Genomic DNA, 72,089 nt, shown 5'->3' on the forward strand with positions numbered 1-72,089 from the left:
GCACAAATGCTTGCATCTGTCCACACGTGGAGGGTTGGATCTCCTTGCATAGATTTAATGTTTTCTATATATAGGGACCCCCTCTCTCATGTTTTGAGGTTAGAAATTTTGGAACAAAAATTTTGTCTCTCTCTCTCTCTCTCTCTCTACATTTATCTCTCTCTCTCTTGAAATTTTGTGCTTAGTTGCTAGATACACTATACTTTTGCATATCAACCCTTAACCAAATCCTCTAATCTCTAAGCTGAGGTGTTCTTGGGCTTGGTTTGAGCTCTAGAAGGTGGTTTTTGCTTGGTTTGTTACCTAGAATTACTCTTCCCTTCAAGAGGTATAACACTTGTCTTGTACACTTCATTTTGCATACTCTTTTTGCGATCTTTTCCCACTATTTTTGGGCTTCTTTTGAACTGTAAGAAAACCTGTTTTGGTGGACTACAAGTGATGGTTTGAGACCATTTTAAGTTAGAAGGTGGTTCACCATTCTTTCTTTCTTGTTTGAAAGGCCTTTGCACCTTTGTTTCCAACTTTCAAAACAACTTTTTTGGGCTTTTAACCACTAAATTTCAAAGTATTTTCAGTGGCAGAAAACATGTTTTGAAGTCCAAAATTGGAGGGGTTATCCTCCTCTCCATGTTTCTTGTTTGCTAGCCTAGTTAGTTCTGTATGTTAGCATGATTTTCTAGCTTTTTCCAGCTATATTCTAGCATGTTTTTGCCTTTCTTTTAGACTTCTTGAGCTTTGTTTTGGGCTATTTGGGTCAGTTGGGCCTTGTTTTGCATGGTTGTAGTGTAAAGGTCCTCACAAACTTGGTGTTTTAGGCCATTAGACACCTCTTGTTTGAGTTGATTGCATGTTTTTGGTGCTTTTCACACTTAATTTCAACGCTAATCACCTCTGTAAGCTCCCTCCCTTCTTGGCTTTTGATTTTTCTTTGAAAGTGGTTTCAAGTCACTTGTTTGCCTAAGTGTAAAATTGAGGTTTCATACTTAATGATTTAATCCCTTAGGGGGTTCATTACCAACGGTATGAGACTTCTTTCATATCCAAAGCAACTTGGTTTTTGAGCTTTCTTTCCATTAGAGGACTTTAACTCACCTTTTGGACTTAATTGGATTAAGGAATGGTTGGTAAAGTGAAATGAGTAATTAAAACTTGGAAGTAAAAGTGAGCCAAGATAATAATTTGGTTGTGTTTTTGATGTGTTCAATCGAACGTTAATTGATTATATGGAACTTGGACCATTTCATACTTGCTAGTGATGAAATGATCCAAGTCTCCAAGGTTAACTCCTTCCCTTGATCTTTCATGAAAGGGAGGAGGTTTGTGTCTCATTTAGCATTTATTAAAGTTGCACTTCTTGAATCACAAGTCATCATACAATGAAATTGCTCGAGTTAGTGGTTTGTGGCTTGAGTTCACAACTCATTGGATTTTTTCATGAAAATGAGGGGTGAATTGTGTAGACAATCTTTGGAAATACCCTTTCTTTGCTCTGTTTGTCCTCTATTGCAGCATGCTGAGCCAATGCAGCAGTGGCCGGCAGGTGGCCGGTAGTCTTTACTAGTGGTTGGCTGGCCACTGATGCAAACCTCAGCAGAATGTTGGTAAGGTAGAGCAAAATGGTTCTGGAAGTGTTCAACTCAGCAAACAGAGGCTTTCAGAAGTGAAACAGAGGTCTTTTTGAGTGATATCCGAGCATGCACACGCATATCTTCCATTTCTCGAGGCGGAGTAGTGGCAGAGTAGTTAAAATACTTTAATTACTTAGGTTATTTGCATTTGTGTTATAATTTTATTAGCTTACTATTTAGTTAATTCAAAGTGTTGTAATAATTAGTTAATTAGTTTAGCTATTTATTCGGTTTGTAATATTTAGCTTAATTAGCTTAGCTTAGTTTAATTAACTTAGCTTAGATTAGCTTAGATTATTTATTCATTCAGACTCTCCTTCGTGAGAGTGTAATGTAATAATGTGTATGTTTTCCAACCCCACATCTTTCTCCCTTTTACTTAATCGTTTATGATGGTTAGATTAGGGACATGTTTCAATTAGCATACCTTATGCTTGCATACATTCATCTCGTTTTGCATGCACCAAGGCTCGGTGCATCTTTCAAACTGCATTGTCGTTTCAATTACTTCATTGAATACGTGCTTAAAACACTTCTCTAATTGAATCATATGCCATGCTTAGTAGCTGAGCTTATTTTAGTTGCATATTGCATACATTGCATTAGACATTTTGTATAGTTAGGAACATACATTTTTCTAACTCATATCTTTTTGGCTTGGAGTACTAGGTGAGTTTTTAGTGCTTTAGCATACTTGCATGTGTGTGAATGTTGCCATGATTAGCATGTTCGCCATGAGGCTAAATGCTTACTGGTTAAAATGTTTGAATGCCTGTGGATAAAGGCTTGTTGCTTGAATTGGAATGATTCAACGAATGTGCGTTTTAAGCCCACTATGTCTAATGGCAAATTCATAGTTTTAAGCCCGCTTTGTTGAGTGGCAAATTCGCAAACTTTAAGGCCACTTGAGGTGGCAAATTCAAACCCTTTTCAAAAATAAACATGAATTGAATGGTGCGAATTTGAGCAAACTAGTCTATACTTGCTTGTGGGCATCATATAGTAAAGCTAGCCTAATAATAGGAATAAGAACACATAATGTTGATAAAAATCGTATCATGATTAGTAGAGGCCGATCTTTGATCGGGCGAGTGGGGGTACTCAATTCATGACCTTCCTCTCTAATACCTAAGTTCCCGAACCGAGACAACTTTGGTGATGACGAACACGCGGCCTTTGGCACGAGTCATGGGTTTCCTAAATTTTCCCAAAATAAAATATTTAACTGGCGACTCTGTATCTGGCAAAGCAGTCCAATTTTGACATTTTTTATCATAAAATCAATTTTTCAAAAGATTTTCCAGGTTTAGACTCTTTGGTATTTATCAATTTCACATTGCACTAGTGAGATTAGATTCAGAACCGTAGGTGTCCGAACTATAGGGCTTCTTTCGAGTTTCCGAAAGGGGGCACGAAAAGTCAAGCTACAAGTGGGTTTTAAACTTGCTGATTCTAAACAGAATGCTCGAGCGCAAGAAGTGTCACTCGTGCGACCAAAAATAAAAGATATTAGCACTCGAGCATAGAAATCGACACTCGAGCAAAGAAGACCAACTTCTAGAAGTTTTGAAAAGCTACAGTGAAAATACTGAGAGCATGAATTCACCGCTCGAGCGGTCCCGCCTGCAAAACACCCAATTATTGGGAACCACGATTCTACGCTCGAGCGACAAAGTCTACGCTCGAGCGGCCCACCAAAATAAGCTATTATAGAGGCCCTCGCCTAGAGGAAACAATACCATGGCCCATTGGATTAGTTGAAACATAGAGATCTCTGATGTTAGAACTTAATGGTCCACAATTAATTGTGGATTAGGGATTGACCCATTGTGGTCTCATTGGATTGACCCTAGTGGTCTTATTGGCTTCGGCACATTGTTACATTGATACTCTATTGGATGTACCACGTAAATTGATTGAATGATATTGTTGTCATAAAGTATTGATATGATTGTACATATGATTGTCAATCTAAATGTTTTGATTATTGAAATGAATTGTCTTGGGAACTGAAAAGATATGTTTTGAATCATGTTGGATTTCATTCATTTAAACCCTTTATATTGATATTACTCACTAGGCTCTAGCTCACCATTCTTCCTTATATATGTGTAGGTGAGCAATGGAAAGATCAACATTAGAGATTGTCTTGGAGTCCGCCCTTTTGTCAAGCCACCCAAGATGTGCCTTCGTGATGAAGGTTTTGCTTGCTTATATTTTATCAAGTCTTATATGTGTGATCTTGGGTTGTATAAGATATGACGTTGAATATATATGTGTGTATGTGTGTGTATTAAAGTGTGTTATAAATGTTTTAAATATTTTAGGTATAATATTATTTTATTTTGTTTCTGTTTTAGGCCCTGATATTATTTACATATTTTGAGATTTTTTCTTTGAGGTCGTAGGTAATCTATGATTACTGGCTGGTCACCACTCTAACATCTGGGGACGGGTTGGGGTCATGACAGATCTTGCACTCACTAGGAGCCACCAATTTAAGAATATTTTGGAATTTATAAATTCAAAAAATATATTCACCCATAGCAATTATACATGTTATAATTAACACAAGGATAACATACTAATTGTTTCTAATTAACAACTAAAAAATTAGTCAACTTAACAGCTTAACTGGTTTTTTGGCAGAACTTTACATTTGTTAATTAAAAGATATTATTATGCAATCTTATGATTTCCTATAATCACACTTGATCTCCTTTAATATTCCTTTAAGAATGTCGCAAGGCTTAAGGTTGTCAGGTGAAACAACATTTCCTATTGTCACATTTGAAGCCATTTCTAAAAACTATAACAAAATTTTCAACTATTATGTTTCTCCTAAACCAAATTAACATAGGAAATCCCAAAACTGAAATTTAATTCAAAACTAATCTCACCACAAACTTTAGAATCGAACAAGGTCCGAAAAGTTTTTAGGAATACTTGAGGGGTCACAACGGTCCCACTTAAAATCCAATTAACCTTAGACAAAAATTTCAAGAGGTTGTTGACTCATTGTCAATGGAAAACAAGTTCAGAATTAAGTTTCCAAGGGATAAACCAGGTAAACAAAAAACAATTCTAAGAAAATAAAAATTGCTACCAGAATTACACCATGCATAAAAGTTAACCGATACTTCCAAAACTAGCCCATTATTTTTTAATATAAATCAGAAATACTTTAGCTAATGCTAAATCTTGGTTTCTTTTCCTAAAACCAAAACACTTTAGAAATAATCAGAGACTTTCCCAAAACTTGCTTTTGTTCCACTTTGAGAATAAAAAGATTAAACCAAAAGACTTCGTCTAACCCTAAAGGTTTGAAACCAAAACTATTTTAGTAGCCATTTTTTTAACATAAATCAGAAATACTCTTTAACCACGGCTAAACTTTGGTTTCTATTACAGAAAATCAAAACACATTGGGAATAATAAAATTAATCCCAAGGATTTTCTCTAAACCCAAAGTTTTATAATTTGTTTCCTTCTCCATTTCCTTTCACTATGGTGAAACTATTACAAATTAGAAATTAAAACTATTACAAATTGAAATGCAACTGTTTCAATTATAAATTGTCTGAATCTATAAAAACGAAGTTCATGGTTACATCCAAAATAGTCTGTTTAACCAAGAACACATGCTTACACTTTTCCAGGGGTCCAATCATGATTTCATAATCTTATAGGGGCTAAATTGCAAATTTTGTAAACTCTAGGGGTCAAACTGCAAATACTAGGAAGTTTAGGGGCCAAATTGCAAATACTAAGAAGTTCAAGAGGCAAACTGCAAATATCATAAACTTGAGGAGTTAAAATGCAAATACAAATAACTTTAGGGGCCAAAATGCAATTTTAAAAGGTTTTGGTGTCAAAATGAAATTATCCTAAAATTTAGGGACCAAAATGCAATTTCTGAAAAATTCTGATAACATGGCAGCCTTGTTGATGTGTCGCTAACTAGTCAACTACATGTTAATGACATGGACGCTGACTAGGCTGTTGCATGGCGCTGACATCACCTCTAAGTCATGATGATGTCATCATCTGATAGGAAAAATCACAAAACTTTTCTACAACAGTGTAGGTTCATCCATACTCTATTTGAGACGTTCTCTATATCGTTGGAAACTTCTTGACAAGAGAAATCTCTTGATACTCTCAAAACATGAATTACAACACTTTGATTTTTTCAAAATTTAATTAATTAAATTAAATCGAAATTGTTTAACAAACTTTCGAAATAATACGGAATAATTCAAAATAATTCTCCGTATTAAAGTGAATATTTAAATTCACAAATATGTCCAACAATTTGAAAATCCAAAATTCTCATCCATGCTTATGTTATCCCGTGCAAAACAAAAATTAGTAGTCCATTTACTAGTTTCAATTTATTTTGTTCATTTGTAATATAGATTCTCCTAGATAAAAATACCGAAAATTAGCTAGAAAAGAAAATAAATAAGAAACAAATCAAATAAATTAGTAAGAAATTTAAGAAATAAAACTCTTATTTATTTTACCAACTCTTAGTAACTCATGCACTAATAGCCAAATAACTTAAGCAATAATAACTAAATAACATAAAATAAATTGCACGAATAAATTACTACAGAAAAACAACTCAAATTCAATAACTCTAGGCAATTAAATTAATTTTAATTCCAAGAGTCACCAGAATAATACTATAATAAAACTAATTTTTTTTTATCAAAATTACTTATAAAAAATTTGTTTTAAGATTGTTGGTATTTTTTTTCATAATAATACTAGAAAAATATATAAAATAAAATTTGATGGGCATGACTAGCATGACCCACATGGCCCAGGAAAGCCTAACCCACAACTGTCTTGGGTGGCCCAAGTGGTCATTTAGTTATGGCCTAGTAGGTGAAACCCAACAGTAGGCCCACCGAAGAACCTACACCAGTCCAAGCCCTGTGGGATTTAGATACCTCTTAGGTAGGGAGTTAGCCATGTAGCAAACAAAGATCCTACAGACTTATTGAGCCCAGGTATCAAGTAGTAAATGAGGTTGTCATGGCATTAAATGTAACAAGACCTCTCATTTCCTAGTATGGTGAAACTGCCATGACCGACGGTGAGTAGACTATAGACTTTTGGCCAATAAGATAGCTTGAATGGATAAGGAAATGATTGGTAAAAGATAAAAGTATGTTTGTGAAGAATGTTTTTAAAAACAAGTAATATTTTATCTCTTTCTCCTCTATCTCAATCCTTAACTTTCTCTACTCTCTCTTCTTTCGACCACTTCCTGTCTAACTTAACAATCGAAGAGTCTACGGAAAGGAACCACTTCTATTTTGGTACCTTTCCACCTGACCTTTTGTAGGCATGCACCAAGAAGACGAAGGCCAGCAGACTCATGGGGCATGTGGATCAGTCCGACCCATCTCTCATTGACCATATTGCCCTATCAGTTGACACCATCTGTGGGAACTGCCCTAGTTGATAGTTGTGTTCATTCTCACTAGAGGAAGTTCCGCCATCACCCATCTTCTACGTCGGAGTGGATGGTTACGATGAGATCTATGCTTCAGAACACAATGCTGGTAACCCTCAAGCTGAGTCCTCCAACCCAAACAACCCTACCTCCATATTTCGCAAAACTCACTAACAGCATCAACCGACTAGCCGAACAAAACCAAGCCCTGATTAACACTTTGCTCCAGCGTGACTTACCCGTCCCTCCTCCTCCACCACCTTCAGAATTTCCTCCAAAGCAGGTACAAGCCCACAATCGTTATCCCTTCTAACCACATGTGTCCCAAGGGTCGTTCCCACCCTTCGCCTCACATGCTTAACCGTCGAATTTTGAAGGTTTGCACGCTGAGCTCACAGTTTCACCAAGAGGAACCTCCACTCTTCCATAATCACCCTGCATAGCACCGCGCTGCTATCCACGAGGGAGAAACTAGTAGTGTTCAACCTCCTCTTTATGCCAGAGGAGACAGTGTTCCCGTTTGGGACGAAGAACTGCAAACCATGGAGCTCTAGCTCCAGGGGGTCATGCAAAACATGCAGAGTAAACCTTCTTCCACCACCAACTCCTCATTTACTGCTTCTATCAGGGCAAACCTCTACCTTCTAAGCTCAAAATGCCGCGGATCGACACCTTTGATGGTACAACCAATCTAGTCGACCACGTGGAAGTGTAGATGACACTCATGATCCTCTACGCCTTTCTAGGCAAGATCATGTGTTGTGTTTTCCTCATTATGCTGAAGGGGTTGGAACGACTCTGGTTTAGTCAGCTTCAGCCAGCCTTTGTCACTTCTTTTCACCAGCTCAGCGAATCTTTCTTAAGCCATTTCATTGATGCTCAACGACAGTGGTATCCGGTAACATTGTTGCTAAATATTCGACAGACAGAAGGGGAGTCGCTGCACAGCTTTGTCACCCGCTTCAATACAGGGGCCTTGCAGGTTGAAGAGAATGATAACAAGGTCATTTTAATAGCTTTCATAGTCGGTTTGCGCTTGTTTGATTTCCTCTTTTCCCTTTCTAACAACCTTCTGACCACCATAGTTGTCCTCCGCACCAAAGCCCAAAAATACATGAACACCGAAGACTCTTTGGCAACTCGCCAAGATTCTACATCAAAGCCCCCACAGTCCAAAGAAAAGAGAAAAGAACCCGAACCCAGACATTCACAATACACTCATCGACCTTCTCAATATACTAACCGACCTCCAAGTTTCGATCGACTAGCCCCTACCCGTCTGCCTAGTCAATTTGAGCGATACACCCCTTCGAACTTGCCCATGGAGCAAGTCGTAAACCAAATTCAACGTGACTATAACCTAAAATGGCCCCAAACATCAAGTTCCCCTTCCATCCAATGGGACCAATCCAAAAACTGTCGTTTCCATCATGACCACAGCAATAACACCGAAGAGTGTATCAATCTTAAGGACCAGGTTAAGTAACTGATCCGACAGGGGCGCCTAAATTGATTTACCATAACCTGTCCCCACCAAAGAGCTAGGGATGACCCCCTAAGGCAAAACGACTAACGCACGCTCCCTAGGCAGTCTAAACAACCTAGGTGGAATGATGACAGAGCCCACCAGTACCGTTGAGCCCAAGGAGGGCCTGCACCCCCATTGGGAGAAATTAGGGTCATTGCAAGTGGACTTGTGTACGACGGACCATCTCGGTTGGCATAGCGAGCCGAGCTTAGAAACATCAGGCAAGGGTTTGGATAAAGACGTAGCAATGGCCAACCTCAAGAACAGGCAAAACCGCTTGGGCCAGAAGCCTCGGACGAAACAATTACTTCTCCGGCAGAATAAGCTTCAAGGACTACAACCAAGACGCCGTCTACAACGTCATAGACGACATCAAATACTCGACAGTCCCTACCGAATTAATGAAGAATTTAGTAGGATGCTAGAGAGATTTCCATGTATTTGTTAAGTTCCAACCAGATCTCACTATTACAGGAGGAATTCTTTGTATTTTATTAACAAATGAGGACAGTAGTTGGTTAGATGCAATGTCCCCAAAAGTGAGAGAATGGTTTGATGTTAATGTAACCACTGCCATGATTAATGAAAAAATTTATTAATTTTATTTATGAAACCACTCAAAATTTTATTTACTTACTACATTTCCCTTATCATCAACTATTACATCTTGAGTCACATCACTATTTTTTTGTTAATAAAATACAAGGAATTCCTCCTCTAATAATGAGATCTGGTTGGAACTTAACAAATACATGGAAATCTCTCTGGCAGCCTACTAAATTCTTCATTAATTCGGTAGGGACTGTCGAGTATTTGATGTCATCTATGACGTTGTAGACGGCGTCTTGGTCGTAGTCCTTGAAGCTTATTTTGCCGGAGAAGTAATTGTGTCGTCCGAGGTTTCTAGCCTAGGCTGTTTTGCCTGTTCTTGAGGGTCCTTCGAGGTAGAGGGAGATTGGGCGGATGGGCCTCTGCTCTGGTTCCTGTTATCAGAGGAGGAGGAGAGTTCTTCGCCAGTATATAAATTATTGATATTGTTTTTGTGTATCCCTAATCTAAGGAAGTCGTCTTCCCTCCAAACAGAGAGATAGCAATTTTGACATAACTCGTACTAAACGAATTTTTGACTTACAAACAAAATATTGTTTTCTGCCCACTTTTTTACTTCTTCATTTGAGAAAGGAAATGAATTAAAGGGGCTAGTATATGGGGGCCTCTCTATTTTGTAATGATCCCTCGAAAATATTTTTAATTAGGGGTATTTTGTGACGTAATCGGTGGGACATCTTTCTTTACAGAGAGCAAAGAATTGTTCCTCCGTTTCTGCTTCACCAAGTATTTCCCTCCAGAGTTCGTCTCTGTTTTTCAAAGGACTTTTCCCCTTAGCTGAAAATTCTCCCCATTCGACGAACTCGCCCTCTTTCTGTATATACTGTCTACTTGCTGTTGGAGAGTGGAGTTTTTCTATATTTGGATGGTAGATCCTCCCGTTGCCTCCAGTGAGATCGAAAAATCTCGGGTTTGAGGTTTGGATCTTCTTCGTGCATTGAACCATGGCATGAAGGTGAGGGTTTCCATCTTCATGGAGCTCCCTTGCGACAAGTATGTAGTATGGCTGATAGGCTAGTTGGAGGAGAGATTGTAGGAGTTCTAGGAGTTGTTCTTTTGGGCATGGGCATTGTGGGTAAGTGAGGAAAACATTCTTGGCATAAAAACAAAAAGAGGCTTGGCGAGGCATTTTGTAGTGGTAAACAGTGAACTCACACCAGCCGTACAAGGCCTCCCTATTAGTTAAAAAACCCAGTGTGAATGGTGTGAGTGGTGTGACCTGGGGGGCGCTGTATTTATATTACCAGCGCCTCCCCCCTCCCGCTGATCTGAGCCGTCCATTGCTATACTTATGGACACGTGTATGGATGTAGTAAAAAGGAAGTCACACCCGGGCCCAAGTGTGAGTGGTGTGAGTACTTTTGATTCCTTTGCCAGATAGTGTTATACACGTGTCGCTCTTCTGGTGGTTTGCGTGGCTGTAAAGAAAATATTTTTGCAGAATGATAGACATAAAGCAAAGGCGGAAAAATAAATGCGTTTGAATTTTTTTGAATGGGGAATCTTCATCCTTACACGCGGGCCAGTTTTGCTATATATTTGGTACCAAAAAATATTTTATGGCATAGAGGAATATGCTTTTGCAGTGGGATAGCTATTGTGGTGAAGTTGCTTTCTGGTACCTTATTTCGTCCCTCATTTTATTTTTGTCTTTTTTGTTGATTTATTTGGTATACAATGTTGTACTCCTTAGAAGAGTATCCCGAGAATTACGGGCAGTTCACTCAAATGTGTGTAGATCGCTTTTTGACGTGGCAAATAGGGTTGTGGGAAGAGAGTCGGCGGTCAGCTCCGGCGAAGTTTGTTCCGGTGTACGAAGAGCAGAGGGCAAATATAGCAAAGCTAAGGTGTCTAAACAGAAGGGTTAGCAGAGGTAAGAGAATCAGCAGAATTTATAGGATAAAAGATTTGTAGTGTTTTATAAAAAATGGAAGGAATAGGAAGTAGCCATTCCCATAAATAGACTAACTCGCATTGACAATCTACTAGGAAAATAAACCACGCCTGCAAACTGTCATTACCGTCTAACCTCCGATCATAAATATTTACTTTGACTAACCCACTAGCATTTGGTGCGCAAAGGGGGAAATATTTTATCAATATTTTATCAACCTTAATACTTGTTTGTTTGTATCTTAACCTCAATTGAGAAAATAAATTAGGCAACGCAAGTTCAATACAACTGAAATAACTTGTTGAAACACCTTCAACAACCCCAGTTTTTATATCGTCTACCTCCATTAACCTGAACATTGGAAATAAAATACATAAAATTACAATTCTAAACAGTTTTAAAGTACCATTGACTCCTTAAAGTAATTTTGCATTCCTTTCCATTAACAGTAGCAGCCACTAAATATATGGCACCCTTTTGAATACTTCTAACATTTCCCAACAGTGTATCTTTGTAGTCCGTCCAAACATCAATTGGGAAGAACCGGTCTACCACTTCTCTCCCGTGACGAACGTACTCTTTGTCCTTGCCACCAACGAGCTTGAATCTCATTTTCTTTAGCATCCGAAACCGGTCGGACTGGTCAGGATCAACAATCTAGGTCTCAGGATTACCGTCCCCAACTCCAATAAATATCTTGTTAGGTGTGGGAACGGAATCTGACGGACTATTATCACTTATGATGAAAAACAATATGTGGTGGACCACAGCTTCGTCTTTAGCATCTTGTCCCAATTAAACATTCCCAATTAATTTTACACCCTTAACCACGATCTTGTCTGATTGACGGTCACATCTCTTATTACCCAACTCAATACCATTAAGCATCTGGCCACACCTTTATTATCAAATTTAACGTCCCTTAATTGTTCATCGTACAACTGCAACTTCCTTACTCCCCTCTTAGTCTTCTTAATATAACGCGAAATATTCTGAATGTACCGTCGGCGAATGTACGCCGCCTTAAAAGGTGCACGACCATGGTAACTCCACTTATATCCACTGACCGCCGGTGTCCTTGACCTCCGGTATGCAAAGGGGTCCAATACTGGCTGCTTCCTATTCCTTTCATTTTTTATAAAACACTCCAAATATTTTATCCTACAAATTCTGTTGATTCTCTTACCTTTGCTAACCCTTCTGTTCAGACACCTTAGCTTTGATATATTTGCCCTCTGCTCCTCATACACCGGAACAAATCTCGCCGGAGCTGACCGCCGGCTCTCTTCCCACAGCCTTATTTGCCACGTCAAAAAGCGATCTACACACATTTGAGTGAACTGCCCGTAATTCTCGGGATACTCTTCTAAGGAGTACAACATTGTATACCAAATAAATCAACAAAAAAGACAAAAAGAAAAGGAGGGACGAAATAAGGTACCAGAAAGCAACTTCAACACAATAGCTATCCCACTGCAAAAACATATTCCTCTATGCCATAAAATATTTTATGGTACCAAATATATAGCAAAACTGGCCCGCGTGTAAGGACGAAGATTCCCCATTCAATAAAATTCAAACGCATTTATTTTCCCACCTTTGCTTTATGTCTATCATTCTGCAAAAGTATTTTCTTTACAGCCACGCAAATCACCAGAAGAGTGACACATGTATAGCACTATCTGGCAAAGGAATCAAAAGTACTCACACCACTCACACCTGGGCCCGGGTGTGACTTCCTTTTTACTACATCCATACACGTGTCCATAAGTACAGCAATAGACAGCTCAGATCAGCGGGAAGGGGAGCGTTGGTAATATTAATATAGCGCCCCCCAGTCACACCACTTACACCATTCACACCAGATTTTTTAACTAATAGGGAGGCCTTGTATAGGTGGTGTGAGTTCGTTGTTTACCGCTAAGCCTCTTTCCGTTTTTATGCCAAGAATGTTTTCCTCACTTACCCACAATGCCCATACCCCACAAGAAACCCAAACAGTGGTCGGAGCTGATCATCTTCACAAATGCGAACTGCACAGGAATTTGATAATGGCAAGCGTGTACTTGTTGATAATGGCAGTTTATCAGGTATTATCTTCCTTAATGCCTTCACACAGCTCAAGGTCGGAGAACAAAAGTTGTCACCCCTACAAACCCCGTCGGTCGACTTCACTGGGGATTAGGTGACCTCCATAGGCTCCATTGACCTTCCAATCACTATCAGAAAGTATCCACGACAGTCCACCAAACTCCTCACCATCCTCGTTGTCGACTGTCCTTCCACCTACAATATTATACTTGGATGCATAGCTCTCAATGCCCTCCAAGTCGTGACGTCCACGTATCATTTGGCCATGAAGTTTCCAACTGACCAAGGGGTCGACACTATAAGAGGCGAGCAAACGGTAGCCAGAGAATGTTACTATAGTTAGTTTTTTGTGCTCCTCGAAGGGCTTTAGTCTCCTTGGATATGATAACCCTACAGTTTGGACGCCTGTGATTCTGAATTTAGTTTCACAAGTGCAATGTGAAATAGATTAAACAAATGAGAGTCCAAATCCAGCAAATCTTAGGAAATCCATTTATCATTAGAGATGCCAAAAATGGACTGCATTGCCAGACTTCAGAGTCGCCACCTAAATATTTTTAAAAAATTTAGGAAACCCGTGACTCGTGCCAAAGGTCACTTGTCCATCATAACCAAAGTGTCTTGGCTCAGGAACTTAGTTATGAAAGGGGAAGATCATGAATTGAGCACCCTACTCATCCGATCAAAGATCAACCTCTACTAATAATGATGTGATTTTTATGTACATTATATGCTCTTGTTCTGATTATTATGCTTACTATGTGAGGCACACAATTATAGACTATTTCACCCACTTTTGAAAGCTTTGACTTCATGTTTATTTGAAAAGAGTTTTGAATACGTGCTACTTGAAAAAGCAAGCTCATATGTACATAACAAAGTTGTTCTAACTTAAGCGAAATAGCCTTCATCCACCGACATTCAAACAGTTATTTCACATAAGCACCTAGTCTCATGGTAGTATACTTGATATGACAACACGAACACACATGCAATATGCTAAAGCAAAAAAATGCTTACCTAGTACTCAACCGAGGCAAGCCAAAGGAAAGAAAATAATTAGAAAAAATGCATGCTCTAATATGCAAGTGACTAATGCAACAAATACAAAATGCAACTATCGGATTCGGCTTCTTCATATGACATATGGATCAATTCAAGGCATATGGTAGTGCATGTATTCAAGCAAGAACTAATCGATGTTTAGCTAGTATGATTAGCAAAATCCTAATGTATGCAAAAATGGGTGCAAGTCATGGTAATGATATGAAACCAAAAATATGATACTACATGAACCATAGTAAGCAAGTAAGTAAAATGGAGAAAAAATTAGGGTTGGAAGACATACAAAATATTACAAGTGTTACAAATCTTCCCTCACACAAGAGGGTTCGAATGAATGTCTTAATTAAACTAATTATTACAACGCAAAATGAATACTAAATTAACTAGCTATTACAAATTCAAATGAAGTCAACTAATTAATTACAAAATACTAATATTAAAGCAATAATTTAAAGGATGAGAACAAGAGGCGAGGAACCGCATGCATACAACCGAGAACATCCTCCCAAAAACCTCTTTGTTTGGTACTAGAATCTACTCTGTTTGCAGTCAGAAAATTATTATGTTTTCACCTCAAGTTCTGCTCTGTTTTACTGTGAAAATGTCACTGCCTGTACAAAATTGATGGTCGCCGGGCCTTGGAAAGTGGTAGCCGTACAGCGTGGTGGTCGGCCATACAGAGTGGTGATCGGCCAACCACTGTTTTTTGGGAAATGCTCTGTTGCCATATAGTTAAAACAAAGCAAAAACATAGTGTTTCTAGGATATGTTTATCCTCTCTGCCCTTCCCTATCATGAAGATGATCAAGGGAGGAGTAGATTCAATTCATAAATCATCAATTATCGCAAATTTGTTGCGTGATGATCTATGAACTAATAGGACAAAAGCTCAATAAAATGAAACAAAAGATGAACAACGCCTCCTCCATATCATGGAGTTACCTCAAGGAAATGGGTGAACATTGCTTCATGAATCAATGAACATCACTAAAAAGTATACAATGGTCCATGATACAATGGGTTCAATATAACGTTCGATTGAACCCAGCTCAATTTTATTACATTTTTACCTCTTTTACTCCAATTTTATTAGTCTCTTTTTACATTACCTTTTCATTTCTTATCTTTCCTTCCTTTTTGTCCAAAACTGATAATTACATCCACTAAGTCTAAAAGTGGTAAAGCATATCAAGCATTGACTTAATCCAAGAACTAAGCTTTTCAAACCCTTTTCTACAGGGAAAATGACAAATGAGGAATCAAACTCATTTACGAGCGATAATGAATTCGAAGTCAAACCCCGAAAAGGGCGATAATGACCCTAAATTCAAACCTGATAACAAGCTATAATGACACATTCCTTTATGATTTCCAAGGGTCTAAACTTGAAAGCTAGTACCTTAGAAGTAATGGACTGGCGATAAAGAGAAATATCAAGCAAGAGATTGTGTTTAGCATGAGAGAGATATAATGCATTGGTAATGAACCTCCGAAGAGATTAAACCATTAAGCATGGAAAGTCTCTTTCTTATGTCTTGAGCATCAATCTTTTGTTTGATTCAACTCTTTATCAAAACAATCAAAGAATGGAGGGAGGTTGCAGAGATGATTACAATGGTATGAACATGTAGGGAAGCTATAAAAAAAAAAAAAAAAAAAAAAAAAGTGCAAGAAAAGACTATCAACTCAAATGGATTGAAAGCTATATCCATGAGGACTTGCAACAACACATCTATAGTACTTAAAGAAAAATTTAACACACAAAATAGCATTGAAACAGCACAAAAACAATGCTGAAAATTGAGTTTTTGAGGTGGAAAAAGTGAGAAAAATGGGTTAAAGCCAAAACATCAACAATCCTAAGGAAGGGTGGCTAACCCCTCATCTTTTTTGTGACTTAAAATCACATTTTTGAGCTTAAAAAAAAAATGAAAAAGCAAAGAACTGAGATAGAAAAGATGGTATAAAAGCCCAAAGTATACATCTTTCAAAGAGAGGATGCTCTTTAGTTCACAAACCACAAGTTGAACACTCTCAAGATCTGAAATTTGGGTTCAAGAATCTCAGTAAAAGGCCTCAAGTTTAGGCTTAAGAAGTGTATGTATAGTGTATGTATATTGCAAGAGTGAGAGGTGGTGTGTTTGGCAAGTCTTTGGCACTTGGAGAATTTTTCTAACCCCAAAGCATGAGGGGAGATCATGTATTTATAGAAAAATATGTCTGCACGTCGAAAATATCTTTAATGCGCCAACTAGTGCAAAACATGCACATAGGGACAGCTGGTAGTTGAAAATATTTGTTTGTTGCTAAATATGGTCGGCCGACCATGGAGAGGAATAGTCGGCCAACCAAAAATGACATGCCGACCACTTGTTGGCCAGCAAGTCTCTAAGTGGTCAGGCTAGAAAAAATCAAATGATTGTACAGTGTAACATTTCATTATTGAGGGTTCAACGTGAGACGCCAAGTCTTAAAGGTGGTCAAAAATGGGGTGTCTACAATTACGTAGCCTCATTAAAGGAGGTCAAGATGAGGGAGGCTATGATCATTGAGGGCCTTGATGCTAAATATGAAAAGGAGCTGATTCGGAGGGAACCAGTAGAGGACTTAGTTAAAGTACCCGTTTTCCTCTCGGACCCAACAAAGACAACTAAAATTGGCAACTAGCTAAGCCCTCAAGCCAAAGCTGACCTTATAGCTCTCCTCATTGAACATGAGGATGTTTTCGCTTGGGCCCATGCAGACATGCCATGCATCGACCCCTCTACTATGACTCATCGCCTTAGCATTGAGCCCTAAATCTGACTAATCCGCCAAAAGCTTCGCATTTTTCATCCAAAGCGCAACAACCTCATCACTGATAAAGTGGATAAATTGTTAAAGGCCAAGTTTATTAAAAATGTGGACTATGTAAAGTGGTTATCTAATGTGGTTTTGGTTTGCAAGAATAATGGCAAATGATGACTCTGCATGGATTACTCCAATCTTAACTGCGCTTGCCCCAAGGATAGCTACCTGTTACCCAGGATAGATCTTTTAGTCGATGCGATGGCGGGACATCAAATGATTAGTTTCATGGACGCCTTTTTAGGCTATAATAAGACCCTAATGCATGTAGCTGACCAAGAACATACATCTTTCATTACAGACAAAGGAACTTACCATTACCGCGCGATGCCATTCGGCTTAAAGAACGCAGGGGCCACCTACCAGCGTTTGGTCAATGCCATGTTCAAAGACCAGATCAATCAGAATGTTGAGGTCTGCAGCGATGATATGCTTGTTAAAAGCAAGCCAGCTTCAGATCACCTATCAGATCTATGCGACACCTTCCAAACCTTGCGTAGGTACCAAATGAAGCTGAACCCGAAGAAATGTGCCTTTGGTGTTGAATCTAGCAAATTCTTGGATTTCATGGTTAGCCACGAGGGAATTGAGGCCAATCCATAGAAAATCAAAGCCTTAATCAAAATGCGGTCTCCCACAACAGTAAAGGAAGTTCAACAGCTCAATGGCAGAGTAGTCGCTCTGAAGTATCCCTGATTGGAGAAATTAGCACTCGCTCTACTCATCGCCTTAAGGTGCCTTCAACTGTACTTTCAAGACCACTCTTTCTCACAGAACAACCTTTGAAGAAAGTTATGCAACAACCGGAATCCTCTGGTAGACTTATGCAGTGGTATGTCGAACTCAACTAGTATGAAATCTCCTACTGACCTCACACAGCTCTCAAAGGCTAAGTCGTTGCGGACTTCATCCCAGAGTTCACCAATGTCGATCCTCTTCAGCCTCCTTCTCCGGTCAACACAACTCCTAAGGAAGTCGACTATCATTCTTGGACTTTAAACGCTAATGGCTCATCCAAAAAAGAGGAAAGTGGGGCTGGGCTAATCCTCACCACCCCAGAAGGGGAAGATCTCAAGTGTGCCCTCCGCTTCCAATTCAAGGCCAGTAATAATGAGGCGAAGTACAAAGCTTTAATAGCAGGTCTCAGGTTAGCCAAAGACGTTGTGGTGGATCGCATTCAAGTATATAGTGATTCGCAACTAGTCGTCGGACAGATAAATAGGGACTTCAACGCAAAAGGGAAAAAATGAAATCATACACGGATATCGCTCTACCCATCACGCGTCTCTTTAACAATTTCCACATCAAACACATCCCACGGTCAGAGATTTCCTAGGTAGACAAAATGGCCCAATTAGCCTTGACAGACCAGTCAGACCTCAGTCGCAGAGTCAGAATAGACTACTTAGCCCACCCAGTAATCTCACCAGATCTGCAAGAGATCCACCTACTTCAGAACGAACATATCCCATGGGCACAAGACATTATCCAATTCCTCAAGCAAGGAATATTACCAGGAGATAAAAAGGAGGCAGACAAGGTCAGAGCTCGATCGACCAATTACATTATCATTGAAGGCATCTAGTACAAGCGAGGGTTCTCACGGTCGTACCTTAGGTGTTTAAATACTACCTAGGCCACCTATGTTATAAGAGAAATACATGAAGGGGTTTGTGGCAACCATTCTGGGGGATGGTCATTTGCTTATAAGATCCTTCACACGGGCTACTTTTGGCCCATGCTTAACCAAGATGCCATCAAATTTGTACTTAAATGTGACAAATGCCAACGCTTTGCTAACATGCCTCACACTCCTCTAATAGAGCTAATCATGCTTAGCAGTCCTTATCCTTTCATGAAATGGAGAATCAACCTGGTAGGCCCCTTGCCAATTGGTAGAGGCCATGTCATAGCCCCAAACTCGCCCCTAAAAGTTCGGGCATGACCTATACAGAAACGGACGCTTAACCTTATATGCATAATATATGGGGCTTGAACGGAAGCATTTAATATTACAAGGTAACATAGAATAACATCCATTGAGATAAAACTAACATGCCAGGATCACATACGTGAGAGCCATTTATCTATATACATACCCATACACATAATGGAGCGTATAACCGAACATTGGTAAAGAAAGGGGTCATATACATACATTTTAACCTTAGGGACATAATTAAAGTGCAAGCCAAAATCTTAACAACACTCCACATAAATGCATGGGCTTGGTCTGGGAGCTTGGGCATACTAAGGTTGACAACTGAAGGGTGAGTTTTAAGGGTTAGGGCGGACTCCCAAAGTGATTACCTACAAAACGGACATAACACAAAGTGAGCGAAGCTTAGTGAATAATAGTACATAACAATTCAATACTCAACTTGAATTATAACACATTTCAATGCATACATAAATAAGAGGGCATAAGGTTAATTGATTTTGTACTAATTTCAAAACGGCCTTAGGCCTAGTCTTGAAACATAATGTCTTGAAACATAATGGCTTGAAGCCTTTGAACAGAGTGGCATAAAGCCCTTGAATATAGTAGCATTAAACTTTTAAACTTGTTGGCATATAGCCCTTGAACTTATGGCATGAAGCCCTTAAACATGTTGGCATATAGCCTTTGAAAATATTCGTATGAATTCAAGAGGTGTCTCACACGGATTCTAGAGGTGACTCCCATCGTAGCCCTTAGTTCCGTGTAGCACTTTGTTTCATATCATAACAACTTATACGGAATGGCCATAGGCCTCATAACTTTCACAACATAATGGCTTTTAGCCTCATAGCTTTCACATATGTATGGACTCAAGAGGTGGCTCGCCTTGCAGCACTTTGTTCCATAATAGAAATACATAACGGCCTCTGGCCTAATAGATCATACAGAATGGCCATAGGCCCAGATTGGCTTTAAGCCTAGTTCATATATATATGGACTCAAGAGGTGTCTCATTTTGTTTGAATCATATACAGAAATCAGAATTCATACTTAATTATACCTGTCAGTTCAATAGCGCTAACAAGTCAATATATAGCATTCTTGTTAGTTCCATAAAGGAATCCCTCGGTACTAAGAACTTGTAACATCCTTGAACTTGTAACATACGTGAACCACGGTATTATTACCCCCGGGTAGGGCCTTGTGCTAAGGATGCCTTGAATGCCTTTATATAAATGAACAATCATTCAGTGATTCAAAACGTAACATGTTAGAAAATAGGGCGTTTCTTGTCATATCATGTTATTATCGTACGCTTAACAAAGATAGAATAATTCACATTCTCATGAGGGTTATATAAAATGTTAAACTTTTGCCCTTATGTCGTGGTTTCATAGCTTTCCAATTATTCTGATTCTTCGAATGTGTCTTTCCTTGACAACCTATAACTATCTCATATTTACTCAAAATCCGTTCTTCAAGAATGAACATAATTTCTCTTTATTCCTTAAGAAACGGCGTAGTTCACTTGATCTATTACTCAGTAGCACATAGAAGCATACACCTTTGTTTGATCGTTCGTATGTGTGTTAGTTGACTTGTAATTAACAGAGTATTCATGGTAACCGTTACATCATTCACATGAGTTAACATAGTTAACTTAAGTCTAATAGGACATTCCTGATAATTATTAATAGAAGTAAGCATATTGTACAGATTGAATGATATCAGAGATACATGAATACCATGGTTCCATAGTGCTTATACGTTCCCTTGGTTCGTCATGAATCACTATAGCTATCTTGCAAATAACGTTCATATTCTTTATCAACAGTAAATAAAATGTACTGCGCAATAATGCCCTTAGATTTTCCAATCAACATACTGTTAGCATCATTACATGCAAGGAACATAATGTTAACAATAAGAATCATTAGCGAGAATTGAACGTACGACTACCGTACTACTACTCACAGTGCTACAACGGAGTGCTTGTCCCTCCTGGAGTGTGCCCTGTACACATACATAACTTAGTCATTAGTTCTTTTTCTTTCTTAATTCAGTTCCTGCTTCATTTTACTTCGAATGAATTTACAGGCATCTTAGGGACATCAAACACCTATTTCAAAAATACCAGAGGGTTAAGCACGCGAAACGAAGCAAAACATTTTCCATCCCCATAAAGAAACCCCATTAAATCATCCTCTTGAGTTGAATGACTAAACAAGCCCACTAGGAATTTAGTAAAATGATTTAAGATTAAACCCATTTTGGAAACTCTACATTTTAAATCACAAAAACCAAAATCAACATGATTCAACTCAACACCATTAAATATAATCCAAGAGGAATTCTTAAACCCCATTTCAACATTCTATAATCGAGTTTATGTCATCCACATCATTAATAAATCATTTCCCCCAATTTTCTTTCTCATTATAACATGATTTACAATGCTCATAACAAAGTTCATTCGCAAATTTTAAACATAATTTTCAAATATAACCAAATTCCAATTAAACTTGTACACATATAATTCAACCTACCGATTTCATGATTCTACTTTCAATTTGGGCCGAATCATTGATTATCATCATGAATCAACCTAGGATTTCTAGAAAACCTAGAAATTTCAAGAAAAATTTTAAACTTCTTAACCCGTTACTTCTTATTCCAACTTTCCCATTGATTATACACCTAGGGCTCATAATCCATCATTTTAACCCATCAATTGAACTTCCAAGCTCTCAAACTCTAAGCCTCCAATTCTCATAATGTACACTATATGCTCAAAAATGTGGGTTTTACATGTATATAATCAAAACACCACAGATTTATCTATTTATGGAAGTATTAAAGAAAAACTAGAACCCCTACCTCAAGAATCAAGCAAAAGAACGAAGCTTTAATGAGAATCCTTCGCAAATCCGAGTTCCAATCGGTTGAAAATGTTGATCTACTCTTGTTCTCCATCCTTAATGCAAGAACCATGGTGGATTGTTGATAAAAGTGGAGGAAATCAAGGTTTTGGGGGCTAGGATTTCGGACCTAGAATGAGAGGAAAGAGGAGGGGAAAAGAAAATGTGAGAAATGATCTAAAAATCCCGTTTTTAAGCTGCCGAACTCGCGACATCCGCTCGAGCGTCTATATTCCCGCTCGAGCGTACCTGCTACCAGCACAGATTTCAAAACTTCGAACATGTATAACTTTCCCATTCAGACTCTGTTTTAGGTCGTTCTTGTGTCCAAATTGAAGCCCCGAAAATAAGCTTTCCAATGGTTATAACCTCATATCCAAATTCAAAGTGTGGAAAAAGAAAAAGACAAATAAGTGACGGCTGATCGAGGATGATTATCTGAATTAAAGTTTTGTGGTCCAATCTTACTTTACCATCATATTACCACCTCAATCAATACCCCAAAATAAATAAGGAGGTTCCAAATACACTAATAAAAATGCCACAAACAACCCACGTGCTTCAGCAATCTGCTCGAGCGTCTAACCTTGCGCTCGAGCTCTCAGACAAACAAAGCCAACTTCAACACAAATTGAAAATAACACTTCTTTCTTATCACCCTTACAAATTGTAATTTTCGTACATTATTACAAAGACAAATTAAAACAAAACAAACAAGATAGAAAAATACTATGCTCTCAACAACTCAACTTGCGCCTCCTCCATCTCCGTCTTCCTCACTAGACATCGGATCCTCTTCTTCAATGCCCTTATCCAATGGAGTGTAGACGATGTCTCCAGCTCCTGACATTACAAGGTTGAGTCAATGTCTGGGAATGTCACCTCTGCCTTCTGCTTGAACCTCATCCAACTGCTGTCCCAGTATACACTCAGCAAGTGCTTGTAGTAGTTGGATTACTGAAAGTTCTGAATTATTTCTGACTTAGCCTACCCCTCCACCAGTTCGGCAATAGCTATGTTTGATGGCCCATCCTCGCCACCCACCTCCCTGGCCAAGCCCCAAGCCACAGTAGGGTCCACCGCAATTTGGAATTCCATTGATTGCTTGAATTGTTCTACCGCTGCAGTGTACAAATCAGGGTAGGTCGCCCTTTCCGACGCGATAACTTTGGCCAACTCTGCTGCCTTTGTCCTCTCTTTCTCCACCATCTTCTCCTTTATGGACAATGCCCTTGTCAACTCTATGACTTGTGCCTCTAACTCCTTATTCTCCTTTAGAGTTAAGTCATGTAGTTCTACATTATTTCTTAAGGCCGCTTCCAATCGCTCCTTGGCAGTTTGACAGGCCTGCTCAACCTCCAAACTCTTCTTTCGCTCGCTTGCCATCTCAAACTCTAGCTCTACCACCTTGCGATGGACGACCCCCAAGCCTTTGGTGGCGTAGCTTAGTTGTGCTCTAACCTCTGCCAATTCCCTTTTTGTTCCCACCTTCTCCCCCTTTGTACTCTTAGCTGCATGGCTCTGAATGAGTGCTAACACTTCAAAGTTTTTTTTGTAACTTTGGGTGTGTAGAAACCCTTTGCCACAAGCACTTTAGGCCTATTTGCGTGGTAACTTGACTTCGTCCTTGGCCATTTTTGCTTCAGTATTAGCTTGCTTGGCCTGTGCCTTCACCTCCTTCAACTCTACCTTTGCCACAACCTCCTTGTTCAATAGCTTCGCGGCTAACGTCAAGGCCTCCACCTACGCTGAGCCTAAGGCCTTCATGAGTTTGCCCTTGCTGAACCTAGATGCATCTCTAATCGCAGCATCATCGACCACCCCAAGCATCTGCTCGTAGGTGGCCTTCACGTCGCCTAGTAGATTCATAGGTTCACCAGGGCCACTCAAGGGCACCCCCACTACAACACTTAAATGTCGAGCGGTGGTACTCCTGCTCTCCATGACTGAGCTCCCCTCCGTTTCACTTAGCTCCACTTCGGTTGGGCGATTAGCTGTCTCTCCTTCATTCACCATGGTCTGCTTCACTTCTCTAACATTGCTCTTCTCTGGCTGAAGGCGGTCTCCTTCTTGGATTAATTCTTGCTATCTTGGCTCACTCAACCCACTTTACTCCACCAAAGGAGGATCCGCTTCAGTCATTGCCACATCAACCACTAGCCTCAAGGGCCTCTCCTTCACTCTCGCCTCTTCTGCCGTTCCTCTTCCCCACCCTTGGACGCGCCCCTTTTCTTCTTCTCTCGCCCCAGTCAGCTAGAGCCTTCAAAGGCACAAATGTCCTCAGATCCCTCCATGCTAAGGCTTTGGGCCGCAAACGAGCATACCTCTTTGCGATTAGCTTAGGAGCTGGGCCTAACTCTTTCTCCTTATATTTTTCTACTGTAGCCAAGATCTGCATTTCCTCTGCTTCTTAGGCCTTCTTCATTGCCTCCACTTCTTCGGGGGCCAGATCCCTCTTAGCAAGCTCAAGTCCCAGCTTCAAAGCAAACAAGGCAGAGGGCTTAATGAGGTTACCCCATCTAAGCCACTCATTTTGTCTCCACTCCTTCACTTGCTTTACCCTTCTCTCAGCTGTAGTATCCAACTTCAGTTCCAGGGATTTGGTGGGGACTTTCCACATCGTCCACACCTCTTCCCACCGTCCACTAATACGTAAAACAATTTTGTGTGCCAACCCTTAACAGATGAGGGAAGCCCTGCCACCAACCCTCTACCCACTACTGCCTGTAGAGTCACCCATGTCTCTTGTTGGCCTAAGGCTTTGTAGCAGGACAAAAATTTGTCCACTGTCATCGTCTCCTCATTGGTAGCCTGTGGCCAGGAGATTACGCAAGCGAACAAAATATTCCATACATTGAGCATCAACTGGCCTTGTGCCACCTCTAATCAATTCAGTATATCGGTGACGAGCTATGAGAGTGGCAGTCTCAAATCTCTATGGAGCGCCTCTTCATGAAGAGTAAACTCCATCAGCCTTGCATTTGACGCCCTCTCCATTATTGTTGGCACCCTCAGGTCCACGCTTACCAGGATCTGTTATTTGGTGCGCAACTCTACCAGATCCTCCAACGTCAACATCAATTTATCAGCCTTGGTATACTACTAGTCAGAGGCAATTTGGCTAAGCGTTTGGGCAACTGATATCATTGTTGCGGGAATGGGTTGTGGTGTTCTCTCAACCTTTTTCTCAACTAACCTCTCCACCTTATACTTCTCTGCGAGGGCCACTCCGTCATCATCTCCTAGGGGCTCTCTCTTGTGCCATATCCTTTATACTCCTATAAATCGCTTTGATTGCGGGAGCGAAGATATTCGAGATGCGAAACAAAAGGCAGTCTGAAGCTATGAACGAGGAGAAGCGTGGAATATGTTAGTTTTTGGCAACAAGGTATGAAAATTGCACAAGTCCGAATGCCCAAGGTTTGCCTATGTTCTAGGGATCACAGTTAAAATTTGCCAATTTGAAAACAATTTCGCCAATTTGAAAACAATTTCGCCAAGTGTGAAGGGAATGAAAAAGGCAGGTAACAGAAATGGAACAAAACATCCAAATGTTTTCACCTCCAACAAACGGTTCAAACTCCTCATCAACAGCCTAGGCTACACCACGTGGACGGCCACGATTACTCCTCCCACCACTAACTTTCTCTCTTTCTTCCTATCTGTCCTCCTTCACATCGTCACACATACCTATGCACCTTGAGCCCCGTGAACCATCAAAGCCGTCAAGTTTACCCACCCTATCCCTCGATCGCCCATTTACTCGATTGGTCACCTTGTCAGTCGGGCACCCTATACCCTATCCAACCTCGTTCGGTCAGATCCCTCGGTCGTCCATCTTAACAATTGGCCACCTTGATGGTGGTTAGCTTAAAGATCGGCCACCTTGGTCGTCGGCCACCTCAATGGTTGACCACCTTCACTGTCGGTCGACCACCTCGACGGTTGGCCACATCAACGGTCGGCTACATTGACGGTCAGCCACCTTGACAATCGACCACCTTCACTGATGATCGGTCACCTCGACGGTCACCCACCTTTACGATCAGCCATTTCGATGGTCAGTCACCCAGACAACCATCCACCCCCGCCCACCCTCTTACTCACTTGGTCCTAACTTTGATGACTTGGGATACGACCTTCACCTTTCTTATTCCCTTCACTGGACTAAAGCTATGCTCGGGAATAGGGGACTACTGATGGGCATGACCGGTATGACCTACCCTCCAAATATCAACTATTACATCCTAGGTTTCAAACCTAATTTGTTTTACTTGATTTTATTATCAAAATAATTATTTACAAATAATTATGCCCAAACAGATTATTTTTTGTAGCACTTTAAATAAATTAATGATTCTCTTAGTATACATGAGCAAGCAACGCAAGGCCAAAAATGCAAGAAACTAGACTCGTAATCGGTTCTAATGACCCTGATTTGAAAATTTTCAAATTTATACCCAAGAGAACGACACTTCCGAAGTTACTATTTTACACTAGTTTCTAGACAGATTTGAACGCACCAGTTAATATAGATTTTAACTCCCAAAAATTATGAGAGAATTCTGATATCCAATTCAATATGTAATTAATTTACTGTAAAATTTTCAGTTCAAAATTCATCTGTTTGATATGTTTCCTCGATTTTTAAAGTTTGTGGTTCTGTATTGAATTTTTTTGAATTAAGAATTACACCTATTATTTCTAATCACCAACCACTGATATGGCACCCAAACAACACACCCGTTTCTCTTATTCCTTCCCAACAACAAGTAGATTACACACATGAACCATCACAATATATAAATATAATAAAATAGGACAATACCTTAGAGTTATTGAGCGACAAAGGTGCTAGAAGTTCCTTTCTCTCCTCTTTTCTATCTCTCGCTCTCTCTTTCTTCCTGACTCTTACGTTGCTAGGCTGCTACTACTATTTTGTATTAGGCAACCTAGGGTTACATTATGTATAAAACAAAAGGTCTTACAATATTATCTTTTATTTTAATTTAGTTTCGATTTGAACCCATGTCTTGGGTAATTTTAGACCTTGAAGAACATGAGCTTAGGTAATATTTAAGAGTAACGGTGAGTTGGGTTGAGCAATGTTAGTTCGCTTTATACTTAGTTCTTATTCTTTAGTATTTTTAAATTAGTAGTGACATGCAGTTTTTATACTTGGTTCAGGGAACTAGTTGGACTTTCATACTCTATTCAAGGATTATATTATTTTGTTTTCAGGTGAGTAATTGCATGTTACATATTTTTATGAATGATCTACTACCCTGAACTGTTGGAAAATTTAATTGTTGTCTCAGGACTAAACTGTTTTGATAAATTATTATATTATCAATGGAATTACATTATTTTTGAAACATGTGTAAACTTGGCATGCTGTAAACTATTTGTTATGGTTTTATGTTTATAATGGTGAACTACCATGTTTTACGAAACTAAATTGTATTGATTATCGGGACCATCTGTATATTTTAGTCTAGGGAAATTATTCCACTGTGTGTGGTGACTCTGGCCACTAGGGAACCATTCGGGTCGGGCCGTGATGACTCTAGTGCTCAATAATTTTAAGGAAAAGACCTGGGCTAGGCTAAGTGACCTTCAATCAGATCGTCTTAGAGAAAAGGCCCGGGTTGCCACCCTGAGGATGACTCTTGGTTCGATATTGGATCCAACAGGCTTATAGCCTTGAGAACTGTGTGGCATGTTACTTGTTATTCTTGGTACCTAGAAAATTATTGGTGTTCATGTTGTAATCTATTTTAAGCGGAAATGTCATTTATCATGTTCTTGTAATCTGTTTTAAGTATTTTAACTGTTGAACTATGGAACCTTCTTTTTGAAAAAGATTGTCTTTACCAAACTGTATGCCAATCTAGTTTCTGTGACATATATCTTATTTTGGAATTGAACCCTGTTTTCAAAACTGTATTTACTATCCATGTTGCTACTCACAGAGCCATTTGCTGACTTAGTTGTTTATCACTTCCATGTGTTAGAAGGACTTAGAGTGGACTCATGGCGTAGTGGGGACTCAATTGCTTGGACCTCTAGGACATTCATTTATTTTGTTTTAGATTGTTGTGTCAAGTTTGTGCATATTTCTTTTTATTTTTATTGGGCTTCATTTAGGTTATTTTGATATGTGGGCTGTTTATATCCCATAAGTTTGGATGGTATTGATTACGGTTGGTTTTGCCGTTTATACTTGTGGCATGTCACTGGATTAAGTTTTGGTTATTTATTACTGGACTATTGTATAGTTATTCAATGTGTTTATGGATTCATGTTTTAGCTTACGTGTGCCTTGGGCTAAGATCCTGTGGGCTACGACCGGTCATACTCGGGTTTGGGATGTAACACACATGGCCCAGGAAAGCCTAACCCACAACTGTCTTGGGTGGCCCAAGTGGTCATCTAGTTATGGCCCAATAGGTGAAACCCAACAGTAGGCCTACCGAAGAACCTGCACTGGTCCAGGCCCTGTGGCATTTATACACCTGTTAGATAGAGAGAAGCCATGTGGCAGACAAAGATCCAGCAGAATTATTGAGGCATTAAATGCAGCTGTTATGGTATTAAATGCAACAAGACCTCTCATTTCTTGGTATGGTGAAACTGCCATGACCGACGACAAGTAGATTATAGACTTTCGGCCAATAACACAACTTGAATGGACAAGGAAATGATTGGTAAAACATATAAGGAAGCTTGTGAAGAATGTTTTAAAAACAAATAATATTCTCTCTCTTTCTCATCTCTCTCAATTCTCAACTTTCTTTACTCTCTCTTCTTTTAACCACTTCCTGTCTAACTTAACCATCGGAGAGTCCATGGGAGGAACCACTCTAGTTTTGGTACCTTTCCACTTGAACTTTTGCAGGCATGCCCCAAGAAGATGAAGGCCAGTAGACTCGTGGGGCACGTGGATCAGTCTGACCTATCTCTTACTGACTGTATTGCCTTGCCAAAATTAAATATAAATGACAATATAATTTTTTTTCATTATTATTAAAGAATGAAATACATAATAAACAACATAACTAAAAATATAGGAATGAAATTGATTACATCATGGAACATATTACATGATGGATTCACATGGACATACAAAATAATATACAAGAAATAGTTTAAATTTAAAACTTTGAAGAACAAAAGCTAGGGATGCAAATCGAAACTTATGGTATACGCAGTTTCCTTAAAACAGATTCGCCGCCTCATGGTGCTGGAGGTACGCCGACGTTTGTCTCCCAGGATACGACGGTCAAAACCAACAAGAGCAGAAGCACATTCGAAATAGTTTCGGCGAACTTAATAATGGTAGCACTGCCTCTCTAACAAGAACTAAAGAAGAGGTTAGCAAAGAAGATAGCGAAAATTTTCTTTGGTATAAAAACCATCTCCAACTTTATTATCTTAAAACACTATCTCATTTTTCATCTAAAAAATCTCTCCAAAATCATCCTACCAAATTGGAGGGAAAAGATCTCTATTTATGCAAGTAGGAGAGTCCCTGGCCATGAAGGTTATGGTATCAATTGTCATTAACTAAGGCCATCAAATGTCATCAACTGTAGCCATTAGGGTTAGAGTTACAAAGGTTCAAAACTCCAAAAGCATTATATAAATCATAAAGTGTATATAATGTATAAGTTTGAGAATTAAACTAGATGGGTCGCAAAATGGATATAGGTGTGGACCAGAACCCAATCCATGCACAATCTCAAACACATGCATAAGCTGAGCTTAACACAACACAACACAGCCCTAGCTCAAGATTAAGGCCTCGTTTGGCAAGTGTTTGTTTTGGCCTAAAAGCCAAAGAGTTACTAAAAAAATCAAAAAGTCTATAGCCTATACAAAAAAGTCAAAGATTCTCTTTTCTCTCTACTTTTTGCACATCTTTTCGTAAAAAATCAAAAAGTCATTCCAATCATACTAGTTTTTTTTACCTCATATTTTAGCTAAAAAGCCAAAAAGTTACTAAAATAACCTGCTAGCACATGCACGAGTACAAGCCTAGTCCAAACTAAGACTAAGTCTAAATCTATGCCCAACTTTTATTGATGCCCACTTTAATTATGAGACAATTCTCATTCACGATTCAATAGTTTCGACTCATAATTTGTATATTGTAATCTTCTCACTTAAGAGAATACAACCCTACTCGGACCCATATCAATAGGCGGTTGGGTGCTATTTTAATTTTGAATTAAAATTGCCAAAAAACTATTATTTTCCAACACTTTACTGTGGGGCCAATCATTTGCTTACGTGGTGATTTCTGGTTGGTTCAATGACGGAGTCAAGATTTAAAGATAGTGGGGCCAAATATTATATATATCCAACTCCAATTACATTTACGTTTTTATAGATTCTAATTTGAAAATTAAAATGTATCAAAATATTTCAAATAGTCAATATGAACAAAGATACTTAGAAATAACAAAAGGCAAAAATCAACAAATCAAAATTAAATAAATATTTCTTTTTCCCTCAATCACTTCTATCAAAATCAAACTTAGCATTCTTTTTTATCACGAAATTCATCTATAATTTGAATTTGTACTAATTTTTTTAGCAATTTCTTTTTCAATTTGCGGAATTAGCTATTGCCTTCTAATCTTATCACTTATTTTATATTTATTTGGTCAAAGTAAATAATATTTTATTAAACATATATACTATATATGCATAAGTTATGGCAAACACAAGGGGGGCATGGCCACCTTTGGCCATAGGGTGGCTCCATCTCTGGGTTGGTTATCTATAAAACTAGTGTTTTACGGTATAACCATATGTAATGCTATCTTTACTTGAATTATAGAAACTCTTGTGAGACCTCTAACTTTTGTAAAACCCTATTAAGTCCCTAAATTTTGAGTTATTATAATAAAGCCCTTAGTTCTTCGTTTATTCACATATTTAACCCTAAAATCGAAGAAGCATTGCGAATAAACCTGTACAAAACCAAATCGACCATGATAGCTTAGTAATCATTCTTACACGCTAATATTAATTGTTTATGTGAGAACCCGAATATAAAAATTAAGTAAATAATTAAATAATAATATTACAATCTCAAATATTTTGGTGGTGAATTCTAAGGTGCAAATTAAATATTATTGGAGGATCTTTTAATTAATTTTAAACCTAAAATAAATTTATGGTGAAAGTCATTGATTTAGAAGCAAGACTTATTATTAAAAAAAAATAAAAATGGAGAAGAGGGTGTGACTTGAACTCTAGACCACATAATTAATAAGTTAGGCTCTTACCATTTGAGTTGCATGTAACTTATATATGTATTTTGTATATTTATCTATCTATTTGACCTAAGTGTGCCCACCACTAGTATAAAATAAAATAAACACAAACCCTAACTCTTGTTATAATTGTTTTTCACAACACTAGCAGCCCTAGCAGCCGTGGGTTTATGAAGGAAAGAGAGGGGTTTTTCAATCATCAAGATTATTGTTGTAGCCAAGAAGGAGAGCTTTGGGTGTGTTGTGCTGTATGGCCTCCTAGGTTTTCTTCTCTTCTTTCTTTGTTCTTTATCCTAATAATGTTGTTATTTAATTCATTGATGGAATATAATAATCCCAATCAAACAATCCAACAATCAATACAAAGAGACACAGTGATTTAACGTGGAAAAAACCACAATTGGACACCTCCAACTGTGATCAAAAAACCACGGGCAACAGCCACAAAACAATCCACTAAGAAGAATTAAAGGAATTACACAGGTATACTCTCAATTACCTAGCGAATCCACAACGCCTAATTGAACCAACCTTTATGTGCCTCTTCCAACCCCATCTTCACCACGGAATTGTCTTTCTGATGAGCCACTCCGGATTCCACCAAAGCTTCAGGCTCGAATTCTTCAGAATCCACAACTGAAGAATAACTCTCTCTTTTGTAGAACAAAACAAACCTTTGATGTACTCTCTTTAGATCATGAGTTGAATACTCAATAAAAACATCAAAGAAAACTCCCAAAGTAACCCCAGATATAAACCCTAGAAACCAAAAAGAAGATCTGGAGAAGTCATCCTAAAATCTGACCCAACACGCGAATTTATAGAATCTGTCCCGCGATCTCCGCTCGAGCTCAACACAGCCCGCTCGAGCGGACTGACCAAAAACTGCGTGCGAACAAACTGAGATGCGCTCGAGCGTAAGAGCATCCGCTCGAGCGTAAAATCACACCTTCCAGTATTTTTACAGGCGACTGCAGAGATGCTGAGAGCTTCCAATCCCTGCTCGATCCCCGTCATAATCAGCGAAGTGGCAATCTTGAAAGCTTTATCATCACAAACTTCTCTGAAATGCTTGATTCGGGTTGGATTCGCATCTAACAACTCATAGCCTCACTGAAATAAAAATGCGAATAAAAATACAACTCAAAGGAGTTTTGTCAAACGGGATTGCCAAGAAATAAAACCTAACAATCTCCCCCTTTGGCAATGCCGTGACAAAACACACCTAACAAATAAAATCCTAAACACCCCAACCCATTACAGCCAACAAAAGCCAACTTCTTTTTCAAGGTCATGATCTGCAAAACAGTTATTAGTGCCACAATCTCCAAAACAACTATTAGTCCCACAAGAGTATATGAAAAAGCAAGAAACATATGACTCGATTAACTTGAAACATGAGATGGAAAACATGAATAGATGAAAACTAAGACTCATGAAAAACAACTCTTAAACAACCAAAGCAAGATCATAAACCACACAAGCAATGATATGACGATGTAAATACCATGAACATACAAGAAGAGCAAATAGTGTATAGCAACATGCAAAACATATAGCCAATCTCCCTTATCAAACATAACAAAGTGTTCATGCTAAACAACTCTTGCAATGAAAAAACCAAACTCACTTACACACCCAAATCAAGATGAACCAAACTCCCCCTCACTAAAAGCAACCACAAACACTGAAAAACAGTGAACAAGAAGAGAATGATAAAAATAATATGGTGGAGCAAGTAAGGAATTTCAGATTAGTACCTTAAAACACATAAGATTATCCAAGAAGCACCATTACAAGAAAACACAATGTGCATAGTCTGTAGAAAATTCCTCATGAAAGAAAGTGATGCATCATGTGAAAAGCATAGATCCCATGATAAAAAGTGTGTGTGTGACTCTTGGAGTTCGACAAACACTAGATTCAATCCTAGTAGTGATATGAAAGCTGGACCTCCGACAAGAGAATCTTTAAGCACGACAAAGGAAAGTCAAACCACTAGGAATCAAGGGGTATTTGGTGAGTAAAGGCGGAGGCTCCCCCTCAATCAATGAACACTTTTTCTTTTCTTTCTTTTTCACATTTTTTTCTTTTCTTTCTTGTGCATATTTTTCCTTTTTCTTTTCCTTTTTTTTTTTTTTTTTTTTTTTCCTTTTCTTTTGCACAATCATTGGTGGCTGACACGCTCAAGAGTATGGAAACCGAACCAGAGAAGCATGGATATAATAAGGATGGCCTGGTTGGTGACTCTGAGGTAGCCTTTTCCTCATGGCTGGACTACAAAGAATTAAGGGGAAAGCCATGGAGATGCAAAAGGATGGTAGGTGGTTAAGAGACTCAACATCACCCAAGATATGCTAGTATAGGTCAATTCCTCTAGAAAAGCAAAAGATACAATGCCAGAAGTCCATAAAAAAAATAATCACTATGGCGGAAGACTCCAAAATTTGCTAATCCAAGAGTGTGTACAGAATGAGACATACTAATCAAAAAACACACACTCCAAAATGAGTAATGACCACAGAAAGCACACATATATTAACATGTAATGGATTTTCTCATCAATTCCAATATGTACCAAGGACCACTCAAAAATTTCAAGCTTGCAAAACCATACTAAGAAAATCTTTTTCGAATTTTTCTTTTTTTTTTTTTTCTTAACCAAAGCAAGACAAAAAAACAAACAAGCACACATTAAAAGACCCGAAAAAAACACACAAAATCCTATAAACTAAAACGATCAAACAAATTAACACAAGTCAACTTTTCTCACCCAAATCTTTTTGGTCTTAACAAAATCAGGTCTAGCGGTCTTGGTAAGTGTCGTGGTGTAGTGAACACCCGCATGAATCTTGGTATTCCGTCTAGACATGTAAATCGAATTTCTACCCTTTTGAGGCACTCTCCCATGCAACTTATAACAGTAAGGGCGAATATGACCATGCATACCACAATGATGACAAATAAAAACAGGGTGTACCTTCTTTTCTTTTACCTTACCAACTCTAGGGAGTTTGAGAAGTCTTTCATCTTGTTGAATCTTTTGTCCTCCCTTTCCTTGAGTTCTTGTATCATAAGATGAGGAAGCAATCTGTTTTTGCTCTTTCTTACCACCAAAGCCAATGCCACTCTTGTCACAACTCATTTGTTGAGATCCAATGATATCCTCCAAAGTCTTTGATCCTTTGTTCCAAAGACCAATGGTAGCCATAGCACACTTGAGCTCTTCCTCTTTCTTGACCATTAGTTCTTCCAAAGCAACTTGTGACATCTCGAGAGATTCAACCTTTTCTTCATACATGACATGGGTTTGCAGTAGCTCATTCTTCTCCGTCTCACAAGTCAACAGTTTTGCACAAAGAACTTGTTGATCATCAGCTATCTTGATGGCATTGATCCTAGCCTTGGAAATCTCCTCCTTAAGTTTGACATTCTCACATTCACATGCTTTGAGTTTCTTTGTGAGTTTGTCATTCAATTTGAATAACTTAAGAGACTCCTTATACAACTTTTCATAAGCTTGCTCAAGCTCTTCATGATCGCTCTCCGAGGATTCATCATCAGTGATATTCTCAACTGACCTCTTTGGAGAATCTGTTTGTCCTTCAGCTTCAGAAGCCGCCATGAAAGCAAGAAATTGTTTATGTCCCTCTTCGCCTTGGTCTCCATTGTCACTTTCATCTTCATCACATTCAGATTCATCATCCCAAGTGATGGCAAGGGCTTTCTTCTTCTTCAAACGAGTGGGGCATTCTTGAGCAAAATGGCCAAATCCTTGGCATTCATAGCATTGGAGTCTTTCAGAGTTCCCTTGTATCTTTCCTTTCTCCTTCTTGGCTATAGAATTAATTTTGAGTTTATCTTTGCCTTTAGATTTATGAGAATGAGTAGATTCCAAAAGATTAGGATTCTTTTTCAAAAAAGATTTTTTAAATTGTTTAACAAAAGCAGCCATAATCTTGGAATCTATATCACAATCCTCATCAGAATCCTCTCTAACTTTATGAGCACTACTAAAAGCAATATCTTTTTGTTTCTGTTTGAAATTCCTGTGTGCCTCATAAGTTTGGAGATTTCCAACCAACTGATCCAGCTTGAGGTTGTCAACATCTTGAGCCTCCTCAATAGCCGTAACTTTTGGTTGGAACCGATCGGGCAAGGATCTCAAAATTTTTCCCACAACTTTGGATTCTGGAATTTTTTCACCTAAATTGAAGCTGGAATTTACAATGTCACTCAACTTCGCATAAAATTCATCAAAGGTCTCACTATCTTTCATTGAAAGGTTTTCGAAACTAGATGTGAGCCTTTGAAGTTTTGAGCGTTTAACAGAAGGAGTGCCCTCATGAATAGTTTGTAAGATATCCCAAGCCTCTTTTGCGACTTCACAATTACAAATACGACTAAATTCTTCAGGTGTGACAGCGCAAAAGAGAGAATTGATAGCTTTACTATTCCAGCTACTATTTTGGTAATCAGTTGTGTCCCACTGATCAATTGGTTTGGGGATTGTAACTCCATCAACAGTAATTGTTGGTTCAGTCCACCCATTCATGACGGATTGCCAAACTTTTTCATCAATAGATTTTAAAAAAGATCTCATCCGAGCTTTCCAAAAAGGATAATTGGATCCGTCAAGTAGGGGTGGTCGAACCATAGAATTTCCTTCACGAATTGTATCCATTATCACAAATCAAACAAGATCTCGTTCTAAAAGAAAATTTTTTTTTTTTTAAAAAAAAAAAAAATAGAACGACCCGCTCTGATACCAATTGAAAAATCTAGAAATCCCCTAGATGTTGATTTGTGATTATGTATCAATTTAAAGCAGAATATAACAATCCCAATCAAACAATCCAACAATCAATACAAAGAGACACAGTGATTTAACGTGGAAAAAACCACAATTGGACACCTCCAACTGTGATCAAAAAACCACGGGCAACAGCCACAAAACAATCCACTAAGAAGAATTAAAGGAATTACACAGGTATACTCTCAATTACCTAGCGAATCCACAACGCCTAATTGAACCAACCTTTATGTGCCTCTTCCAACCCCATCTTCACCACGGAATTGTCTTTCTGATGAGCCACTCCGGATTCCACCAAAGCTTCAGGCTCGAATTCTTCAGAATCCACAACTGAAGAATAACTCTCTCTTTTGTAGAACAAAACAAACCTTTGATGTACTCTCTTTAGATCATGAGTTGAATACTCAATAAAAACATCAAAGAAAACTCCCAAAGTAACCCCAGATATAAACCCTAGAAACCAAAAAGAAGATCTGGAGAAGTCATCCTAAAATCTGACCCAACACGCGAATTTATAGAATCTGTCCCGCGATCTCCGCTCGAGCTCAACACAGCCCGCTCGAGCGGACTGACCAAAAACTGCGTGCGAACAAACTGAGATGCGCTCGAGCGTAGGAGCATCCGCTCGAGCGTAAAATCACACCTTCCAGTATTTTTACAGGCGACTGCAGAGATGCTGAGAGCTTCCAGTATTTTTACAGACCACTGCAGAGATGGTGAATTCTAAGGTGCAAATTAAATATTATTGAAGGATCTTTTAATTAATTTTAAACCTAAAATAAATTTATGGTGAAAGTCATTGATTTAGAAGCAAGACTTATTATTAAAAAAAAAAAATAAAAATGGAGAAGAGGGTGTGACTTGAACTCTAGACCACATAATTAATAAGTTAGGCTCTTACCATTTGAGTTGCATGTAACTTATATATGTATTTTGTATATTTATCTATCTATTTGACCTAAGTGTGCCCACCACTAGTATAAAATAAAATAAACACAAACCCTAACTCTTGTTATAATTGTTTTCCACAACACTAGCAGCCCTAGCAGCCTTGGGTTTATGAAGGAAAGAGAGGGGTTTTTCAATCATCAAGATTATTGTTGTAGCCAAGAAGGAGAGCTTTGGGTGTGTTGTGCTGTGTGGCCTCCTAGGTTTTCTTCTCTTCTTTCTTTGTTCTTTATCCTAATAATGTTGTTATTTAATTCATTGATGGAGAGATTGTAGATGTATGTATTTTGTGTATATATATATGCTGTTAAGAAATCTGAGGAGTAAAATTGATGTATAAAGAATGAGTGTAATTCTTAGTTCAAAAAAATTCTACACAGAATCACAAATTTTAAAAATCAAGAAACCATATCAAACGGATGAATTTTGAACTGAAATTTTTACAGTAGATCAATTACATATTGAATTGCATATCTGAATTGTTTCATAATTTTTGGGAGTCAAAATCCATATAAATTGAGGTATTCAAATCTGTCCAGGAAAGCAGTCCGAAACAGTAAATTCGGGAGTGTTGTTCTCTTTGGGTATAAATCCAAAAATTATCAAATTAGTGTCAATAGAACCGGTTACGAGTCTAGTTTCGTACGTTTTTGGCCTTGCATTGATTGCTCGTGTATATTAAGGGAACCGTCAATTTCTTTAAAGTGCTGCAGAAAACAACCTGTTTGGATATAATAAATTGTAGATAATTATTTTGATAAGCAAATCAAGTGAAACCAATTGGGTTTGAAACTTAGGATATATTAGTTCATATCTGGAGGTTATTGGAATTTTTCGAATAGCGTGGAGTGGGTTTTGTAATTTTCAAAGTTAGCGAATAGGTTGGGAAGGCTTGTTTGAAATTCTGTTTTATCTTAAAGTCACAATTAATTAAGTTTCGATCGGAACCTATGTCTTGGGTGATTTTAGACCTTGAAGAACATGAACTTAGGTAATATTTAAGAGTAACGGTGAGTTGGGTTGACCCGTGTTAGTGCGCTTTAGTTTGGGGTTACTTAGTTCGTATTCTTTAGTATTTTTAAATTAGTAGTGACGTGTAGTTTTCATATTGGTTCAGGGCACCAGTTGGACTTTCATACTCTATTCGAGGATTATATTATTTCTTTTCCAGGTGAGTAGTTTCATGCTACGTACTTTTATAAATGTTCCCCTACCCTGAATTGTTGGAAAATTAAATTGTTGTTTCAAAACTAAACTATTTTGATAAATTATTATATTATCAATTGAATCAAATTATTTCTGAAACATGTGTGAACTTGGCATACTGTAAACTATTTGTTTTGGTCTCATGTTTATAATGATGAACCACCATGTTTTGCGAAACTGATGTGTATTGATTATTGGGACCTTGTGTGTATTTAGTCTAGGGAAATTATTCCACTGTGTGTGGTGACTCTGGCCACTAGGGAACGGATCCGGGTTGGGCCGTGATGACTCTAGTGCTCAACGATTGTAAGGAAAAGACCTTTAAAAACAACTAGGTGACCTTCAATCGGATCGTCTTTGAGAAAAGGCCCAGGTGCCACCCTGAGGATGACTCTTAGTTCGGTATTGGATCCAACGGGGCTTATAGCCTGAAAAAGGTGTGGCAGATTATTTGTTTTTATTGGTACCCAGAAAATTATTGGTGTTCATGTTATAATCTGTTTTAAGTAGAAAATGTCGTTTATCATGTTCTTGCGAGACATAAGTATTTTAAGTGTTGAATTGTGGAACATTCTTTTTGAAACAGATTGTATTTACCAAACTGTATGCCAATGTAGTTTCTGTGATATATATCTTATTTTGGAATTGAACCCTGTTTTCAAAACTGTATTTACTATCCATGTTGCTACTCACTGAGCTATCAGCTGACTTAGTTGTTTACCATTTCCAGGTGTTAGAAGGACTTAGAGTGGACTCATGGCGTAGCGGGGACTCAATTTCATAGACCTCTAGGGCATTTATTTAATTTTCTTTTAGGTTGCTTTGTCGAGTTTTGTGCATACATTGTGATTGGGTTTTATTTAGAATTATTTTATTTTGTGGGTGGTTTGTGTCCCATTTACTATATATATATTTTTAGGAAGTTGGTTATGAATTTTTTTTTTTTTTTTCACTTGTGGCATGTCACTGGTTTGAGTTTTAGTTATTTATTATTGGACTATGGTTTAATTGTTCAAGGTGATATTGAATGCGTGTTTAGGCTTACGTGTGCCTTGGGCTAAGGCCCTGTGAGCCACGGCCGGTCATACCCAGGTTTGGGGTGTGACAGTTTAACTATGAGGCCCACTATTACCGTCGCTTTTGAGGCCCCATGGTTAGCGCTACGTGGTAGATAACCGTTGGTAGGCATCCAAAGTAAGCTCTGCAACAAAGCATAAAAGATGGGCATACCGAATAATCTCTGTCTGATTCTTGTGGTTAGGAGGACGAAGTCTCTTTGAGGGATTTCTAGATTACTAACATCTAACCTTGTAATCCTGTATTATTGAATAATTATCATGCTTCGTTACTTGTTATAATTGTGATAGCGTATTTGATTAAGAAAAAAGGACGGGGTGTATGTGTATTTACTGGACATTCAAAACTTATGGTGTTTTATGCCAGGTATTGAAGACTATTAAACTAGTCAAAGACAAAGCTGAAGCATTTGAGGACTTACGACTATCCTAGAAAGATTAGAAACTAGTTTGTAAATGGGTTTTGCGATTGTAAGTGATAGATCTCATAATGTATTTAGGATAAATTACAAACACCTCCCCTAGGGTTTACTTAAATTACAAATTACCCCATGTGATTCTAAAAATTACATTATCCCCTCTAAGGTTTCTAATTTCATAACAAATATGTCTTTTTGTTAATAAAACATCAAGTTAATTAACAGTTTTTAATAATGTTAAAATTTTATTTCAATTAATAATTCAAATAATTTTATTATTATATAGGTAAACAGTTAGAAATTTCACCTTTTCTATTAATTCTGTTAAATAAAAAAAATCTGACAGGGAGGTATTTGTAATTTTTCAAACCACATGGGACAATTCGTATTTTAAGTAAATCTCATGGGGTGTATTTGTAATTTACCCTTGTATTTAAGACATGATTTTATAATTATTATATATCTATACGTATCTTTTATATTACTTATTCCTTATTTACTCTGTCAACTCATGCAGGCCTTGTGTTAATACTTTGTTAAGATCTATCAAAAAAGTAACTTTGTTATCTAAGGTGATTGGATTTAGAAGAGAGACTATATTGACTCATCCGACCTTTATAAGATTTTACTTGACTATTAACCAAACGACTCATTAGTAACATTACCTACTCTTATAATCTTAAATAAATCCTGTATTTATTTGTAATATTCTCTAATGTTCTCAATTTTTGGGAGCTCACAACTCCTACCTACTAGGTGGGAGGAAAACCTACTCCAAAAATAAATAAATAAATAAAGCTTTATTTTAAAATCTAATTTATGTTGTTGTCCAAACCGAAGAGAAACTTACAACCTTCAAAGTCAAAGATTTTAATAAATAAATAACTAAAAATGTCAAAGATATCTCTTTCAATGTATTAAAATACGTTTTTGCCTCTTCTTGTGTCCAAATTATAAAATAGTACGGACCCTCACAACAATATAATTAGGAGCCAACGTGTAATTCAGAATGCTTGTCTTACCTGGTTGGCCACGAAGCCAGGCAGAAACAAACACCTAACATTCAAAAACACTTGCCATTCAATTACCCGCCAATCTCAATAAAAAAAAAAACCGTTAGTTGTCATGAGGGGCATTCAAAATCTACCAGTCTTACTCGCTCCATGCTTCCCATCTTTCAACTAGACCATTAGTTCTCTCTCTCTCTCTCTCTCTCTCTCTCTCTCTCAGAAGTCTTCTTCAATTCCCAGTTTGGCCATGTACAGATCTGCGGGGTTGGCTCCTCTCAGGCATCATCATCATCACCTTCACCCTCAGCGCTGCCAAGAGGCCTGGGCTCGCTTGCTTACTCCTCTGACTCTCTGGATATGCGGCATGTAATTTTTCACCTTCTATAAGTTTCTTTTTTGACAATCCTCTGTTCTGAAACAAATATATATATATTTTCCTGTGTACTTTGCAGTATCAGTGACTCTAAGATATGGGTATTATGGGAATTGTCAAATGGTGCTTGGACCGAGCTCTTCTCGGTTGTTTGAGGCAAGCTCAGTCTTTGTAAAGCAAGTGGAGGTGAGAGATGACGATAAGAAAGGGGTTTTTCTTTATGGGTATTCGGAGAAACCAGAATTAAGCTTGGAAAAAAACTGGAGTGCGTCGAACTATGTGATTGTTGCCTCATACAGTCGGAAGGTAAATGATACGATTTTTTATTTCAATGTTTTGTTAATTTGTATGTCTTTTTACTGCTTCCAAATGGATTTTCTGGATAGGTTGCAATTTAATTTTCAGGGATACTCATTGTGGTTGAACAAGGGTTCCACAATCCAAATGAGATGGGAAGCTCAGGCTAGTAGTTTGGGTCAACTTGAAGTGTCTCTTATTAAAGGTACACTCAAACTTTTGATTATAGATCTTTCTTGATAACGTTATATCTATAAATTTTCAGTTTGGATCTTACAAATGCAGTAAATTCTTCAATAGGGGACCGTAAACACGAAACATTGATCCCAACTTCTTCAAGTTCCTCTGATGCCCATGCCCTGCTTGAGCCAACCCACGGTAAGATATCTACTCAATTCAACTAAAATGTCAGAACAATTAAATGTTAACTGAATAATTTAAAAGTAATGAGTGATTGTTTGTCAAATGCATTGATTGTTTATATAAATATTGTTGACTTTGTCAACTACAATTGGCTACCGAAGAATAAAATTTTTAAAGTTGAAGTTAATTAAATCTTATGTTCACTCAACCATATCATAAGAAACATTGAACAAATTAGTTATCACAATAAAAACTGAATAAATTAATTACGTCATCTATTGAAAAACATGTTGTACGTAAGTCATTAGATTATGCAAATTTAATTAGTTATTTTACATTTAAAAATGTGAGAACAATAATGTTTAAGTGATATTTTGATTTAATTTTTATTTCGTGTTATAGTTTTAAATTCTTCTTGAGGTTTTCTTTTCTTGAAAAATTGAAAACATGACAGTATTTGTTTTTATCTTTTTAAGTTCTAAGGCAACAAAATCAGTTTTTATTTTTTACAAAGTGCTTATAGCTTATGTCTAAACAGCTTATAGCTTATAACTATGAACATAAGTTGATTTCTGACTTATAAATTAAGTATCTCCTGCCCCACTCAAAGAATAAGCTGATTTCTGACTTCCAAAAAGCTATAAGCTATAAGCTATAAGCTAAACCAAACACATCAAAATAGCTTAAATTAAGCTGAAAACTGAAATAAGCAGCTTTTAAGCTGCACCAAACAGACACGATGTGTTTTAATACATAATTTTAATAAAATATATATGCAGACAAACTTTGTGAGAATATTAACAAATAAAAAAACTATGTATACATACCATTATACTAACAATTTATTTTATAAAGGCGTTTCTAGAGCTCGCCTAGGGCTCAACAAAACTCAGGACCAGCCCTGACTCTTAGAGGACTATATTAAACTCGACATTGTCTAGAGAGTTAATCTGATATCTTGGTTTCAATTACTTTCATATGCCTATACTGGTCTTGGGATGCATAAACATTTTTACAATTCAAATTGATCATGCCTCTTGTTAATTTTTCTTCTTCTTTGCATGGCCTAATCAATTAATTGCCCTGCGTTTGTCTGAACTTGGTCTACTTGACTAATCAACATATTTTCAGGCAGAGAAGCTAAATATTTCATTGAGGAGGATGACAAGTACTACATTGGCATCGTAAACACAAACCCTAGGAGCGTCATAATGAAAATGAATCTAAACGTTTCATCAAAGATGTATGATACAACTAAATCAGAAAGCATGTGTTCAACAATAAATGGTTCATGCCAGCTCAATCTTGTTTTCCCCAACACCCAATTTGTCACAGTAACTACACCTAATAACGTAAGTCCTTTGTCCTTTCCCTCGATAGCCAAAGTGTATATGTAATGCCCTCCTGAGAAAATAAACCTGTAAATTCGTTAACTGCAGGGGGATCTTGGAGAATGGCACGTGGAGCTATCATTTGTGGCTCGTGTAGTAACTTATATAGCAATTTTAGGTACTTTTTAAAAACTTGATCTACCTTCTATGTCATCACAATTTTGGGCTAACCCATTCATGGCTTTCAGGATTTGTTGTGACCGTTATTTTTCTGATACTGAAATACCTTGGAGTGTGTGATGGTGAGACTCATGAAGTAGCAGGAGTACGAGAAGTAACTGAGGCCGTTCCTTTGATGCCAGAGAAGCCATTTCGATTGCCATATGGAACAGGTGATGAGGAAGACCCAGACTCTGGATCATCTAGCTCTTCCGAAGATTTATATGATGGGAAGATTTGTGTTATTTGTTATGAAGAGCCGCGCAACTGCTTCTTTGTTCCTTGTGGCCACTGTGCCACCTGCTATAATTGTGCTCAGAGGTATATATATATATATATGAATATAATATTGAAAAGAGTTTTATACATATCCTCTGTATGTAAATAATTATATAGAGATTTCATGAGGATATTTTTGTGCAGGATCATGGATGGCGATTCCAAGGTGTGTCCAATATGTCGGAGGCTCATTCACAAAGTAAGAAAATTGTTGATTCCTTAGAACTACATGTCCTTTGACCTTTTGGTTTTGTGTGGTTTGCTTGATGAGCAAATTAGTTCTCTGTGGGAGAGTATGGATTTCTTTCTTTTGCCTGAGGAGTGAGGACCATTGCTTATTGTCCAATACACCTACATTGAAATATGAGTTCAAAATGGGATTGGATTTTTTATTGGCAGCTCACATCGAGAAAAGAAAAATAGTTTGTTAGTAACTTGACACTTGAGAAGGATTCGAGAGGGATTGTTAATCATTTGTATTATGGGCAAGTAATACTTATCCATTTTTTGCAGTGACTAAAGCTGCTACCATTTCTGCATAACCTTAATCACCTATCATATGGTTTATGGCTCTCTGAATTTTTAGTTTGATTAGCATTTACATTCCATTGAGAGATAGTAGTTGTACGTTATTGGATGTTTATATCTCCATTTGAGGGGGATTGTTAATCATTTGATCACAACAATGAATAATCAATGCGAAAAAAAAAAAAGAGGATAATTCAAGCATTGTGCAAATGAAATATGCATTACATGATATTTGACTAGCACATTCCAGCAATCCGAGAGGGATTGCTATGTTTTAAGCCAAGCTTATATTAAGGCAAAATCCTCTGCCATGAAATTGCTTCATCTACAGAAGGGCTTTTGATGGCGTGTTTAAGCTTTTAATGTTCTCAATTAATAGATTTTCCTATTCAAAGGCACAGTACAGCAACCCAAGCCAGTTCGATGTCATCCCCATCAGAATGCGTGCAGTAATTGGAATTAGCTAAGTACTATATGTTATGTCCAAAATTGGACAATATATTATAAAGTTTGGGTGTGAGTGAATAAGTGAAGTGTGTTAGCATGTGATTGTGTACATCATTATTGTCTGCAAGTGATTGCATAAATAAAAGTTTTTTGCTTGGTTGTATTACTTCTACTCAACATAACAATGAACATCTGCTCAAGTATCTTTGCTTAAAATACAGCAATCTCTATCGAAGTGCTAGCATTCTCATAGTCCCTCTCTAGTCTTGATCTTCCTTCATGACAAACAATGAATGTTTCTTTAAACTGAAAGCAACTCAAAGAATAGTGTCCTTGTGACATAAACTGACACAGAATTCATGCAAAATGACAAGGGTGGCAATCAACTTCGTGCATTAATTAACTAAAGCTATCACGATTTCAATAATTCGATTAGTACAAACAAACATAACAATCTACCCAATCTATCTAATCCTGAAAGCTATGTTCATATATATACACACACATTCATTCTCTTGATAAAATTCTTTAATCAGGCTAGCTTGTCCCATCTGCTGATAATTATTTATCAGTTTCTGCACAACTTGGGCTCGGTTAGACTGAAAGTATATCTTTTGAAGAGTTTACCTAAAGGCTTCCCATATGAGGACTAACACGTTACTACATCAAAATATAAATAATTCGATCCAAGCACATTCAGGGCTGGCCTTGAATTCTATAGGGCCTAGGCGAAATTTCAAGAGGGACCCTTATACATATTTATCAAACAAAAATTTTGAGTAATATAATAAATAGCAAAAATGCACAAGTTATTATTTGCGAGTATCAATAAAAAAATTTACTTATATGGATTAAGATAGGAAGAATTTATTACAAGAATTCAGAATGGCAAAATCGAGTTTACAATAAGGAAAAAAAAGACAATACCAAATAAAAATTAAACCAGCTACGATAAAATATCACTTAAACATTACTCTTTTGCATTTTTAGTTGCAAAATTACTAATTAAGCTTGTATAATCTAATTTATCCACTATATCCTTTTCAATGGATAACAGAGCTAATCTATTCAATCTTTCTTGAGACATGGTTGACCGAAGGTAAGATTTGATTAACTTCAACCCCGAAAAGCTTCTATCTCCCGAGGCAACAGTAACTGGTATGGTCAATAAAATTCTATAAGCAATCCATGCATTGGGCCTATAACATGTTTGTGTTTGTGCCTTTTTTTTAGTTGGCCTCTCAGAGTGGTAAAAAAAATATTATAATAAGAAAGAAAAAAGTGAAGTAGGTTGCAGATCACCTATTTCATTTGAAAATAGTTTTTTTTTTTTTTTTTTTTCAATTGGACTTACTTTTTTTTATTTGTTTTTAATGTTGACATATAACATGATTGTGTTTGGGCCTTTTTTAAGTGGGTCTTTTTGTTTTGGATGGCCTCTAACAATAATTGGGCCTTTTTTAAAACTTAATGGCAAGAAGGATTTTCAAAATTTGGGAGCCCTAGGTTCAGGCCTCACTGGCCTTAGCCCAAGGCCGGCCCTCATTAGAGTAAGTCCAAGGGTGAAAGTCAAAATAGCAATGTTAGGTATCATGAAAAATCTTTCATGAAAATACTCATGAAAGTTTTGTGACCCTTGGATTACACTTAGAATAAAGCACCACACACTAATCAAGATAATCCAAGGATCATAACTCTTTCATGATCATTTTCATGAAATTTTTTTCATAATTTCTAACTTTTCTCAAGTCAAAATAGTTTTATCAAAGCTATTTTTTGAGTTACTACAGTGCGAAAGATCATTTTAGCTATACCACTCTAATAATTCCCATGTTACAAAATTAAGGCTTTGTTTAGTTTGTCTCTTGGGAGATAATTTTTCACAAAAAAATTCAAAAATTTGTTTGGTTGAAAATTTTTGAAAAAAAATCTAAAATCACTTTTCTCTCTACTACACATCAATCAATCACCTCTCTCTCTCTCTCTCTCTCTCTCCCTCTCTCTCAATCATTGTTTTCAAACCCGGACCGGACCGGCCGGTCGGACCGGTTGAACCGGGAACCGGGCCTTGTTCCGGTCCGGTCAACCCCCTAAACCCGGATTGGGGCCAAAACCCGGTGACCCAGTGGTCGAACCGGTAAAACCGGTGACCCAGTGGTCGAACCGGCCAGAACCGGTCTTTTTTTTTTTTTTTTTTTTCTGGGTTTTACTTTTTTTTTTTATTTTCTTTCTTTCTTTTCTTTCTTTCTTATATATATATATAAATATATTTCAAAATTTTGACTAAAAATTCTTATTTCAAGAGTCTCCTCTCGTAAGAAAGAGTCTCATTGAAAGCTTGAGAAGATTATGAAAGTCTATTCCTATTTATAGGAAAAGATTTTTAAAGAGAACCTACAAAATTCTATGTGAGATTCAATCAAATTATTTGAAACATATTGATTGGAGGGAGAGTTGAAAATTTCATTTCCCTCCAAAATTAAATCTAGCATTCAATCAATTTATTTGGAGGGAATGTTTAAAAAATTTAATTTCTTTGAAATAAGTGACTTTTTTTTTTATCAATTATGACTTTATTAAATATTATTAATAAATATTATGCAACAATTTTTATTTTTATTTGATTATTTATATATATTTTTATTTATTTATAATTTATAATTATATTTTTTAATTATATAATATTAATTATGACGTCACGGTTCGACCGCTTTGACCCGACGGTTGAACCGGTGACCCGTCCACCCGGTCCCTTTTCCGGTTCGCTCACCGGTCCGGTTTTGAAAACATTGAATGTCTCTCGTATCCTACACATTAATCAATCACTTTTTCTCTCACACTAATTTATTCAATTATGAAATAAATAAAAAAAATTAAATCATTCCAAATTCTAAAATTATTTTCAAAACATTCAACCAAAAAATTTTCAAATTTGATAAACACTTTTGAGAAAATTAAACATGGCCTAAATCTCATATCATTTTTTAACCATTAGATCTATTTTTCAAATGCATCTAGTGATTATAAGTGCCTTTGCGGATGTGGCAAATTTGGAAAAGCCAAATCTTGTGCAAAAAAACTCGCTTTGAAAGTGACTTTGGTTTTTTGGCATTTTTTCATTCAACAATGGTAGGTGTCATGAAAAACCTTTCATGAAAATAATCATGAAAAATTTGTGACATTTGGATTACATTTAAAATAAAGCACTACACACTAATCAAGGTAATCTAAAGATCACAAAACTTTTAAAATTATTTTGATGAAATTTTTTTCATCATCCCTAACTTTTTCATTATGCTCTTGTACAGAGGAGCGTCTGTTTTCATTCAATATTGGCATCAATCCATGGAGACCCCATACTATTTCCTCCTATCCTTCTTCTTATATTTTCGCAGCAGGCAGTTGCTGCAAAGGTACAAAAAACTCCAACCAAGCCCTTCCCTCTCCCTTCCCATAATAAGCCATTTACATCTCTTCAAGAAACCCCTCCACCGGACCTTGGCCAACATCTCCAACCAACATGGCCTGCTTCTGTTCCTCCGATTTGGTTCTCGCCCTGTCCTCCTTGTATCCTCCCCCTCTGCTGCAAAGGAATGCTTCACCAAAAACAATATTGTTTTTGCAAACCGTCCAAAGCTGCTTGCCTGCCAATACCTTGGTTACAACTACACCAGCCTTACATGGGCCTCCTATGGCAACACTGGCGCAACTCGAGACGTATAGCTTCACTTGAAACCTTGTCAACTTATCGAATTCAAATGTCTAGCACCATACGCATCCATGAGGTCCGGTCCCTCCTGAGTCGGCTTTATAAAGGCTCCCAAACCCAAGATGGTGAATTCTATATGGTGGATGTGAAATCTGCCTTTTTTGAGCTGACACTCAATGTTATGATGAGGATGATTGCTGGAAAGAGATACTATGGTGATACTGTGGATGAATTGGTGGAAACAAGGAAGTTTAAAGAGATGGTGAGTGAGACTTTTGAATTGAGTGGGGCAACAAATATTGGAGATTTTGTGCCTGTTTTGAAGTGGGTTGGACACAATGGGATTGAGAAGAGGCTAAAGGGACTGCAGCAGAAGAAGGATGAATTCATGCAAGATTTGATCGAAGAGAATCGGACAATGATGAGCGACTCTGCTTCTGAATGGAGGAGCAAGACTATGATCGATGTGCTCTTGTCCCTCCAACAAAATGAACCTCAATACTACAAGGATGAAATAACCAGAGGCTTGATGCTAGTAAGTTTTTTTTTCTCTCCCTCTCATTGATATTTTGTTAATTAAGCATTTCTATTAAAATGGGTATTTACTATTTACCTTCAACTAAGTAGATCACAATTCAAGTGATGATGTGCTAATCTAAGAATTCTCTGGCCTCAAATCATATTGTTCCAATGTTTTTCGAACATGTGTCGAGATTAGACAAAAAGTAATTTTCATTTCTAATAATCTTGAAACTATTCATCAGTTTCTATAAACATGAATAGTTAGTCTAGGTATCCACAAAAAGAACTCAAAATTTTATCCAGAAATACAGTGGTTGATATTCATTCTATGTATGGATCTTATATCAGACAAAAGTTAAATTTGAATCACACACTATTTTTGGATAAATTTTGGGTACTCTCTTTCCGATACCTAGACTTCCCATTAACATGAATCTCCTTAAGATTGTAACTGAAAGGTTGTTGAACAATGCATGGTAATTATCTTGGCAGAAACTTTTGGCACCAGATCCTTTGTAGTTAAATTTTTGTCTCTATGTTTTGAAGTACTTCCCACTCCATGATGTGGTGAGGATCTCAAGATACCAAAATTATAATACATAATTGAGTGGTTGAAAATGTATTGGTTTAGAAAATTTTGGGTAAGAATTCTTTACCGAAACTACCTGACGAGATGGCTTTAATTTATAAAATTGTCACTGTCATATGATTGTAATAGAAAATTCGGTGTAAAATTTTAGTAAGAATAGAATTTCTTATTTCTCTTTCTGCCTATCTTGGTGGAAACTAACGACATTTACTTATTCTAATTTTTGGTTTTTATGGATATAGACTATGCTATCAGCTGGGACTGACACATCAGCTGGGACAATGAAGTGGGCTCTATCATTGTTGCCGAACAATCCAGAGGCCCTCAAGAAAGCTTATGCCGAAATCCACATCCATATTGGACAAGACTGACTAATTGAAGAGTTGGACCTACTGATCTGCCTTCTCTCCAGGGGATCATAAAAGAGACACTTCGACTATGCCCCGCAGCCCCATTGCTAGCACCCCATGAATCATCAGAGGAACATAGGAGGGTTTTGTATACCACGTGGCACGTTGTTGATGATGAACAGGTCGGCCAGACAAAATGACCCTGAGCTGTGGGTAGAGATAGAAGAGATGGGGTGTTGATGATGATGCCATTTGGATATGGGAGGAGGGGATGCCCTGGGGAAGGATTGGCAATGAGAGTGGTAGGGTTGGCATTGGGGTCACTGATTCAGTGCTTTGAGTGGGAGAGAGTTGGGAAGGAGATGGTGGACATGAGTGAGGGGGTTGGTCTCACCATTCCCAGGGCTCTGCCATCGCTTGCTAGGTGCAGGCCACGCTCATCCATGCTCAAACTCCTTTCTCAATTGTGAATTACTTGTGTTCGTTAGTTTGTTTTTTTTTTTTTTTTTTTTTTTTTTTTTTTTTGTTTTTTGCAACTTTTTAACTGAAAATCCCTCATTGCACTGTATATATGAAATAAAATATGCAAATTTATTGTAGAATTGATCACAAAATACTCACAAAGGTTGAGCTCTGTTGTGAATCTACACATTGTGGAATTCATTCTTTGAGACAGTTTTCTGACCAATTTTTGTGTGATTTATGTGCATGTGGAAATACCCTTTAATATATTCTGTTATTTTGAATCAAGTCAATTTTCCTCATTCTTTGCAGATTCTCTCTCTCCCTCTCTCTCTCTCTCTCTCTCTCTCTCTCTCTCTCTCCTCTTCTTTATTCAGCCATCGTTGAGCTCCAAGCTCTTTAAACCTTAGACTTCATCTCCCTAGAGTGAGAATCTTGTCTTAGTTCCTTATACAAAAATGAAGAGCACAAAGTGGGCTTTCCATTAATCTGGGCGGATTAGGTTTTCACCAACGTTGGATTTTCGGGTCACCTTATCTCCTTGTTAGAGGTATGAATTTCTTTACTTCTCTTCAATTTTTCGTAAAGATAGATGGGTGGCATGTTTTTTTATTGCATAAAACCTTATGTTGAAAGAGATTTTCTTGAAATGCATGAAGAGAAATGTTAGGGTTTCTAACACAAAAGAGACAACCTACTATGTAAGGTTGATTGTGGAAGTTTTGAGCTATTGAAATATGATTTTACATTCTAAAATGAAAAACCCTAATTTTTGTTCAAACCCTAGTTTTAAATTTCTATTCAAACATGGTTTTTTCTTCAATTGGCCTTAAATTCTTGAAATTGAGTTGATCTTTGCATGAATTGCGTATAAATATTGATTATTAGTTGTTGTGAGAATAATCATTGATGAATGGTCTCATGTTATGAAAATGAGTGATGGGAATTGTTGTCATGAACTATGTAAAGTGCAAGGAATTAAATGGGTTGTGTAATTTAAATAAGAAGAGTTGATTTTGGAGTATGAGGAATATTGGGGAGAACAAATTTGTTCGTGCATAAAGATAAATATTTACTTTAATTGTTATGTGTGGTTGGCATAATTTTGTTTTGAAGTGAAAAGTTGAATTGTGGGATAAAGTTTGGAAAGAGGGTCTGTTTCCTTCTGGCTCGTGATTGGTAAAGCGTGACTCTTGATAGAGGTTCCGCCTTCCTTCCGGTGTAGCACGCGGTAATGCATATAGATTGTTGGGCTATATGGAGGTTCCGCTTTCCTTCCGGCTAGCCACCGATAAAGCGTGGCACTTGACAGAGGTTCCAGCTTTTCTTCCAAAGTAGCATCCAGTAAGCTGTGTTGGTATGGTTTCGTGTAGCTGGTTGTTGGCATGTGGATACTCATTGAAAATCTCGTGATAAATCTATTATGTAATTGTAAAAATTGTTGGATGTAAATTTGAAGTGTTTAATGTAGAATGTGTTGTTAGTGAGTTAACTCTTATAACCAAATTATTTGGAATGTGTTGACTTATGTATGAGCATAGCATTATATGGAGTATGTTGGGGTGGAGGGTTGTAGTAGAAAGTGAATTGTATAACTTCCATGTGCATAACAGTTGTTAGGTGTACATGTTAGATGTTGTCGAGTATTGGTAAGGTGACTAAATTTTTGTAATAGAAAGATATAGCAAAGGAGATCTCTAGGAATTGGGAAGTGGGATTTGGTGAAAAACTTATCTATTTATGTAATTTATTTTACATATAAAAGAACACATTATTTATGTATGTATCACCTAATAACATTCATGATCGCATATATCTAGTGATTTTATTGTCGGGAATCATTGTAGATCCCTACTAGATCTCGTGTTCATCCCTTTCAGGGACAAAGTCGGATGCAACAATTTGAAGATCATGAATTTCTAAATAATTAAGACTTCTTACAATGTGAGTTGTTGACGAAAATGTTGTTCTTTTATTGCAAATAATTAAAGTGTAATCTTTTATGTAACCCATTGGGGGCATGTAATGTAAATAATTGTTGTGAACATTTTTGTATATCATTGTAATTATGCGAGAGAACCTCATTTAATCTTTTATAGCTTGTGTTGTTTCTTTAACTATTATGGTAAATGGAATTTTATAAGGAATAATGGAAATATATCTGAGTTATAAAATCTGAGGTGTGACAACCCTTCTTTGGTAAGAATCTACGGTGGCCCGATAGACACTCAACTAATCCATGCCCAGGATAACGTCGAAGCTAGTCATATCTGACATCATAAAATCAAACTCAATTTGACGGACGGCAACTTCTATCTCACATGAGCAACATACTTGTTTTAACCTTACATTACCCCCAACCGGTGACTCTAGGGTCGAAGGAGACTTCAACAAGTCAATCTATAATTCCAAAGTAGATGCAAATGTTGATGAAATGAATGAATGTGAAGCACCTGTATCTATTAATACATTAGCCCAAGAGTTGAACACCAAAAGTTACCTCTTACGATAGAAGGTTTTGTCAAAGACTCTAGGACTCCCAATGTGAATGCCTGACCCTATGGTTCTCGGTCTATCTAATCACCCCTCAGCTAGTATAACTATACAGACTCAGCCAATGTCAACCTAAGATTGGCCCTCAAGGTCTAGCTTGATTGGGTTTGTTACTGATATTGTCCCAGTCCAGACTCATAAGATTGTGTCTGCCTAGACCCCGAGGCACTCTGTGTGCTACCACCTTGTGGGCAATAATGCCTGATATGACCTGATTGGCCACATTGAAAGCAAGTGGATGACCCTTGACCCTAAGTCAGGCTCGAAGTCTGAATTTGCAAAGCCTTAGGAGCCTATCCCTTTTGTGGCAATCTACAACCTTGTGACTCGGTTGACCACACTGATAATAAGTAAACGCCCCCTAAACTTGTCGCCTAGAAGTCGGATCCGATAAAGCAAGAGTGGATCTTGACTGAAAAGACAACTGAGGCAGGTAAATAGTATGCCATTGCCTCTTGTTGTTCCTTGAAACTTGACTCAATGTGTTACTCCCTCTTCTCGAATACCTGATACGATCGACAGTCTCATTCATGGCCTCAACATTAGCCGTTGCCTCAACAAGCTTGTTGTCACTACTCCAACCCACTCCAAACATGATGGTGTAGTGATCGGCCAATAGCCCTCAACTAAGCAAGACAGACTATTACTATAATTGGGGCAAAATTTCTTTTTCATAGATGTACGGAAGCCATTATCTCTTATATTAAGTCCATTTACAACATCCATTCAAAGCAATGCATAACTATATGAAATAAAAGCATACATTCTTTTTAGGCACACTACATTAATACAAGACATAACTAATAAATATATTACAATACATGTGCCTTAATTCTACAAATCAATGCATCCACAAAAGACTAACTTCTAATTAACTTATCCTTGAACTTGAACTCTTCGTCACCTACATATATATAAGGGCAAGGGGTGAGCAATTACCCAGTGAATAGTAATAAAGTAAGGTGGTATATGAATGAACATACATGAGCTTTTGAAATTTGGCATTTAGTATAACATATCTATCACTTGAACAAGGTAAAACATACTTGACTTGCAAACATTATATAATGATGAACATTGCATGGATTACAAGGTGCTTAACCGGCCCGGGTACTGGCTAAACGGATCAAGTGTGAGCTTGGCCATAATACATTATTGGATATTTCCCCAATTGTGGGACATGATCCAAGAATGCCATCTAGGTATAGGATAAAAGAGTATAGAAGGTTCATTCATAACAAAATATATCAAAGCTTGTAAACGCAATCAAGTTTTACATTGAAAACATAATTTGACAAACATAACGTTACTAAATTACTACTCACAAATGGCTTCAGGAATGAGGGTGTAACTTCTTCAAAGCTTAACCTACACAAAACAAGAACAAGCATTGAAATTCAATTCAACTTTCAAGTCTTAATCTTAATTCAAGTGTTCTAATCTTGTTTAATGTTTTATAATTTCTTTTCTAAACTATTCAAGGCTTGGCTATGACTTAACTTCTATGCCTCTAGATTAGTGAGAGCATTCTAAGTGACTTAATGCCTTCTTAGTTCTTACTCACACGGTTTAATCCCTTAAATCTAAGTGTTGTTTGTGGCATTGATGTACCTAGCTTATTGGTGCAACATGACAAACCGAGTCCCTACACATAGTTAGATGTTTCCCTAAACTTCTTTCAAGTGTTTCATGCTAATCTGGGTGTAATTTAAGTCTTTTCTAAATGTGAATCAAGTACAAAGCGTGTGCCAACGATGTACTTTGAATGGCCTTAAATGTTCATGACTTAAATTAATGTTTCATAATCTTTCTAAGCTCAATTTCAAGTGTTAATCATGTACCAAATATGCATATTGAAGAGCCTTAGGTATCCTACAACAATTTCATATGCTCTTCTTATATTGAAAATATCATGTTTACATATTTAAGGTCTAAGGAAATAGCAAGAAATGAAAGGAAACTAAGTTAGGAGAAGAAATAGCATGAAACAATTAGGAAGAAAGTGAGCAGCCTACACTAATTTAGACATATCTCATTGTATATTTAGAATTTGGATGTGAGATCACCACTGTTGGAAACTAGACTTCTGGGGCTTGAATTTAGACTTAAGAATCACTTAAAACAGAGTTCGGATGAGAGATATGCTCATTTGAAATTGCAAGGTATAAGTTGAAACAGGGCTGACTGTACGTGCGCCCATCTTGACCACTCGTGCGGTGGATGGGCCGCTCGAGTGGTGGGTCAAGATAGGCAAAATGTGTTCTGCATGCTCATGCGCCCAATGAAGGCCGCTTGAGTTCCCATTGAACAGGTAACCGGCCTGGAACTATTCTTCCGAGTTTTAAGGCAACCTAACTTGATTTTCTTCATTTCTAACTCTCAAAACATGATATATGATGTCTAAAAACATGTAAATATGATGTCTAATGCATAGAAACTCTTTTGCTTGGAAAGATTTCATGTTCAAACTTGTTAAGATCTCAAGATTTCACTAAATTGGTTCATTTTCCATTTTCTTTATTTTTCTTCAATCAAAATCTCTACAAAACTCACTGTTTAAGGTTCCTAACAATAATACGTGATAGGAAAATGAAAGGTAAACACTTGTATGCTATGAATTCAAAGTAAAAATATACCAAAACATGTTCCCGATACCAAATCTTTAAACCCTTTCTTAGTTTCTAAACCTTCTTATTTTTCGGCATTTAAATTCTTTTAAATCTTAGTCCAAATGAATTTCTTGCTAGAGTAAGTTAGCAATACTAGGTAGAGAATTGAATTTCTAACCTCCTTACGATTTTTCTTGAATTTCTAGGCTTAATTTCAAAATTTTCTTTGAATTTCTTTCCTTTCTCTTTCTTTTTCTTTATGTTCTGTTCTTTTCTTTCTCTTTTCTTTTCCCTTTCTCTCGCGTGTTCTAGGTTCTAACATATTTTCCTTCTTATTTGATTTGGCCTAAGCTTTTATTTGGTGTAGTGGGGCAACAAGGAAGGTATACATGCATTGCCTACTTATTTGTTTACCGTATTTCTTAATCCTCATCATTGGTTTAATTAAATCAATCTTAGTTATAATTAATCAAGGTTAGCCTCTAATTAATCAAGGTTTAACTTAATCTTGCTTAACTCGATTAGGGTTCACTAATCCTACTTAATTAACACTAATCTCAAATAGCAAAATGATAAAAGGTCTTAAAATGACTAGTGCATTAGTCTAAGATCTTTAAACTCCTCAATTAGTACTAAGGCTCATTCTAGTATTCATAAATTCAAGCATAAGGCATTCCTCTATCGCTTAGTAATCTTTCAACTATTTATTCTTTTAAACTTTTATTAGGGCTTATTTTCATTTCTAAATTTCTATAGATATCTTCTAAGGTTTCCATCTTATCACTTCATATTTTGATCTAAGGTAGTCAAATGTGGACAACGATATACTTATAACACGTAGTATTATTTGGGGTGTCACACTTGTGATAGTGACGATGCAAGACACCGACAACCTTAACCTTGATCCCTATCCTTAGCCTTTTCTCAAAAGCTATGCAATGGCATTCCTCCTTTGCCACTAGGTCCAGTGTGAACCTTGAGAAGCTTGTGAAAGTTGCCTCAAACTAAGCAAGTGAAGTAGCGTCTTGACATAACGTCGAGAATTGCTTCCTCAACCTCTCCCGAGTAGATGAGGGAAAGTACTTGGTCAAGAAAGCTTGGGTGAAGTCACCCTAAGCAAGGCCAATGTTGGAATTAATGAATTTCCACTAGTAGGTAGCATCATTCTTCAACTGAAAGGCCACCAAATTAACCCTTAGATCATCCTCATCAACCCTCAACATATCATGGACCTTGGTGATCTGCTTAAGCTAGTTGTCCACTTTCATCGGATCAGCCTCACCTAGAAACTCTGTTGGATTGGATCGAAAAGACTCCCACGTAACCATGAGGGTACGTGTCACTAGAACCTCATTGCATGCCAGAGCCTCTCTCACTACTCCCACAATCTCTCTTGCTATATCCGCACCTATAACTGGTGCTACTGGAGTAAGAACCTTTGGAGGTGGTATCTGTCTCGCCCTAAGTTTTAATTACTAGAAACATTACCAAAAGCCTTTAACTTAGGTTCATATTTTTCTTTTTTTTAATTTAATTAAATTTTTTAAATTTCTATTGCTCTTGAGCAATAGAAACACAATAACACATGTTCTCTCTCTTAATGAATACAATAGTAACAATAATACAAGCCAAGCTTCCGCTGTGGAGTTACAAATAAATAATTACAAACATCAATGTACAATATTCAGTTCTTTCATATCTGCGATGAAATTACACTTAAAAGGCACATAGACTTCTTAACTCTCCAACTAATGAATTCGAATTCTCTTCATGTAAAAAGAATAAAACAACAAGGGATGAGCACGATTGCCCAATAGAAATCCCATAGTTCTAAAATAATAACTAACACATAGATCAAAATGATCATGCATGCAGGGTGATACCATATAGTAGTGCGACATTTGTAAGTTCAAAATATTATACGTAGAGTATCTTTTTCTCAAAATTTCTTTGAACATTTAAGGAAAACTCTCAGCCATAAAAATTATTCCTTATTATCAGGAAAACCATAAAGCCTTTTTGAAATGTTTAAGGAACAACATCATTTCAAATTTATTAACAAATTCCAAAATATTCCTCATTTAATTTCCATTTCCCCTTTTCTATTCATGATTATTATAACTCCATAACCTCAAAATTCAAGTTCCATTAATACTCAAAAATAATCTCCATACATTCCATTCCCACTTGTCTATCCATTATTACAATAACTCCACAACGTAACAATCCAAACCTCCTTTATATTCAAAAACAATTCTCCTACACTCAACTCCTACTTGTCTAACAACTACATCGCATCAACATTTGCATTCTCATATTATAATTCCACATAACACAGGATTAATAACCCCTTTCAATTTAATTTATCAATTATTTACAAAACAAAACTCATAATCTTCCTTTATAGTCACAACCAATCTAGTGAGTTCATCATCACCAACCCTTAATCCAATTACCATTTCATTTTCCATTCTCTTCAAATAATTTCTATTTTCATTTTTCTTTCATATCAAATTATACATCAAATTGTAATTTCATGAGTTTCATCACATGTCACACATATTATTTTCGAGTCAACATGTTTCTCAACACGTTCCACCTTTAGCCGACTTGATACGGCGGGATAGCGGGCACCCAAGTTCATAACACCTTCCACCTTTAGCCGACTTGATACGACGGGAAGTGGACTCCCAAAATCACCTTTTTATGTTGAAAACCATCTGTAGACGTCCTCGAACGTCCTGGGAGGGAATCTCGTTTTGTTCATTTGGGCTCACTACAGTTCAGGACTCAAATTGTCACGGTTCTTAATCTGATCTTTCAAAGTGCAATGCAAGATTCATAAATCACCAAAGAGTCCAAATCCGGCAAATTGTTTTTGGAAAATAGATTTTTTTAGAAAGAAGTGCCAAACATGGACTGCTTTGCCAGATACAGAGTCGCCACCTAAATATTTTTTATGGGAGAATTTAAGAAACTTGGGTATGATTGGGGAAGGTCAGCTATGACCACCCTGTAGACACCCCATTTTTGACCGTCCTCAAGACTTGGACGTCGCCGTTTGAACACTCGGTGATTATCCATGTTTGTGTTCGTTTGGAGTTCCCGGAGGTCTCGGCTCGCGTGCCTTGCCTCAGGATCTCCGAACTCGACTGTTTAGTGTCTGGTTTTGCACCAAACACTTGTGTTTTGCCTTGGAAGGGCAGGGTAGGGCTTGCAGACCATCCCCACCCATCACCGGCAGTGGCTAGAGGCCACCAGCTGGTTTTTGTCTCCACCGGCAATGTAGTTTGCTGGCCGGCACTATTTGTTGCCGGTCAGCACTATTTTGTGCCGGTCGGCACTCTTTTTGGCCAAGATGGCATTTTTGGCCGGCCGGTTACTGTACAGTTGCTTTTTGAGATATTTTTAGGTAGCTGTATTGCAGTGACTTTCCCTCCATACACGTGTATGGAGGGATGGCCCTCTAGTTTTGCTTAACTTGTAAGTTTTGCAAGTTTGGTGAGAGAGATAGATAGAGGCTCCCTCTTGTGTCTAAGGGTGGTGACTTTAGACATTTTAGAGAGGGAAAAACACAGAGAGAAGCTCTGGTTTTAGGGTTTGAGTTGCATACATATCCTATCTCTATATTTACTCTTGTGTGTGTTTTAGTCCATACTATTGCACACAAACACCTAGTGTTTCACCTTCCTCTTGAAACTAGGGTTCTAAGGGTTTGTTCTTGAGTTTCTTAACTGGTTTGGAGCCAAAGGAGGCCATTGGAGCATCATTTGTGAAGAAGGCTTCAAGGGTGAGAATCTAGTCCCATTTTTCCCCTTTTTTGCATTGATTTTATACCTATCTTAGAGCTGTTTTTGTGCTTATTGTATAACATAAAAAAGTTCTGTTTTTAGGCCCTCTTTATTGTTTATTAAGAGTGTTTTGTTGTTTGAGGGTTGTTGACCACCCTTAGGCCTTAAAAGGCCTCATTTTGAGCCATTTTGTGCTAGCTCCGGGATTTTGGTGTTGGGGTCTCTTCACCACTGAAATCTTGAGGGATTTCAGTGGTGAAGATGATGCCTTGAAGTCCCAAGAAGGAGAGGGCCACCCCCTCTCCTTGTTGTCCTTGAAAAGGACATATTTTGGCCTCTTAAGGAAGCCTATGCTTAAGTGTGTGCTGAGCATGTTTGGTTTGTTTTTCATGCTTATATATCCATAATATAACATGATTTTAAGTTGGTTTTGGAACTTCATGCATGCTTAGCATAGTTGCCATGTAATGCCTTATTTATGCCTTAACATGTTTTAGGTTGTTAGCCTTTGTTGGAGCATGTTTTAGGCTTGCATTTGTGAAGATTTTGTGCTTATCTTGACATGTTGTAGGTCTGTCCCTAAGTGTTTGGGTTGATTTCGGCATGCTTGATATAGCTCCTTTGTATTTGGGCTTGTTGGCCTTGAGTATGTGCATGTGTAGCATGACATCTTTGCATTATTTTGATGATTTGGGATCATCCTACATTCTATTTCAGTCCCATTTCCATGCTTGTTGGATTGCCTTGCATGCCTCTTTAATGCTTTGGAAGCTTGTGTAGCAATGTTCCATGTTTTGGTGTCTATGCATGCCTTTTTTTTTTTGGGTCATTTAGATGCCATCTAAGTGGTCCTTAGGCCTTGTATTGATGCCCCAAAACTCTTGTTTTTGGTTGATAAGCTCATACCATGTTTAGTCTTGTAAGTGTATTTCAATGCTCCTTGGATTTTCTTTGAACACTTAGACTATTTGTTGCATGTTTAGCTTGATTTGTTGCTTGGTTTGGCACCATATATTAGCATGATTTCAAAGCTTATAATGCATGCTAATTGTTCATGTTTGTCCCTTTCAAGTGTGCTCGAATGTTGCTTGATTTGTGCTTAAGTGTTGGTCCTTATGTGCATGTGTGTGTGCATGCCATTTAGCCCTCACTTTTTAGCACTTTGGCCACTGTTTTGGGCCTTATTAGAGCTGCCTAATTCATGTATAAGCCCATCTTGCCATCCATTTGCATTGCCATATGTATGCTTGCATGATTGCATAAGTTCATTGCCATGCCATGTTGCATCCTTAGCTTGTATGCCTAGGTCGCATTGCATCTTGCATGCATTCCTTGTCCCGTGACTTGGGTGATAGGGATTGGGAGTTTTGTTTGATTGGTTTGCATACATTTGAAATCAAAGTTGCATACTTGGTTCTTTGGGCCATCATGCATGGAAATGCGTGATTGGTGGTCCGAGAATCGAGGCACATGCCCCTTTGAGTCGCAAACATGATAAGGGACATGATTATTGCATACATGCCTTGAATTGTGCTGCCATGCTTTGCCTTGCCCTCTGTTGCTGTCAGTTGCAGGTTCTGCAGGAATACTCTGCCGACCGGCAGTGTAAGGTGCCGGCCGGCAATATTTTCTCTGCCGACAGATTAATTTTGTGCCGATGGATACACACCAGTGCCGGTGGTGATTCCACTTAGCCGGTGGTACTCCCCAGTGTCCAGGGATGCAACCCTGAGGTTTTGACAGCCTCCAGAGGAGTGAAGGAAGGAGAACAGAGGCAGCCTGCGCATGGCGGCGCGCTTCTCGAGGCGTTTTACTATTTTTTTAGTCTATTTAATTTGTTAATTAAATTAGGCAATTTGTAATATTAATTAGCTTGCGTAGTTAATTAATTTGTAATATTTATTCGGTCCCTCCGAGCGAGGGCAAATCTGTAATAAGTGTGTGTGGGTGGTGTGTATGTCTTCCAACCTCACTTCTTTCTTCCCTTTTATTTACCTGCTTACGATGGTAGATTAGGGCATGTTTAATTTAGCATACCTTATGCTACGCATGTGTGCATCCATGCATTTGTATTACATGCATTAGGCTCGGTACATCACGCTAACTGCATTTGTACTTCAAATTCTAAACTGAATGTGTGATAGTTGTGCATTCTCACATGCCAGGTTTAGGATAGCCGAGCCTATTCTAGCAACACTTTGTATGCGATGCATTAGGCATTTAACATGGACTTGGATCATGCATGTTTGCTAACAAGTTCTTTGTTTTGGCATGGAGTACGATGTAAGTATTTCCGCTTTAGCATATCGCATGAGTGTGAATGTTGCCATGACAGCATGCTTAACATGTGGCTAGATGCTTATGTGTTAAACTGTTTTGGATGCCTGTGGGTGAAGGTTGGATTGTTTGAGTTGGAAGAACTCATTGAAATCCGTGTTTTAGCCTACCTGCGGGTAGCAAATCCAAAGCATTTTCAAAACAAACGGATATGCAATGTTTATTCCAAATTAGGCAATCTAGTCTATACTTATTTGCTGCGCGCATAACATAGTAATTCTAGGCTAATAAATGGAATAAGAACACATAACGTTTTCAAAATCGGATATCATGGTTAGTAGAGGCCGGTCTTCGGACCGGGCGAAAGGGGGTGCTCATAGCTGACCTTCCCCGATCGTACCCAAGCTCCCGAGCCGAGACAACTCCGGTGATGATGGACATGTGGCCTTCGGCATCGAGTCAGGGTTTCCTAAATTTTCCCATTTTAAAAAATATTTAGGTGGCGACTCTGTATCTGGCAAAGCAGTTCATGTTTGGCACTACTCTTTCAAAATCTGTTTTCTCAAAACGATTTGCCGGATTTGGACTCTTTGGTTCAGACTTAGAACTGTGACAAATTTGAGAGTCCTTGAGCTGTAGTGACCCCAAATGAACGGAACGGGACTAACCCTCCCGGGGCATTCGGGGGACGTCTACACACCCCCACTCGGAGGGACTAAAAGAATAATACAAATTTAACTAACTAACAAGCTAATTAAATAGTTACAGACCACTTAACTAGTTAAGCAAATTAACTAAGCTAATATAGCGGTAAAACAGCCTTGGGAGGAGGGTCCAACGCATGCGTGCTCGGCTTCGCTCGGAAATCCACCACCATGCACAAGCTGCCTCTGTTTACCCTACTCTGCTCCTCTGAAAATTGTGCAAGTCTTAATGATGCTCTAGAATCACTTCCTGATCACTGTGGAAGGTCACCGACCAAGAGGAAACACCACCGGCCAGGGGAAACTGGTCATCGACCATTGGTATGGCTCTCAGCCAAATATACTTAGTCGGCCGCACTCAATATGGTCGGTCGACCATATCTTCCTGCAGAATCCTGTTTTGACAGCAGCAGAGGGCAAACTAGGAATGGCAATGCATTTTCAAGCAAATGTTTGCACTACCACCCTCCCTATCATGTTATGAACTCAAGGGAGTTTGGTCCTCGACTCTCGGACCACCAATTGCGCATTTCAATGCATGATGGTCCGAGATGTCAAGTTGTGCATTTTGATGTCAAATGAAATGCACACAAACTCCAAAGGGGCCCAACCTCTATCATGGTGATTCAAGAGGTAAGGCATGCATGCCAATGCAAGCTAAGCATGTAAGCTAAGCATGCAATATGAACATGAGGGCAAACATGCACACATGCAAGCATGTAACAACATATCAATGGCAAAACATGCAATAACATGTTAGGCAACTAAAAGAGAGAATGCATGCCAAATGCATTACAACCTAAGCATGCAACAACATGCCATATAGCTCAAGCAATGTAACAAAATGCCATATAGCTAAGCTTGTATCAATAATGCAAGCAATGAGCATGCAAAACACTATGCAACCAAAACATGCAAGCATGAAGCAATCTAACAACATTTGAACAACATGCAAACGGTGGACTTAAACTAATATGGACAAGCCTCAGCCATGTCTAAATAAGTAGCCAGAATGCTATGGAAATGAAGGCAAATTTACATACAAACATGCATGCGAACATGGTCCAACACTTAAGCACAAAGAGGGGACTTTTAAGCACACTTAAAAGGGATGAACATGGACATATGGCAAGCATAGCAAGCTCTGAAATCATGTTAGAAAAGGTGCCAAACCAATTTAAACAAGGCAAGCATAGCATGTAACCAAGCCCAAGGCCTAAGGCTAATCTAAGGGATCAAACCATGGGTATGCAGGGCGAGTCCCAAAGGGTCGAGGGGACTCAAAACAGTCCCAATGTAGGTCGAGACAAGACCCAAAACACACTTAGATGGCATCTAAATGGCCTAAGTCTAAAGGCATGCATAAAGGTCCAAACATGGAGCATAAAACATAAACCTTTTGAAGCATCAAAGGAGCCATAAATGCAAGTATACAAGCATGCTATATGGACTGAGATGACATGATAAGTGGTTCCAAACCACTGAAAAAGTGCAAGTAAAGCATGCTAGAGGATCCAATACTCAAAGCCTACAAGCTAGGTTGCATGGTAGCTATACAGAGCAAGTCATGGACGACCCAAATAACCAAAATCAGACCTTAAGCACATCGAAACATGCATAAAAGCTACACAAAGCTAAGCCAAAATCATGCTAGAAACAAGGCTCAAAGCACAAAGCATGTTAAGGCAATTTCATGGCATTACAAGACAAGTATGCAAAGCATGCATGGTGTGTCAAAACCAACTTGAAACAGAGATATAACATGGCAAAATAATCACAAATACCAGCTAAGACATAGCCAACATGAACTTAAGAAAGGTGCTCACACACGAGGCTAAAATGACAAGTTTTGAAGACAATAAGGAGAGGGGATGGCCCTCTCCTTCTTAGGACCTCAAAACACCAATACAAGGTGGTCCCGGAGCTCCCAAAAAATAGCACAAAAATGAGGCCAAACAAGGCCTAAGGGGGGTAAACAACCCCAAACACCAAAGCAACCTTAAACAACTATTTTAAGCAAGTAAAATCAGAACTTTTATCAGTTATAGACTAAGCTCAAAAACAGATGCAAGATAGGCAAAAGGCTTATGCAAAAATGGAGAATAAAGAGCAAGAATCTCACCCTTGTAGACCACCTTCAAGAACAAGGCTCCAGCAGCCTTTCCAAGCTTAAATCCACTCAAAAACTTCAAGAACAACCCTTTGGCACCTCAGCAACCAAGGTAAGGCGTGATACTAGGTGTCCTAGTGCAAAACTAAGAACAAATACACCTTATACACACACAAGAGTGAAATAGAGGGAGATATAGAGATATAGAGATACAAATCCTAAACCCTAATCTCAGACCCTCTCTGGAACTTTTTTGGAACCTTTTAGGAGGGAGGAGAAGCCCTCCCTTTATAGAGATTCACTATTGCAAAGCTTACAAAACAAGCTAAGCAAGAGGGAAATCCCACCATACACGTGTATGGAGGAGGTGCATTGTGGATGCCAGCTATCACAGCTGGCATAAAATATCTGCCAAAAGCAGATGAACAGTGATCGGCCAGCCAAAAATGACAAATTGACCAAAACAATGGTCGGCCGACCATAAATAATGTCGGCCGGCCATAACCAATGGCTGGTAGGAACAAAACAGGGCCGATGGCCTCAAGCCATGGCCGGTGAGGTGTGGGGATGGCCAACAAGCCATTTTCCACCCTCAGAAGCAAAAACACAAGTGTTTGGTGCAAAACCAACCACAAAACAGGAAAGTCGAGAGGTCTTGAGGCAAGGCACGTGGCCGAGACCTCCGAGAACTCAGGACGAACACAAACATGGATAATCATCGAGTGTTCAAACGATGACGTCCAAGTCTTGAGGACGGTCAAAAATGGGGTGTCTACACCATCCTCCACATTTGTTGACTCAGAAATGACGGGCGGTGGGCACCCAAAACATCACAGCCTTCCACATTTACCGGCTCTATAAACGACGGGGACGTGGACACCCAAAATCATGCGTTTTCCATATTTGCTGGCTCTAGAAATGGCGGGCTCCTGGAAACCCCAAAACATTTTCCCACATTTGTCTGGCAGTATGCGTAAATAGGGCAATTGGACACCTTGACTCCCTATGCGGGTACCAATGACATAACACAACACAACCCAACTCAACTCAACACAATTTGACTCAACACAACTCAACACAATCCAACACAATTCAACATAATTCGACGTAATTCAACACCACTCAACACAATTCAATTCAACACCACTCAATGCAATTCAACATAATTCAAGGTAAACTCTCAAAACTCCACTTCATCATTTCATCACATGGCTCATGTCATCCGTACCAGTATCAATTCTTTCACCCAAGTTTGGTTTTATATTATAACATGATTTATAATATTCACAATAAGAGTTCAATCGCAACTTTTACATAATTTCCAAACACTTCCAAAATTCAATTTAACTTGTATATGTGCAATTTAACACCTTAATTTCATAATACTACTTTCAATTTAGGCAAAACACTCATCTATCTTTATGAACCAAACTAGGGTTTTAAGAGAAATTAATGCTTTTCACAAAAACACTTTTTATTCCAACTCTTCTATTAAGTATACACCCAATTTCATAAGCCCATAATCATAACCCAACACGTAAACCCCAACATTTCAAACCCTAAAACCCTAATCTCATGATTTATCACAATATGCTTAAAAATATAAATTTTTTGTTTATATAAAGAAAATACCACACATCTATCTATAAATGAGAGTATTGAAGAAGAACTACAAATCCCCACCTCAAGATTCAAAGCTAAAGATAAAGACCCAACTAGAAGCTCCAATGAATTTGCAAAACAATTGGTAGAAGTCTTGATCTATGCTTGCGCTTCAACCTTCTTGAAAGATTTGGGGTGAATCTTTGGTAAAAAGAAGAGAAATCAAGAGTTTGGAAGGTTAGGGTTTTGGGTTTGGAGGATGGAAGGAGAAGACAGGGAGAAAAATAAAGGTTGCGTTTTATAGAGTTTTGTAAATATAATTTGAGAATAGAGTTGTATTTTGAGTTTATGAGTTTTGAAATTATGATTTGAGTGTGGAAAATTTTTTTGCTGAATGAGTTTTGAAAAGAGTTTTGAAATGAGTGAGAATTCTTGATGTGACATATGATATTTGATACAAAAGCTTATAATTCATAACCAAACATACAACTCAAAATTCTATTAAAGCTCATAAAAAAATTTTAAAATTCAGAAAATAATTTTTTATTGAATATATAAAAATTAACATGTGCCAATTGCAACAAAAAATAAATAAGTAAATAAATAAATAAAAATTTGCATTGTTTCAGTCAACCGGCGGGACGACTGGCGGGACGTCCAGTGGGACGACCGGTTTGTCCAAATTTTCCCTCCTCCGACTGCATTTTCAAAAGTGAGTGTGATATTAATTTTTAAAAATCGTAAACAAACACTACGTTCAAATCGAGCTCTAGAAGTAATGTTCCAAAGCTCCACCAAACAGAGCCAAAGTTTTTGGGCCAAAAAGTCACTTTATAATGTCTATTAGCGACGTAGTCCCTCGAGCAAATGAAGCTTGGCTCGAGCATAGAAAAGACGTTTCCAGAATCTTTGAAAATCACGCAATTCACTCGAGCGACCATGCTTCCAGCACCGAAACTCAAAATTCAAATAGGTATAACTCTCTCGTTCGGACTCCATTTTAGGTCGTTCTTGTGTCCAAATCGAAGCCCTAGAAACAAGATTTCCAATGGTTCCAACCTCACATTCAAATTCAAAGTATAGAAGGAGAAAAGGGCGTCAAAAATGAAAACTCAAATATAGGGCTTTTGATCTAATCTTGTCTGAATACCTTGTTAAGGCTTCAATCAAGGTTCCAAGCATCACCCAAGGGTCCCCAATGATAACATTTAAGGTTCACTTTGCCAACCCATCAATACCAAGAGTCCGATAACCATACAAGTTTTAAGGTGACGGGCACCAATTTACACCAATCCGATACGTACTAGAATCTGAGTCATTACAGTACCACAGGAGGCGGTATGCCTCTACTGGTACCTCTATGCCTACCACGATGACCACGTCCTGACATCCTATTAAGAAGCAAGCTTAAATAATAGTTCAACTCCTCTCATCGAGGTACCCACATGTCACCAACTCAACTAGTTACTCAAGTCAATATGTTAGATTACATTCAATCCACATGAGTCTACCACACAACGCTTAACACATAATCGAGCTAAGTCTACAAAGATAATTATTTTTTCTAGAACTCTCTTAGAACTTCAATCAGAAACAACATTGATCAAGTGTGTTTCCAGCAAAATCTCTAAGTTAGTTAACTAGACACAAAGCACTATCCATGAGGCTTAACATCATACCCAAATAAGATGCAACACATAACCATTTTATCACTTAGCACACAAACATGCAAATGTCCTCACCAAGATATATAAAACCCATTGTGGCTAAGGCACTTCCCACAAGCCCAAGGTTTTCAAACTGGGCTAGCTTTGATACTAAGTTGTCATGCCCTGACTTTCCAAGAACCGACCCACATTATTTAAATTGATCAACTAATAAAAGATGGCAATAAATAGAAATAAAAGACATTCTCCCATATATGCTTAATTAGCATTATTCATACCTAAAGATAATTTCATTACATACCTCCTATATTTAGATTTCAAGTGAAATGAATATACAGTATGTAAAGCAAAATACTAACGTTATGTGTACACAAATAAACTGCCTTTAGGCTTACCAAATGTCATGACCCAAACCCGCCCCCACAGGTTTAGTGCCAAACCGGCCAATAATCCATGATTACCAAAGGTCTGCTTAACCATAATGACAATAATACAATAAAAAAGGGCTAGCGAAAGCCAATCAATAATAGGAAATATTCTCCAACGAGCTTTAAGAACTTAACTGAAAAAAACTTCCATATACTTAGTCATATATTCACAAATACTTAAATCTACAAAACCCAAAAGCAAAACCCAAGTTAAGGAATTAAATCCCATTGCCAAAATAGTAGCAACAAACCCTTAATACAACCTCACAAGGGTAAACTGAACCACTTAATTAGCCTTGACACGTGTTGGGACCTTGCGGTGAGGCACAGTAGTTGGCTTGAAAAAACGGGGTTTAGGTCCATGCCACTAAATCCGATCCGGTGCTCGGTCACCTACATATATATATTAAAAGTGAGATAGAACCCAGTGAATAATTCCAATGTAAAGGTGTTAGATGAATGAGATTCACAATATTTTCGGGACACTTGTACTAATGAATAAAGTTCCATAAACCTTCAGTAAACTTTCAATAGACCAACACATAGCATAGTATGTTGTCAAAAGCATTACTAGACCTTTAGCAAAATACTATACAAAACACTCATGACGAAATGAAGTATTTATCAAACATATACATTCAGAAGTCATAAAGTTCTTCATACCATTCAGTGTCACTTTCATTTCGTGATATGATCCAATAGTACTAGTTAGCAAATTAGCAGAATGTCCACAATGGATCGAGAACATAGGCATAACAATCGCAACGTATCAACATATACATAACGATCGCAACAGATCGACATATACATAACAATCACAATGGATCAATTTAGACGTAACGACTGCAATGGGTCAACATAGACATAACGACCATTATGGATCGACATAAACATAACGAAAGTTTTTGAAAATCAAACACATGTTCATGGTGTCACGTTCGATGATCAATAGGGAATCTCATTCATTCGTATCAAACATAATTTCTTAGAAACCTTGTCATTTCATATCCACTTCATGTAGCATTTTCAATACCATGAATGTGAAAATATCCTTTACAATGACATTACTCACCGTGCTTGGCCGGATGGTACTCTTCGTGTACGCGATCTACACAGCCATAATAATTACATTCACTTCTTAGTCAATTCTATTCAATCCAATTGTTTACTTATTCGATTTTTCTTCGGTTCCACTTGTTTGGTTCTAAATTCTCATTCGTTCATTCATTACAATGAACTCATGTAATGCAAATGTACGTGAAAAATATTTTAAAACCATGCAAAAAGGAGGCTTGGAAGGTAAAAAAATAGAGCAAAACTAAAATTGAGACATACCCTGAAACCGTACGTGCAGGAGCGCCGCACGTGCAGATTGAAGCAAACTGTCACCTTTCTTTACTCTGTTTTCCACACTTGCGGGGCTCCATGCTGCACGTGCAGTTTTGCTTCAAAACCAATCCGAAATCTGCTTCAAGTTTTGGAGCTGAATAAAGTTCATTTTCATGCATCGCACTTTCAAAAAACCACTTTAAAACAATGTAAGCTTGGATTCTCAACAACAAATACAAAATAATCCAAAATCTCCAAGCTTAGATACTCAATTGGAAGATCAAAGCTTGAATCATAATTCTAAAATCAAGTTAAAATTAAGAACATGTGATTACAAGCTTTAACCTCCAAATTCATAAAAGAATGTCTTTAAATCTTTTTGAAGTCATGAAAATCATGTATATAAACGAGACCATGCCATGCATGTTGAGTTTTGAGAGTTAATTCATCTAATGTTTCATCTTTATGATCATATACTCTTAACCCCAATTTCATTCCAAGAATTGCAATGTATAATCATAGAACTTGCAATATTGAGCTTTGCATCTCAACTCCCATGGAGTTTTTCTCCAATTTGAAAATTTATGCAAGAAAATGAATGTATGATCATGAATGTTCAAGAATTATGCCATGCATGTATTAAGTTTCCATTTATATCAACAAATCTTACAATTAAGCTTATGATCTTCTTAAACACTCCTAAATTTCTTAGGTTATGAGTACATTATGTAATGACCCAAATTATTTTTTTTTTAAAATAGTCAGTGCATAATTTAATTGAGCAAATTTTCGAATTTGATTATTGTGTAAATTCTGTGCGAAAACAGTTCAGTTTTGTATGTTTTAAAAATAGTTCCTGATTTCAGAAAATTATGAATGTTTTATATGTTGTTCCCATATGAGTCTAGCACATTGGATAAAAATTTCAGAATTTAATGATGAGTATTTATTTTATGAAAATTCACGGACTAATTGGTGTTCAGTTTAATTTATAGCAGAATTTGAAATTGAGTTTCGGGTGCTCGGATTAGGATTTGAGATAAATTTGTTGGGTCTATTTTTGTATATAATTGGATCATGTTTGGCTTACGGGTGAGAATTTAATCAAGACCCATGGCTTAGATTTAATTTAATTTCAGTTTGTTTAATGACTCATGTTTAACTGTTTGGTCCTTTTTAATTACCACATTGGGAGTTGTTATTGTTTATTATATAGGATTATAATAAATATTTGATAGTTGATTTTATGGTGTGTACCATATGGTGAAAAATTATATATTTTTGTGATGAATAAAATGAGTATATATTTTGTGGTGTATATTTTGCGATGACAAAAATTATATCATTTTATAATTTATATTATAAAATTTGAAGATATTATTACAAAATATATTTTGGAGAAACCATTTTTTTCTTTTGGAAAGCCAAACCCACATGGGGTTGGCCTCCTTTTTGTAGTGGCCATCATTTCATCTTCCTTTCCTTTCCATTTCATTCATTTTTCTTTGATTGGGTTGGCAGACTGTACGTCTCTCTCTCTCTCTCCCTCTCCATTTTTCTTTATTTTCCATGGTTGCTCAAGCTTTGAGCTTAGAGTGAGAGTCTTTAGAGTGAGATTTTGCAAAAGTGTTGTAAATAAAAGTCGGAGAGCTCATCGTGATCTTTGCAATGGTAGTCACGGATTCATGATCGAGCAAGATTTGCCTTTCAGATCTACTCTTCTTCATTATTTGATGTAGAGACTTTCTTCATATTTTTACATTGAAGCTATGTTGGGGTTATTTTGAGAGAATATATCATTTTAAGAGATATTGCATATATATATATATATATATATAATTTTCAGATTTTTATTTGGTAATTTTTGGAAGAAAAATTATGATGAAATGTTAAGAATGTTGGCATTTTAAGATTGATTTTGGGAAAATCATTTCGTGTTGTTAATTTTGTAAAAAAAAAAATTGAAAATAAAATTTAAAGGTTGTATGATTGTATTTACATCATATTATGATTAGATGATTTATTTTGAGAAATATAAAGTTGAAATATTTTTTTTTAATCTTTGATTTGGAATTTATTTTTGAGAAAAATAAATTGATGTTGAGGAATATTATGTAGATTGTTAAGTTGGGATTATAGAGTTATTTTGGAATTAAAAACTTTAAAAGTATTATATTCATGAAACTTTATGGAAGATGATATGTTGATGATTAAGTTGTGTTCATTTTTTTGTGAGAATGAAAAATGTGAAATATGGACTTTTGAACTCATAACCTTGAAAATGTTACTCTTAGGCATATTTCATAATTTTTTATGTAAATATCATGTTAATTAGTTAATTTTAGAAAAGTTGTGGAAATTGTTATTTGTAGATATTTGAGAGAAAAATGAACTATTTAAGTAGCTTGGCATGAAATATGATTATGTTTAAAAGATGAGACATGTTAAGTTAGGTTTGATATAATTTATTTTGAAAAATTGTGAATATAATGAACTTACTAATTTGATGGATTAAATTAGTTTGGTTAATATTTTGTATCCTTTATGATTAAAAGTGTGTTATTGAGATTATACCATAACTTTTAATATAATAAGATGAAAATGGTAATATTCAATAAGTATGGGATTTGGTGAAAATCATTTTGGTTATCTTGGTTGAGGTGAAATAAAAATTGATTGACGGTTTTGTGTGAGTCCAAACAATGAGAACTTTGATATATAGTTTGTTATACAATTTTCTTGAAATGACTAAATTGGGAATCTTGATTAACTTGTGGAGACTATATGAATGTGGATATTGTT

The 72,089-nt window shown here is 37.4% G+C and overlaps 1 protein-coding gene and 1 pseudogene across 5 annotated transcripts; both read left to right on the plus strand.

The window, feature by feature from the left end:
- Window positions 1-40,463: 40,463 nt before the first annotated feature.
- LOC145788706 (E3 ubiquitin-protein ligase APD1-like) lies at window positions 40,464-44,195 on the plus strand. 4 transcript variants are annotated; one of them, XM_082873968.1, is made up of 8 exons: window positions 40,464-41,110; window positions 41,201-41,427; window positions 41,527-41,623; window positions 41,704-41,796; window positions 42,913-43,133; window positions 43,221-43,290; window positions 43,361-43,652; window positions 43,755-44,195. In XM_082873968.1, exons 1-8 carry the CDS (start codon window positions 40,996-40,998, stop codon window positions 43,831-43,833), a joined length of 1,194 nt encoding a protein of 397 aa, XP_082730094.1. In that variant the 5' UTR covers window positions 40,464-40,995; the 3' UTR covers window positions 43,834-44,195. The 4 variants fall into 4 exon arrangements, with proteins under 4 accessions (XP_082730094.1, XP_082730095.1, XP_082730096.1 ...); XM_082873969.1 differs by having other exon boundaries at window positions 40,722-41,110; window positions 41,719-41,796; XM_082873970.1 differs by having other exon boundaries at window positions 40,726-41,114.
- Window positions 44,196-47,766: 3,571 nt separating this feature from the next.
- On the plus strand, window positions 47,767-50,354 carry LOC145792693 (cytochrome P450 81Q32-like; annotated as a pseudogene). Its single transcript, XR_014332441.1, has 2 exons — window positions 47,767-48,829; window positions 49,648-50,354. The product of XR_014332441.1 is annotated as a cytochrome P450 81Q32-like (transcript).
- Window positions 50,355-72,089: the final 21,735 nt, after the last annotated feature.

Source organism: Camellia sinensis, chromosome 6 (assembly GCF_055761805.1).
Source record: "Camellia sinensis isolate YWXY chromosome 6, ASM5576180v1, whole genome shotgun sequence".
Lineage (NCBI taxonomy): Eukaryota > Viridiplantae > Streptophyta > Magnoliopsida > Ericales > Theaceae > Camellia > Camellia sinensis.

What these genes read in the sequence shown, in the direction of transcription:
- LOC145788706 (XM_082873968.1), top strand. Translation starts at nt 40,996, where the DNA reads ATGTACAGATCTGCGGGGTTGGCTCCTCTCAGGCATCATCATCATCAC. An exon ending in CCTGCTTGAGCCAACCCACG is followed by an intron (nt 41,797 to 42,912) that starts GTAAGATATCTA and finishes ACATATTTTCAG; the next exon opens with GCAGAGAAGCTAAATATTTC. An exon ending in CAGTAACTACACCTAATAAC is followed by an intron (nt 43,134 to 43,220) that starts GTAAGTCCTTTG and finishes CGTTAACTGCAG; the next exon opens with GGGGATCTTGGAGAATGGCA.